General features: G+C 43.2%; 2 protein-coding genes and 1 pseudogene across 2 annotated transcripts; 1 reads left to right on the top strand and 2 right to left on the bottom strand.

Annotated features, from left to right (window-relative positions):
* The first annotated feature begins 12,861 nt into the window (after positions 1–12,861).
* Positions 12,862–13,206, top strand: LOC127207676 (60S ribosomal protein L30-like; annotated as a pseudogene).
* Positions 13,207–42,529: 29,323 nt separating this feature from the next.
* On the bottom strand, positions 42,530–52,246 carry Rbm43 (RNA binding motif protein 43). The gene is given in 7 exon segments (XM_051166272.1): positions 42,530–43,553; positions 44,284–44,363; positions 46,357–46,546; positions 50,462–50,620; positions 50,622–50,642; positions 50,644–50,844; positions 52,055–52,246. Coding segments are annotated over 7 exon segments (1,602 nt in total). The 3' UTR covers positions 42,530–42,794.
* A 6,285-nt stretch (positions 52,247–58,531) lies between these two features.
* Positions 58,532–68,955, bottom strand: LOC127207124 (N-myc-interactor-like). The gene is made up of 7 exons (XM_051166459.1): positions 68,869–68,955; positions 67,964–68,059; positions 65,031–65,193; positions 61,570–61,676; positions 61,293–61,479; positions 60,139–60,245; positions 58,532–58,849 (listed from the first exon to the last, which is right to left on the bottom strand). The coding sequence occupies exons 1-7, from the start codon at positions 68,950–68,952 to the stop codon at positions 58,670–58,672; spliced, it is 924 nt and encodes a 307-aa protein (XP_051022416.1). The 5' UTR covers positions 68,953–68,955; the 3' UTR covers positions 58,532–58,669.
* Positions 68,956–72,089: the final 3,134 nt, after the last annotated feature.

The raw sequence follows: 72,089 nt of genomic DNA, 5'->3' as shown, positions 1-72,089 counted from the left end.
ATAAAACAACTATCCATGAGACAATACTAATTCAAATAAGCTATTGGTTTTGAATAAATAGTGGGAAAAAGACATGCCTGCTATGAAGCAAAATATTTGCATGTAGCTATTCCATGCTACAGAAGTGGAGCACAGCTTTCACCTTTGAGTGTGCAACGGACACAGTGATGCCTTTCAAAGGCTACACTAAGAGGAGAAAACAGAAGTAAGAAAGTTCATGGTGTGGGACCCCAGTAACACTCTGATTCTGATCGCCAAGCCAACAGCAGCTGCTGGGATAAGGAAGGCACTCTGCTTCTGCAGCCGCCAACACCTAGGACACCATTCTTACCAGGGAAACACAGCAGACAAGTCCCTATAAAATGCGCCTCTGCAAAATGCCTGGCCATTCCTGCTCAGAGCCAGCATAAAAACAAAGCAAGTTTGTGTAACTGTCATAACCCAGAGCAAAGTAGCAGGTACCACATGCTCATCTAAATGGATGCTGTACCAGAAAACGACACTAAGTAAGAGTGAAATTCTGTAGGATTCTACTTAAGAGGTTTCTGAAATTATTAAACTCAGAAATAGAGTAGCGGTTGTAGGAGGCAGGGATAGGAGGTGTGTGATGGATACAGAGTTTCAGTTTTGTGAGGTGAGAATTCTGGGGCTTTATCCTATACAGCCATGTAAAGTATCTAAACTCAACATTTAACATGGGAAATTTAAGCCCAGTGCTCTGGAGGCAGAAGTAGGTGGATCTCTGTGAGTTCAAGGCCAGCCTGGTCTACATAGTGAGTTCCAGGACAGCCAGGATTATGTAGAGGCCCTATATCCAAAAAAGAATAGGGGAGCGGGTATTTTGTGTACTTTTATTTGCCACAGGGTTGTTCTTAAATTGTCATGGTGTTAATATCATTAGGTCTTTTGTTTTGAAAAGCCATGACGCAGGTAGAGGAGGAACCCCTGAGTGAGGGAAGCCCTGGGTGGATATATTTTGACAAAGACACAGCTTGTCGGGGACTCCCGGCCAAGCGTGTGCTCATGGTAACTTAACAAGGCAATACCCATTTGAGTGGGGCTCAAGAGGATGGCGAAGCTTTCCTCAGGATTTCCTGTCTGCACGTTTATGGATGACTGATCAGTGTATGTAAAGACTAGCAACTGCAGGTTCATCCTTCTGGATGTTTACAGCCCGAGACAGCTCATCAATCAACACTTTTCCATCTATTTATCAATAATTTTCTCACCCATTTTCTTGTCCCCAAGTGGTAATGCCTTTTTTTTTTTTTTTTGAAAAAAAAAATATTGTTGTAGTAGCTATTAAAAGGTTTATATCTTGACAAGGGGCAGCCCTGAATATATTCACTCCACTGTCTTCACCGAGAGAAGGCAGCATGTGTCTTGTGCTCTCCCACTTCACACACCTCCTGTAGTGGAGGTGATGCAGGGAAAGAATGACAGACCAGAAACCCAAATGACCTCAACCAGACTCTGGGTCTGCCCTCATCTCCTGTTGTTTATAAATCAACTACTTTGATATTCCCATCCCTTTCATCATAAAATTATTGTGTTATCGTGAGCTTATTTTGACTATAATATGAAATATACACATGAAAGTTACAATATAAAATGATATGTGTAAAAATCATCAGAAACATAATACTTTCTTAATACATGTTGATTCTTCTCCCCTGTCCAGGATCACGTTCTGGTACTAATCTCACTCTGAATTCAGTCCCTGTGGTGATGGCACCAATTATACCTCAGCCATCCTCTCCTGGAACGCCTTGCCACCTGAAATCCCACTCACTCCTGACCATGGCATTACAATGACTGGACTCAATGTCATTCATTTGGAATGAGTGAAAACTTAGTTTTTATTAAAATAACTGTGATGATTTCCAGCCCCATAATTAAATCTTCTTTTACCTTACCAACACCATGGATAATTTCATATTTTCTCTTACAATGTGAAATGAACGTCAGCTAGGCATTAAGGGCTGAAACCCTGCGTAAGCGTTCCATGAGGGTCAGATTTCTTCATTTTCTTAGAAGTAGAAAGTCATCAGTTACCATCCTCTGCTGAATCATATTTTTGGCCAACCCATAACATGATTATACACCAAATCTAACTGCAGCAAGAACAAGCCATGGTCTCACAGTGAACCAGGTACTAAGCATCGTGCACATAACTGAGAGATCTGAAGGAGGCTAATGTCTCAAGCATCTTTATTAAAGGTGAAGGGGACATCTCAATGGGAAACATCCTTGCTGCACAAGCACACAGACTTAGTGCAAATCTCCAGAACCCACATAAACCCAGGCTTGTTTGTGTATGTCTATAACCCCAGGGCCGCTACAGCAAGATGAAAAACAGAGACAAGAGATCCCCAGAAGCTTGTGGGTCAGCTAGCCTGACACACACAAGTAAACAACGAAGGCATAGCTTCAAACAAGGCAGAGGGAGGAGATTAACACCCAAGATTATCCTCTGACACGCGTGTGCGCGCATGCACACACACACACAATCTTTATTAAATAAATACACAAATACTTCTGGAGTGCCTACTTTGTTCCAGGAATTGCCCTGTGTGCTTGGTAAACATGACTCTAGGAAATGATTTTAAATTAAGAATGCCTGTAGGGAAAGTGACGACACTCAGGCTGCAAATGGCAGTATGTTCTCGAAGGTGCCACTAAGCCCTGATGGCTCTTTGGTTACAGATAACGGAAACCAGCTTTAAACAGAAGATGAATGTTTCCAACCAGCATTAGGCAGCTAGAGAAGCATGTTAGGGAAACAAGCTATAAGGCTAAGCATCAGGGCAGTGCTCAGCCATTCTGCCATCACTGCAGTAAGTGGCCTCTGCCTTGTACCCTCTCTGAATGACTCTAGCCAAGACACCAAGTTCCAGGAGAGTCCAGCAAGTTAGGGTCTGACTTGTGGTGTAGACAACCTCTGGAAACTGGACATTTCCAAGGAAAGACAATTCATTAAAAGGAAAGTAATGCCTTTGTGCATAAATACAGGACATGGGTAGTGGGCAACCAAGCATGATGCATTCCTCTAGCAGAAACACTGTCTCTGTGTCTCCATAAGCCAGGTTAAGAAGCAGTGAGGTGGCTGAAGAGAGAAATTAGTTCTTTTTATCAATGTTTCATTTCAGATAATAATCATACTGTTTTTATTTAAATCATACATTTATTTGTAGTTGCAAAGGATTACTGAAGATTTTTAGCCAGCCAGCTAGACCTCTCCAAAATCACACTTGGACATTCCTGACCACAATCCAAAGACAGCCTTGCTAGTGCGGCTCAAGCTGGCAAACTTGTTTTAGTGTCCGCGGGAGTGCTAGGCTGGAGAGATGGGGCAGGACTGGCCACACTGCAGTGGCCTTTAGTAAAAAGTCACACGCTAACCCTCTGCTAGACTAAACAAGCAGCCAGCTGGACCAGCCCTTTAGCATTTTCCTTTATCTGGGTACAATATCAGGACTTTTTGAGGAGGCTCCTGAGCCAGCACATGCCTCTGCTGGAGCAGCAGCAGAGATGTGAATGATCCCCAGTTCCCTTGAAAGCAGACAAAACAATCACACAGCAAAACCAAAACCACAGACAATATTTACCTTGACCAGCTTTTCCTGCCATCTTGCTGGTTGTACTATTCTTCTCAGATGATTCTATGTGGGTGAGAGAGAGAAGATACTTAGTGGTGATAGAATCCTTGAAATGTTTTATGCTTTAAGCCCTTAAGGTCCATGACTTCTAATGTTGAAGAAGATATTAAAGTTAATATGTGAGAGCATAAACGTCTGTGCCACACACCTGGAATCCCTTGGGAGGCCGAGGCAAAAGAATGGCTGCAAGTTCAGGGCCAGTTTGTTTTACATGGCAAGTTCAGGGCTAGCCTGTTCTACATGGCAAGTTCAGGGCTAGCCTGTTCTACATGGCAAGTTCAGGGCTAGCCTGTTCTACATGGCAAGTTCAGTGCAAGCCTGTTCTACATGGAAAGTTCAGGGCCAATCTGTTCTATATGGCAAGTTCAGGGCCAGCTTGTTCTACATGGCAAGTTCAGGGCCAGCCTGGTCTGCATGGCAAGTTCCGTGTGCTGTACAGAATGTAATGCTGAAATTATTTTTCCATAGAGTAAGCCACGACTTAAGGAAATGGTTAATTCTGGATTAAGAATAAGAAACGTAGCAGGTGAATCAGGAAGTTTGGACATAGCAGACAGTAAATGAACTATCTATAGCTGCTAGGATTATGTCAAAAAAAATCTTTCAGACAGTGAAGAAGTATGCCCTAGTGTGGCGCCCGCACCACCGCGGTACCGAGTCGAGGGCGAGGGACTGCGGATTTAACTCATACACACACACACACACACACACACACACACACACACACACACACACACACACACACACACTAACCCAGCGGGTCCTTCATGCTAAGAGAGCAGCAGCCGCGGCAGCAGTTTATTATTCTCGTTCCCTTCAGAGTTCCAAAGAGCCTTCTTATAGGCAGCAAAACAGGAATCCTCCTCCCAGGTGAAATCCCTCAAGAGGTGATTGCACACAGGAGGACAAGACTCGAGGAAGGGAGGGGTGCGTTCTCAGAGCAGTAAACATGACTAGCTAACCAAGATAAACACAGACATGGAAGCTGCTAGAAACAGGACATGAAATAGCAAGACAGGCAGGCGGCCCAGTCGGGCCTGGTTCCTATACCCTAGCAAACAGGAGAGTGCTCAGTAGCACCTGAAAATACATCAAGGCTCCATATAACTGTATGCTTCTAGCTTCTCAGTTTTGTTTCAAAGGTCCATCGATTCCTGCACTTACAGCACACACTACAACACATGCATGGCAGTATATGTTGTACTCCTAGCATTCTGGGGGACTGGGACAAGAAAAATCTGCACTTTAAGGCCAGCCTGGACAATGTAGGACAACCCTATCTTTAAATTATATATAAGTGGTTAATTACTACACCTAATAGTACAGTTGAAATAAGTATTTATACTGTGAACAAATCTGCTGGACTTGATCTTGAACCTATTTTTCTTAGTATCATAAATTTAATGAAAAGAGAACCTCTTGCTCCTTCGTACTGAAGCTCATTTTTCATAAATTAACTTAGGGATAGTTGCCACTTTGAGTGACAGAACCTATGAACAGGCATCCTTTATTTGCATCTTCTGTCATGTTTTTCACCTTTTGTATTTTAAAAAGCTATTTATTTATTTATTTATTTATTTATTTATTTATTTATTTATTTATTTATTTGAGATAGGGCCTCATTCTGTAGCCCAGGCTGGCCTAGACAGTCATTATGTAGTCCAGGCTGACCTCAGACACGCTGTGATCCTCTTACGGCAACCTCCCTACCACATGTGGCTTACTTTGCATAATTTTAGAACTGAAGATTCAAATATTTTAAAGAAACCAGTCTCTTTCAAATAAGTTGCTTATTTGTGTTGCCACTGAATCAGACGCTCAGTTCTCGTTATGCTTCCCAGTTCCCTTTTGTCTCTCCGTAAAATGTCATTAACTGTGTTAGAACATGCTACGTACAGCAGATCCCTGTGTCTCCTGTTGCCTCTCATTCTTCTGCAGTGCCCGCACAAACATCTCGTCACGTAGCAACCCACTGCACTTCCTGCTTGTTCTAACTCTTTATATTACCTATGCAGACATCACATCATCGTAAACATAAAACTCTCCGTGTTTCATTTTCAGATCTTGGTACCTGTTGTATTTCTTCCTTGCAGCAATACAACAGCAGGCTTTTCCGCCTAATGTTTATATAGCAGTCATTTCTACCTTACTGCATAATTCAGTGACGGTGCCTCAGTCACGGACTTTCCAATGACTCATGGCTTATTTACGTATGGGTAAGCTCTTATATGAAATGTATATATAACCAGATTTGGCAGGAGTTTAAGTTGGAATGTTCTAAAACATAAGCAGTCTGTCTTTGTCTGAATGTCAAAACTAAACGTGTCCCCTTGGTATCTGGAAATGCTTGAACGAACTCCTTGATACCCAAGAATAAACTATTTATAGATCAGCGATTCACAGACATGAACTGCACTTTTTCACTCAGTATGAAAGTTTTCAAATACAGAGTTCTCTGAGATGCAAAAGAGAACCGTCTCAGTCTTCCTAAGTAAGCCCCAAAATGCAGAGCATGTCTGCTGAGCAGGGCACAGTGCGTTTTCCTTTCATGAGTGTCACCCCTAAGAACGATGCTCACCATAGGTCCCACATGGGCTGTGAGAAGAGTTCCTGGCCTGCAAATTACATTTACGTGCTCTTTCACTAACATCTGTTATTTCTGAAGTAAAATCAGCTTAGACATGTGTATTTGATCATGGCAAGCAGTTACCAATTTTGATATTTTACTTGGTGTTTCTGTTTCATGTTTATTTTCTTGTATAACATTGTACATTTTTGTGTGACATCAAAACTATACAATTGCTATGAAATGAGCTTGGATTCACAAACTTTTTTTCTGTTCATCACAATGCTTTGTGTGCAGGCCACCTGCCTTGGGGGAACTGATAAAATTTACCTACATACCATCCTAGAAAATCCACAAAAGTATATTTTTCACTTTTTTATAAGAGCTTTTGGTTTATTTGTTGCTGCTAACAGGTTTTGGTTTGTTCAATGTTCCATGACTTCTTTAATCCAATTTGAAAATTTTATTCAAAAAAAGGTTCTTTTAATGTAAACTTTCAAAAGTATTTCTAAGGAATTGTTCACAGTATGCTCCACTCCCTCTGTAGATAGATAGATGATAGGTAGATAGGTAGGTAGACAGATAGATGATAGATAGATAGATAGATAGATAGATAGATAGATAGATAGATAGATGAGACATACATACACATACATACATACATACGTACGTATGTACATACGTACATACATGCGTACGTACATACATACATACATACATACATAGGCAAATCCACTAGCACTGGTTAGCCTAGAACTCTTTATGTAGATCAGGCTAAAAGAGATTCACATGCCTCTGCCTACCAACTGCTATGTTCACAATATTTTTGAATAATTGCTAAATCAATTCCCACAGCTCTCCATTTTTCTCTTATATATTATATTCTTCATTCTCTTTCAGTGGCATATTCCACATAGCTATTCTTAGTAAACTTACAGGCATACTCAACTCTCCGACTCTTCTTCTGACAATGTCTTTTATCCCACTCGCTCTGACGAATAAAAGCCCCCTTGATACAGAACTTTACATTCAGACGTTTTTTTAGTGTCTCTGAGTTTCTGTTTTTGCTGATGTGAAACCTGTCGAAATGACATTGAACTAAGAGACTAGCAGAAAAATGTCCACAACTAATACCACTTAAACTGAAAAAGTAAAACAATGCCCCAAACAAAGTAATTTAATTAACCTACTACTCAGAATACATATACATACAAAGGTAAGCACAAACAGAGTAATTAGTAAGGTCATAAAACACAAGCTTGGAACATGAAAATTAAATGTGTTTCCCAATGAGTGATAAACTTTTTAGAAATATCATTTCTAGTACAATGAAGAAAAATACATTAAATGCCGATAGATAGATAGATAGATAGATAGATAGATAGATAGATAGAAAGAAAGAACAAAAGTGAACAAGACCATGACAAAAGAAACAGTACCATGTTTGTGGTTTGATATTTTAAAATGTCAATTCTGCTGGGCCATAGTGGTGCACCCCTTTAATCTCAGCATTTGGGAGGCAGGGATATGTGGATCTCTGTGAGTTCAAGGCAAGCCAGGTGTACAGAGTGAGTTCCAAGACAGCCAGGCCCACATAGAGAAACCCTGTCTCAGAAAAAAAAGAAAAAACGTCAGTTCTCTCTAGCTTGATGTTCAGAGTCAAGATAACCCCAGTGAAGACACCAGCCTTAGGAGGCATTAAGGAGACCAACAAGAAATGGATCAAAAGAGAATCAAGGTGATCTTTGAGAAAAGGAAGCAAGTTGAAAGGATTCGCTGACAAATATCAAGTTGTATTTCAAAGCTACGGAAATTAAAAGAAAGGACAGACAAGGGGAGGGGGAGGGGCCTCCGTGGCTGAAGCCCTCTCACATAAACAGTAAGAAGCAATGGGTGGTTGACACAAGCCTAGACACCAGACCACTGGGCCATACTGAGTCTGGACACTGTGATACAGAGGCACTGTGATAGATAGTTCAGCCCAGCTAGGGCAGTGGATAAGTGTACACTTCTAGTTCATACCAAATGTAAGCATTCATCCCATGCTAACCATAGGCCTAAGTGTGAAGGGCAAAAGCATGCATTTCCCTTAGAAACTTACATAGGAAAATGTGTCCCTGGTAATAAGCCAGGTAAACAAATTCAAATGAGATTCAAAGTACTAAGTATAAAAGAAGAGATCGATAACTGGATTATATTTAGTTTTACAACTCTGTTCATTAAAGGCACCATTAGGAGAAATGAACAAATGTGTGTGTAGGTGGAGTGTATTTATTTATTGTTCTTAATAGATTTTAATGTGTTCAGTGTTCTATGAAAATAGAAGAAGAAAGGCTAAATATTAGACTATGAGGAAGAGCTGAATGCAGGCAATAGCCATGAATTATGAGAGAGGATAGAAAGCTAGTGTCTCTCTAGTTCTCAGCCTGTCACCATTTTTCATATTTGTTAATGCATAAAAACATATTCCACAGTGAACGTATGAAATCCTGTTGGGGGATGATCTAATGTATTTTGATGCTAATTACTGCTTGCTGTCTCTGTGACTCACCTTTTAATTAATAAAAAGCCATCCCACCTGGCCAGGGCAGAGGAGATAGAGGTGTGGCTAAGGGTCCCAAGGAGAGAGAGGAATTCTGGGGAAAGGAAGAGAGACTGTCATGAGGAGGAAGGAAAAAGACCCAAGGAAGAGAGGAAGGCTGCCATGGGTTAGATGAAGGAGAAGCACATGGCTAGCTAGATGGAGAATCTGGCCCAGATGAAAAATATTAACAAGCATTTGGGATTATGGAGGGGAGGTAGCTTGATAGAAATTATTAGAAACAGATGGCTTGGGATTGGGGCAGGTATGTGATATGGGATGGGATGTAGTTTAGAGGATTAATGCCTGCCCTGCCCCAGGTTAACTAAGGCTATTTTAAAATATAATAAGTGTCTAGGTCTTAATGGATTGCTAGCTGGGCATACTGGTAATACTAATAATACAGGTAATTTAAAAACAATAAAATCCAGTGTATAGCTCCACAGCTTCTGTCCTTAATGGCTCCTCTAGCTTTATAGAAGCTCATTGAGTTGCATAGTCTTTGTTGATTGGGGTCTGATTAATTTTGATGTGTATAATATTTTTTGGTTTTGGCACATCTTTCTAAAATGAAGTTTAAATTTTTTAAAAAGTCAGAGGGGGTTGGGGGAAGAAGTCCAGTCACAAAATAGAAGACAAAATGTGCAATATCTACATTGTACAAATGTCTTGTATTTAGAGTAGAAAAGAAAAATGAAAAGAAAAAAAAAAAGGCTGTTTAAAAGTGGGTTAGGCTCAGAGAGGTCAAAGGCACCACAAGAAAACCTAGAGAATCAGCTAACCTGGGCCCATAGTGGCTCAAAGAGACTGAACCACCAACCAAAGAGCATGCGTGGGATGGACCTAGGCTACCTACACATGTGCAACTTGGTCTTCCTGTGGAACCCCTAATAACTGGAGCAGAGGCTGTCCCTGACTCTGTGGCCTGCCTTTAGATCCCTTTCCCCTAATGGGTTGTCTTGCCTAGCCTCAATAGGAGAAAATGCTGCCCTATTGCAATGTGATATGTCAAGTCCTGTTAATATCCATGGAGGACTTCCCCTTCTTTGAAGAGAAAATGGAGTATTGCTCGGTTGTTTAAAAAGAGGACATCATGACGTGAGGCCCAGTGGCACTCAGAGGAAGGACAGAAGGATACCAAAAAGAGACTTGATACCCTATGATCATATAGAGGGGGAGGAGGTCCCCCTCAGTCACAGACATAGGGAAGGGAATAGGGTGAAGGCAGGAGGGAGGGAGGAATGGGAGGATACAAGGGATGGGATAACAATTGTGATGTAATATGAATAAATTAATTAAAAGGAAAAGATGACATCATGAAATTTGCAGGATGGAGCTAGAAAGAATCATCCTGAGCAAGCAGACACAGAAAGACAAAGATGGTATATACTCATTTATAAGTGGATATTAGCTGCAAAGTAAAGGAGAAACATGCTACAACACACAGACCTGGGAGGCTAAGTAACAAGGAGCGCTCAAGGGATGGGGGAAAAGGATGCATGAATCTCCCTAAGAAGGGGAAAAAGAATAGATTTTGTGGGTGGACAGGGAGTGGGTGGGGCTGGTAACAGGGAGGATCGAGTAGGCAAGGAGTGAAGGGAGAGTACTGGGAGAGACAACCGGAATTGGGGGCAAGGTAGAAACCTAGTGCATGGAAACTCCCTGGAATCTACAAGGGTGACCATAGCAAAGACTCCAAGTAATGGGGACTATGGAGCATGAACTGGCCATCTTCTATAACCAGGCAAGGCTTCCAGCGGAAGGACTGGGACACCAACCTAGCCACAAAACAGTCCACCTTTAATTTGCCATGCCTGAAATATGTGCTGAGGTCAAAGTGGCACAGAACCTGTTGGAGTGGCCAACTAATGACTGGTCCTACTTGAGACTAATGCCACAAGAGGGAACCCATGCTTGAAACTGCATGGAGGGCCAGGAACCATAGGCTGCATAGCCCAGAGACCTAGGATAGAACCAAACATGACTGGCAAATGATGATGAGGACGAGGAGGAGGAGATGTGATAATGATGGTGGTGGTGATGATGGTGATGATTTTGGTGGTGGTGGTGGTGATGATGATGATGATGTTAATGAAATTATTCCTAATGGTATTCTGTTGTACTTGTGGACTGAAGCCTAGCATAATTATCATCAGAGAGGCTTCATCCAGGAACTGACAGGAGCAGTTGCAGACACCCACAGCAAACATCAGGCAGACCCAGGGGAGCCCTGCAGAGAGGAGGGAGAGGATTATAGGAGTTAGAGAGGTCAAGAGCATCACAAGAGCATGGCCTACAGATTCATTTAACCGGGGCTCATCGGGGCTCACGGGAGCCTGTGTGAGTTTGACCTAAGTCTTCTGTATATATGTTATGGTTGTGTAGCTTGGTCTTCTTGTGGGACTCCTAACTGTGGGAGCAGGAGCTCTCTCTGACTCTGTTGCCTGCTTTGAGACCCTTTTCCTCCTACTGCGTTGCCTTATCCTGCCTTGATATGAGGGGAGGTGCCTAGTCTTACTGCAACTTGATTTGTGAATTTGATTGATATCCCTGGGTGACCTGTTCTTCTGAAGGGGAATGGAGAAGTGGATCTTGGAAAAAGGGGGAGGTGAGGGGGACTTAAGAGAGAGGAAGAAGGGGAAACTGCAGTCAAGATGTAATATATGAAAGAGGAATAAATTTAAAAGTGAAAACTAGGTTAGGACCTGTGAAATCATTCATTTTGCTGCTCAAGGGTAGCAACCCAAGTTCAATCCTTGGAGACCAAGGTAGAAGGAAAGTTGTCATCTGAACTCCACACACATACTGTGGCACACACACACACACACACACACACACACACACACACACACACACACACACAAACACCAATAGTAATGATGTCAATAAAATTTTTAAAAAATAAAAATTGAGAAAGACTAGAACGGGTACTTCACAAAAGAAAACATGCAAATAGGTTGGTAAGCAGATCAGAGAAATTTAATAAAAATATCACATGTCATATTTTAAATCTGACAAAGTCAAGTACTAGGAAGAGTGTGGTTAAACAGAACTCTCCTATGTCTTTCAGGAGTTAAGACTGGCAGAGCCACTTAGAACAGTTGTTAATTGTCTACTGGAGCCATTTGCATCCTTTTTCTATTACACAGGAGTGAAACCCCTAGGAAGGATCCACAAGAGACAAGCATGCATGTGTACCAACAGACATTTAAAAGGATGCTCACAGAGTTTTATTCACAACAACCAAAATAGAACTCTCTTAGTTTGGCTTTATTGCTATGAAGAGACGCCATGCCGAGGCAACCCTTATAAAGGAAAACACTTAATGTGGGCTGGCTTACACTTTTCAGAGGTTTAGTCTATTATCATCATGGTGGGAAGCATGGCACTGTGCAGGCAGACATGGTGCTGGAGAAGGAGCTGAGAGTTCTACATCTGAATCTGCAGGCAGCAGCAGACTGTGTTCCATACTGTGCGTAGCTAGAACATACACAAAACCTCAAAGCCCGCCTTCTTAGTGACATACTTCCTCCAACAAGGCCACACCCACTCCAATAAGGCCACACCTCCTAAGAGTATCACTCCCTATTACCCAAACACTTGAGTCTGTGGGGGCCACACCTATTCAAACCACCACAAAGGCACACCCCAAATATCTATCAACCATAGAATAAACAAATTATGACCTATTTATACAATGAGATTCTATACTGAACACTGCAAACTTCAGTGAGCATAATTCACTTACAAAACACTAAAAGAAGACTAACAAAAGGATAATACTAAATGTAATTGCATTTTTTTTAGATCAAAATCTTATAAGATGGAGCTATGGAAACTGAAAGCTGGATGACCACCTTCAGGGCAACTATTGAAGGAATGACCACGGGGATGCTGTGGTCATAGTAATGTTTTATATTGTCATCTAATGGATTTTTTAAAAGTGGTCTCCTTTAATTGGCCGCACTTAAGATTTGTGCACTGGCCTTTCTCGCTCCCTGGCCATCTTGGTGGCTGATCTTGGTTGGGGATGATCCCAAACCTAAGGGAAGAAGATGGTGGCCACAAAGAAGAGGAAAATGTCTCTGGAGTTTGTTAACTCTAGCCTCCAGCTTGTTATGAAAAGTGGAAAGTATGTGCTGGGATACAACTAGACCCTGAAGATGATCAGGCAAAGCAAAGCGAAAGTGGTTATCCTCACCGACAGCTGCCCAGCTTTGAGAAAATATGAAATAGAATACTACGCCATGTTGGCTAAAACTGGTGTCCACCACTACAGTGGCAATAAAATTGAATTGGGCACAGTGTGAGGAAAATACTAGAGTGTGCACACTGGCTGTTATTGACCCAGGGGATTCTGATTTTATTAGAAGATGCCAGAACAGACTGGTGAAGAGTAAATCAGGACAGTTTTCCTTTAATAAAATTTTGCCAGAATCCTTAAAAATAAAAATAAATTTGTGTACTGGTATGTTATACTTCATTTTTGAATTAATATGGTAAAATAAATGTGCAGATTCATTTAAAGATACTACTTTTCTATTAAAGTTTTTATAAAAGATGGCTAACCAACCATCTTAGCTCATCATCTATTTTCTTTGCTCAGAAATCTTGGTTTTTCCTCAAAATGATGTTTGTATTATTTTAAGAGTTTTTTTAAATAAAAGCTATATATTATGTTAAACAAAAACTTAAAAAAATAATTATCCATGTCAAACTGACTCTACAAATGAAGAAGGGTTTTTGTTTTTGTTTGTTTGTTTATTTTTGCAGTGACCATAAAGTCTCTCTGCTACATAGATTTAATACCCAGTTCAGTCACCTCATCCCTCTGAGGTTTTCTGAGTATGTGCTGGATTTCTTCTACAGCAAACTGTTAGCCTAGAGAAAAGGTGTTTCCCACAGTGCTGAGAGCTATACACATTCTAGTTCCTGCTCATGATCCTCATAGGCCCCTCCCTCTGCCCCCCTATTCCCCTCCCCTAGTCCTCAGAGAAGGGGGAGCCTTTCTCTCCTACCGACTGACCCCAGCCTATCCCTGACACGGGGAGATGATCTAAGTGCAGGCAACAGAGTCCATGCCAGGGACAGCCCCTGCTCCCCTTTCTAGGGGACCCATATGGATACTGAGCTGCCTATTGGTTCTATCTGAGTGAAGAGCCTAGGTCTTCTCCATACATGGTCCTTGTTTGGTGTATCAGCCTCTGCTGGGGCCTTCATCCTGTTTCCTCTCTTCAACGGCTTCCAGTGTCTGTTCTATTTGCCCTTCTGAATGAGAATTAAGCATCCTTCCTAGGGTCCTCCTTGTTACTTAGCTTCTTTAGGTCTGTGGATTGTGATATGGTTATCCTGTATTATGTAGCTAATATCTACTTATAAGTGAGTATATACTGTGGATGTCCTTCTTGGTCTGGGTTACTTCACTCAGGATGATCTTTTCAGCTCCATCCATTTGCCTGCAAATTTCATGATGTCCTTGTTTTTGATAGCTAAATAGTATTCCATTGTGCAGGTACAACCTTAGCTATGAGAGAAATGCAAATCAAAATGACTCTGAGATTCCATCTTACACCTATCAGAATGGCTAAGATCAAAATCTCAAGTGACAGCACATGCTGGTGAGGATGTGGAGAAAGGGGAACACTCCCCATAGCTGGTAGGAGTGTAAACTTGTACAATCACTTTGGAAATCAATCTGGCACTATCTCAGAAAATTGGCAACAGTGCTACCTCAAGACCCGGCCATACCACTCCTGGGTATATACACAAAAAATGCTCCACCATACAACAAAGACATTTGATCAACTATGTTCATAATGGCGTTATTCATAATAGCCAAAAACTGGAAAACAATCCAGATGTCCCTCTACTGAAGAATGTATAATGAAACTGTGGTACATCTACACAATATCTACTTTATTTAAACTACATTTTTCCCTCAGCTTTTATTTAAATGGAATGCTCCGAGTGCCCAGAATGAGACTGTTAATTTCTGCTAAAGTTTATCACATTACCTTCATCCAACCCTTCAGCAGTCTCCAGGGTTGATATTATGTCTTTGTGTTTTTATGTCAGTCCCCATTTTTCATGTTCTACTTTATACTAAAAAAAAAATTAAATTTTGATCTATTTTCTACTTCTAGGTAAGGCATGAATGACCTGATCAGACTCTGTCAAATGTGGAGCTACATGTGGAACCACCTGGATGTGAAAACTCTCAGCTGCATGATACTGGTTTAGAACATAAGCAATACATTGACGCTATGGCATGGGCAGGCTAGCATCCCAGAACAGTTAAAACTGAAGCCATAAGATACTGTTGATTAACAGTCTGAAAAAAAAAGCATCATATACATTAGGATTCTTTGAACATAAAACATAAATCATAGTTTCAAATAAAAAAGTCCTGGCTAAATGGTCTAAGCAGAGCCGCACTGGTTTGTAGCGGGCTGCATATCGAGTGGGCAACTGCACATATTGTGTTTCAGGCAACAGCAGGGGTGTGTGTGAAGATGATTAAGGATGTTCTTTAGCTTAGATGAGTTTACCAGCCAGTAAGGAAATGTAAAAGGCAAGCATCTCAGAGTGCTGCACTTTTTATGAAGAGTGGTTATCACTCTAGTCTTCCAGAATCTACAGTGATGCAGATGGCTGTATCATAATTTGTGAGCAAAGCATAAATCAGACATCAGTTGTTACCCTGAAGAGCCAAATTCTTTATTTCGCTGTGTTAAGTGTTTCATACATTTTACTGAAAATGATACCCTAATGTAAATGACTCTGGTTAAAATTAATTATCACTTAATATCTATTCTAATTATACAAAAGCAAAAACAGCACCCTGGCATTGTCGTATAGTCAATGTTTAATTCTGGAAGGGCATTAATATTCCTGGGCAAAAGAAAAACATGACATTGTTTTGTGATTTGAAACTTTGGAGTAAAAATATATTGAATTTGTTGACATTAATCAAAATAGCTTTATGTAACATATGTGTGTGTGCATACACAACATACATGTGTGCATGTACTCAGGAATCAATTTCTATGTGACTAATGGTCTTTGTGAACCACTGGCTCTCACACCGTTGTGATTTTGCTGTCAATAATGACCTTTCACCCTGGTCGACAGGAACAACAGAACTCCCTTTCAGGAAAAATTCCACTAGTAACTTGGCCTGGGAGGAAATCAATAGCTTCCTTCCTACTTACCTTCTCTTCCAGAGCAAAGAGAGCAGGAAACAAAATCAACTATGAGATGTCAAAAGACATGCCTTCTCTTCCAACCAAAGAAAGGACACTTCTCTATTTGAAATCCCTTAGTATTTTCTTACTCTGTTCTATATGTCAGATTCTATTATTTGCATGAGAAATTACCAGAATGTGACTCAATTTCTTTGCTGTTGTTGTCTCCCCAGGCTCCTGGGTGCTGGGATTACAGGTTTGTGCTACCACCACCACCACCCCTGCCTCAATTGTTTAGTATAAAGATTGTGTCTGACAATTATGAGTTCATTGCTTGTATTGCAACCCTTACATTCTCACTGACCTGTCACTCAATGTTAGATGCTTTAGTGTATTCCTCTGTAATGTATATATACAATGAGGGGAATATGTCAATACCTTTCTCCTAGGCTCATTATTAAAAACTGAGAAGCCAAAATGGCTATTCAGCAGCTGTCATGTTCTTTGGGCAAATATAGAAAGCTTCCTTGATAGATTCAGAATTGGACAGAAGTGGAGAGATCTCTGCAACTCCATCCATGGCTATAAATATCTACAAGAAGCCATAAGGAGGCGGAGAAACTACCAACAATTAGAGCAAGCAAACACAAAAAGCATGTGGCCCATTCTTCTAAGTTTCTAAGATGATTACAACTGACTACTGAACGGCTCGCTCTGAGGGCAACACAACAGTCTCTGAAGGCTAGATACCTACTACCCACTCAAGAAAAACGGCAGAACCTTCCTTAGCACCAGGCAACAAAAGGAAAGCATGTATATAGAGCAAGGACTGGATGGGATGATGGGACGAACCTCATACACCAGGGCTGGGGGACTTTGGATAGAAACACAGAGCTCTGCAGAAATCAAGATGCAAATGAGGGCTTGTACGCTATTGCCTCCAAATTGAAACACTCCCTCCTGGAGTGCTTGGGAAGCTAATAACATTGACAGGGAGCTCGTGGAACTTTCCAGACTCAGGAAACTCAGAAAATTACAGGATTCACAAGAGCCCCCTTAAGGCTATATACACAACAGGCAATTGCTAGGAGAAGCTGTTTCCTGGGAGGTGCCCGCAGGTTGTTCAGGGGGCCTCCAGAGATGCAGCATGCAGGCCACCCATCACCCATGCTGGAGCAAGCTTCGCAAGAGGGTGCTGCCTTTGAATCATCCAGCTCCTGTAAGTAACTGCTCCTCCATGTTCCTATATATAACCCCAATAAAGTCATTGGTTTGCCAAGCTAGATGCAGGGGAGTAATTTCTTTAGTTTGCCATCAGTTTCTTATCTAAGATAAATATACTGTCTTCATATCTCTCCAAGAAAAGTCACACAACGTGGAGATATTAGACTATAAAGGGGGAAAGGGATTCTCCCTTTGTTTCTTCAGTAGATGACAGACTAGACTGTGTAGTAGATATAAACATGTTTTTGTTTTGATCCCAAGTGTGGCATGGGGAACAGACTTTTGAGAGAGCAGGTGATGTTTATCCACTTGGAGGTTGAACCACCTCGTGTAGGGGCTTGGTTTTTGCCAGCTGAAAAATATCCTAGTACAGACTCTGAGAGGAGATACATATATGAGCCCAAAACAGGAGCGGAGGATTGGGATCTTGGTTTTGTTTGGCTGTTCATCACTCCACTTTGAGATGCTCCTAGAGAGAACTGCTCCAGTGAAGGCTTCAAGGCTTTGGGCTCCAACTGAGGCTCCAGGTTCCAGTTGCTCCAGATTTCAGGAGCAACTTTGGTGGAATTTCTGGTCTGCTGAAATCCTGCCAATGATGCCAGGGGAATCATTCCCAGGAACTGAATCCAACAAGGTCTACTTCCCCTGTTCCCATTAACCTCTTTTCTCTCCTATCTAGAGTAGGTGGGTTGGAAGGGAGGTATAAGCACTTAAAGAACCCCAAATAAAGTAGGTGGAAAGTTGGAGCCTACAAGACTGTTTCTTATATCCTAGGTGGTTCTAAAAGGAGAAGGCTTTACAAAGCATTCAGGTAAGTATGAACCTGGTGCAGGAAGAAGTGGGGACTAGACAGTCCTCTGAAGAAGTCAGTTTAGTTGGGAGGTACAATACAAACAATGTGTTGTGTAAGCAAGCCACCCGCCAAAGAAGTCTGCATTTGCTATACTGTATTTTTAGACCCTACAAAATTCATGCGTTAGCAGCTTAATCACCAATCACAAATGGAAAGGTTTGGGAGGCAAGGGCCTTTTGGAGGCATTTGGGTCAGTGGAGCAATACCTCCATAAAAGGTAGTTGAATAGGTGCCACCCTTCTGCTCCTCCGCTGTGTAAGGACATGGTACTCCTCCTACTAGAGGGTACAGGATTCAAGGCACCACCTTGCAAGCAGATAGACAGACTCTAACCTGATGGCCTGACCTTGGCTCTAGAACCCTGAGAAATCAATGCCTTTTCTTTATAAATTATGTAGCCTATGAGGTTCCTGTTATACAAGGACACAGCAAATACTACAACCTGATTCTGGTGTCTAGAATCTATTAGTATGTTGACCTGCATGGCAAAAATAAACAAACAAACAATCAAAAAAAGACTTTGCATTTGTGATTCTATTAAGGATCTTGAACCAGGGAGAGTATTTTGGCTTATCCAGGTGCACCCAGTATAGCCAATGACTTCCTCGTAGAAACAAAGCAAAGAGGGCCAGAGTCAGAGAGAGAGGAAAAATTAGAAACAAGACAAAGAGAACTGGTGTCAGAGTGATCAGCAGCCATATACAAGTGGACTGGGGAAGCTGAGCAAGACAAGGATGCCCTACAAGCAACCTTGATTGCCCACAATGCACATATTGGACTTCTGTGTCATTAGAAACCACTGATTGGTAGAAATTGGTTACAGCATAACCAGCATCTGATACAGGGCACCGGTGGCAACACCCTAAACTCAGGGAGGCCAGGAACAAGGGGTCCTACCAGGGTACCCATCACTACTATAGACTGGCCCTACAGAATAGATCAGTGGTTACTCGCACTCCTTTCTCTCTTGAGGATCACCTTAATGGCTGGACTAAATAATCTGATTTCAATAAGAAAGTTTCCCTCTTCAAGTTTTACTGCTAAGAGAAAATTCAAAATCCTGACTAGAAGGAGAGGACAGTCTACACATGCCCAGAGTCTGAAAGCATGTGTGCACGGATGCGTATCTGATTACAGAATTCAGAAGAGAGTGGGGCTGGGGAGAAATTATGCCCGTAGTCTGTAATCATGCAGGAGACTTCAAACACATGGCTTAAAAACTTGAGTCCAAAATTACAAAATGAGAGGGTTTGATTTGTCTCCCACAGATATGCCACCAGAGTTTATGAGGAGGCAAAACGCTTAATTTCACAAAAGTGGAACAGATTCTCATAGATAAGCCCAAGACTTCAAAAAAGACACCACACAATATATATAAAACTCAAGCCTGTCTGCAAATAGCTTTTCATTCCTATGTCAGATAGCCTAGCTATCTGATCACTGCATATACCAAGCAAAGGCAAAAATACACTCACACGTGCAAAATCACAGCATCAGAAACCTGGGAGGGTCATATTTCCTTACAGCTTCCAGACTGACAGGCTCACTTAGCACTGTTAATTTGCAATTAGACTTTAATGATATAGGCAGCGTGCCAGATCTGTCCTTCCATTGGGCTCTAGCCCTTCTAAGAAAAAGGCACAAATCACAATCCAGTGTGTGTGTGTGTTACGGGTCTTACATATCATCAAGCTAACCTTAAACTCATGGAAGACAGTCTGCCTCAGCCTCTTTGAAGTTGAAATTTTAAGTATAAGGTACCATTCTCGGCTTCCAATTCTACTTTGTGTGTGTGTGTGTGTGTGTGTGTGTGTGTGTGTGTGTGTGTGTGTGTGTGTATGAGCATACGTTCTTTCATGTGCTCTCATACACATAAGTATGTACACACCCGTGGAGGTCAGACAACCTTGGGTGCCATTGTTCATATTCTGTCCACCTTGTTTTGTGGAGACAGCATATCTCGTTGGCCTGGAGCTCACCAATTAGAGGGTAGTCAGTGGGCCCCACAGATCCAACTTCCTGAACCATTCCAACATACCGAATCCTAACATGCTGGAATTATAGGTGGACACCACCACACTTAAATTTCTTTTTTTCTAATAATTTAATTAATTTATTCAGAGTACAACTCAATTGTTATCCCATCACTTGTATCCTCCTGCTCCTCCCTCCCTCCCACTTTCACCCTATTCCCCTCCCCTAGGTCTATGACTGACGGGGACCTCCTCCCCAACCCTATGGTCATAGGCTATCAAGTCTCATCTTGGTAGCCTGCTTATTCTTTCTCTGAGTGCCACCAGGCCTCCCCACCAAGGGGAAGTGGCCAAATATGGGGCACCAGAGCACACTTGAATTTCTTACATGGATTCTGCACATGAAAACCAAGTCTTTTGCATATGTGACAAGCACGTTACCCACTGAGCCATCTCCCGCCCTCCAGTCCACATTCGTAAAGAATAAGAATGTGCACGCCCTCACAAGAACGCTAGAACAAGCTGGGGTTGCAGTCAGTTGTTCAAATGATGTTCTAGGCCTCAAACAATCGAACTCCACGCTGCAAGGTAACACATCACATCATACGTTACAAGCCAGGCTTCAGGCCGAAATGATTGCTGTTCCCTATGTCACCACCAAGCTGTGATGTCACATCCCAGGAAGAAGCACTGGGATACAGCAGAGCACGGATACTCCCTCCCACGGTCCTCAGACCAAGTCCTTGAACCGTTTCAACATATTGAAATGATTGCATGAGACACATTGTATGCAAAATATTAGGTATCGAATATTCAATATTTGATGCATAATATCAGTGTTTAATTTGATGATGACTATAATGATGAATATTGGAATGAAAGTTGGCAACTTCCCCCTCGCCACCAGGGTTTCATGTATATATGCCAGGCAAATTCTCTATCGCTTAATAAGCACTTGTGAGAGAGGGGTGTCATGGCTAGGCCTTGAATCAATTAGACTCCTTCTAACAACCTAAACCTTGCAAGGAAGCTTCCAAGATAGCTGTGGATACCAAGAATCCAGCTGAGCCCTTTCCTGGACTGATGGAAAGATTGTACAGGCCATGAGATTCTACCACGATAGCTATAGGACTTGAGCTGGTCCAAAAGTTTTCCACTCGACAAGTCACTGAAGCATAAGTACATGCCTCCAGCCCCTGAACGTCCACACCTCCAGCCCCTGAACGTCCACACCTCCAGTCCCTGAACATCCACATGGCCAGAGGCTTCAGGATACCCACAAGAAGACCATCAAGGCTGGTGGATCTGAACCCAGGGGGGACCTGCCCAAACTGTTGCACCAACCAAGGACAATGCATGCAGTAAACCCCCTGTTCAGATCTAGCCAGTGGACAGATATCCTGTGGCCATACGGTGGGGGAGAAGGTCTCCTTCTGTCAGAGGTCTAGGGGAGGGGAATAGGGCAGAAGAGAGAGGGAGGATGGGAACAGGAAAATACAAGTGAGGGGATAACATTCAGAATGTAAGTTGAATGAATTATAATAAATTAAAAGTTTTTAAATAAATATATTTAAACAATTTTTAATTTTTTGGAAGGAAGGAAGGAAGGAAGGAAGGAAGGAAGGAAGGAAGGAAGAGGCTTCCTCGTGACTGCAGCCAGCAGCCCACCTCCAGCCCCAGACCCCTTCGGTGGCTGCCTGGCTGCACAGCACTTCTCCAGTGACTGCGCACAGGATGGGAGCAGAAGCTTCAACATTTGGCTCAATGCAGCACAATTCTGACCACAGCTGGCCTTGCAGGGGCCAAAGTTTAATCAGGCCTGCATCACGCCTCAACAGTTCTCACTGTTCATTTTTGCTTCCTTCCTCAGTACTTAATTCCTGATGTATTGTTAAAGCCCAGACAGATTTTTGTTGCCTGACTCCAGAAAACCCAACCTGAGACTGTTGAGATGTGGTGATAAGAAAAAAAGAAAGGGAGGGAGGGAGGAATGAAAGAAGGAAAGAAGAGAGGAAGGAAGGAAGGAAGGAAGGAAGGAAGGAAGGAAGGAAGGAAGGCAAGCTATAGTATCCTCAGCCCTAGAACCTGTAACCTTATTTGCAAAACAACCATTTCGGGTGTAATTAACAAAAGGATTTTAAATACAGAAAGTCTGTTCTATCACACAGATGGGAACAATATAATCCTAAGGATGGTTTTTCTCTTTATTGGGACGACTGAGATCAGTCCTGAGGCTTGCCAGGCTAGGCAATCCTCATCCACTAGCTCCACCTACAGCCCATAAAGACCCTTATAAAATAGAGAAATACAAAAGTCAAGACTCCAAAGCGGGGCTGTGGCAGAGAGAGCAGAGGTCGAGGCAATGTGACTGTTGAACACAAACCAATGAAGGCCAGCAGCTCCTGCAAGCTGGAAAGGTCCTCCCCTGGGGACTCCAGGAGAAGCACAACCCTGAGAAGCACATTGACTGCAGCCTGGCGACACACTGGTCACACTTCTGATCTACAGGCGATGAATTTGTACTGTTTTAAGTCACTGAGTTTTTAGAAATCTGATGCAATTTAAGAAATGCACATAGATTTGGGAACCCGAGTGAAGGTGCTACGGTGAGACGTACCTGAAAAGCTCGCGTTGGAACTGAGCAATGGGCACAGGCTGGAAAAAAGCTGAGGAGCATGGTAAGACAAGTCTAGATGGTTATAGACTATGAGCACACACAGGCTGTCAATCATTCTGCTGGTGGCAAGGAACCACAGAGAACCTCAAGTGCTGCTGGCTTTGTCTTCTCTGAAAATGTCAGGCTCCAGCCATGGTGTCAGTGAGAAGAAAATAGGAATGTGTTGAGACTTTAGGGGTATGTATATGCCACACAAAATTCTGACAACCCTAACAGGTCACAAGGGGCCTGCTTATGTCCAAATGCCAAGGAATGTAAGGGAATATTGCTAAGAAAAAGGCAAATAAAATGATGAACTTATAATTCAATTCAGAAGTACACACAGGTGTCTTAGGTAAGATCTCCTGTAAGAGCTGCCCAACCCAATGCTGTGAGGTTTTGTTCCAACCCCCACACACACATACACATACACACATACACACACACACACACACACACACACACACACACACACTTCTGTGAAGAAATTTGCTGCCAGTCAGGCGGCCTTGCACTCCCTAGAGAATTGTTCTGTCTTCTGGCTACCAGCCTGTACTTTCTCACACTAGACGATGATATACTATCTCTTGAATGTCTTCGAGGGAATCGAAGACAGTGAAAGATTAATTATAATAGAAAAGATCTTATTTTTTTTTTTTTTTTTTTAAATTTCAAAAATCTTTATTTTTCACAGTTTAATGTTGGTAAAAGTTGACTGGAGTTTAAATTGGTCATCAGCAATAATATCTCTTACAGTATAGAAATAGGTTTTAAAGTTTTATCTATATCATACATCATACCATATTTTATATATAAATGTATACAATATATAAATATGTTCATAATTTGTGATATACTATCTCTTGAATGTCTTCGAGGGAATCGAAGACAGTGAAAGATTAATTATAATAGAAAAGATCTTAAAACACACATTGTATGACACTTGAATACATTCCAAAATGTGCTGCTTTAAATTATATCTGAGTATTATTTTGATCTGATGTGATTGAGATGATGGGAAAAAAAAAAAAAAACACTTTCTGTCTTTCCTCTAGTGGTAAAAAACAAACAAAGAGGACACATATCTAGGGAGATCTCTCCTCCCAGCTATACCAACAAAAACACTGGAGAGCCCACAACTGGATCAACTTGCATCATAATTGTCACTGCCATATGTCCCATTGTTTCAGTATTTTCTGATGCCTTAAGTTTGGATTACTATTTAGCTGAATTGCAGTTGATGATTTTTAAGGATTTATGGTTTTATTAGAGCTTTTGATATTTATTTTATTGCAAGAAGAGGCTAAAAGAAGGCATTAAATCATTGAGAGGCACAGTTCCAGATAGTTGTAAGGCTACTGAATGGGTGTGTGCAAAATTCTTAGTCCCCTGCAAGAACATCAAGTGTTCTTCAGCACTGAGCCATCTCTCCAGCCCCATTTAGTAGACTATTTTTTTTTTAAGACAGGGTTTCTCTGTATAGCTTTGGTTGTCCTGGACTCACTTTGTAGACCAGGCTGGCTTCGAACTCACAAAGACCCGCCTGCCTCTGCCTCCCTGAGTGCTGCGATTACAGCATTTAGTAGACTTTTAAAGTGATTTCAGGCTTCAGAAAAAAAAAAAAACAAGCAGAGAGGGCAGCACTCCCATATTCTCCTATCCTCAGGTTTCCCCTGTTATTAAAGTCATATATTGGTATGTTGCTTTTTTAAAAAAACCAAAATATTTAAATTAATTCTGCTAATGAGGATTCAGAAGGAAGTAGGAAATACAGCAGAAAAATAATACATGTTCTCAAATAATATCTAAATTGTCAGGAGGAGAACATTGGGGGAAAGATGGGCATTACGCACACACCCTGGGGGCTCACACAAAAGTTGGAAACATGTTATTGAGAATTATAGTGAAAATACCCTTTTATATAGCATCAGGAATCTTCACTGACCTGTGTCCTACAGTTGTATAGAGAGAAAACTGAAGAAGTCAACTTGGATATGAACTTGAGATTCCAAAGCGTTGAAGGTGCAACCTGTATCTTACCTCTTCTAGTAAAATATAAGAGGAAATGGTTGAATGGAAGAGAAGCCAGCCATTGATGGTTTGTGCCTCAACCTCTTCTGATCTGTTTGTGTGTGTTTGTTTTGTTTGTTTGTTTATTTTGTTTTGTTTTTCGAGACAGGGTTTCTCTGTGTAGCCTTGGCTATTCTGGACTCACTTTGTAGACCAGGCTGGCCTCAAACTCACAGTGATCCACCTGCCTCTGCCTTCCGAGTGCTGGGATTAAAGGCATGTGCCACCAGGCCTGGCATATTCTGATCTTTTTAAAAGACACAAAAATTAGTAGGCGCATGCCACTGTGTTCTGAGAAGAGAACTAAGGACATGGATAAAGACCCTTTGCTAGTGCTTCAGGAAGATGAGTAGGTCAGAAGGAATGAGCAGGGGTGGCCTTTGAAAAGATTACTTTGTGACTCATGGGATCCCTCAACATCTCCATGGAAGTTGGGAAAGGCTGCAGAGAAGAAGCCTTTTTGTAATAATGGGGTAAGTCTTCCTGGCAAACATGAGAGGCTCACAAGGTTCATAGTGAAGCTTGCAGAAACAGCCAGCTTGGAATCAGGGGACAGCTACCGTTGGATCTAAAATGTCCTCCAGGGCCTATCTATTATAGGCTGATCTCCTGTGGCACTGTTGGAAGGTGAGGGAGCTTGGAGAAATGGAGGGGTGAACTGGTGGGAAGTCTTGGGTCACTAAGCCTTCCCCTTGAAGAGGACTGTGGGGCACTAGTCTCCTCTCTGTGTTTGCTTCCTGGCCTCTGTGAGCAGGAGCACCTTGCTCCAACCATGGACTCTCCACCACTTTTGCTGCCTTCCCACAGACCCAAAAGCATCAGAACCAGCCCGAGAGTTACACCTTCAAACAATAGTAAAGGTCAAAGTAAAATTCAATTTTCTTTTTTCCATTTTATCAGCCTCACCCACAACCAGCACACTTGTTGAGATTGGAAACTTTGAACAAGCACATGCACATGGCATAGAGCTCAAAGACACTGCCCTTCGTGTGTTGATATGGAGGCAAGCCAGAGACGGGGAAAAGTGAGTCTGAGCCTTGTTGGACCTAAGACAGGCTATGAATGATGGAATTCATATGCCAATTATGGGTAAAGATAAGTGCCTACTCGCCAACCTAAGGCAGACTATTTTGTGTTGAGACATTCAGAGATAAATAGGATGAGATGAATGTATCCTTTATGAGGAAGAGAAATAAATTGTTGGTGCTCAGATGTGGGCTGTGGTAGGTTGAATAATGATTCAGGATGAATCCACCCCTTAGTCTTCGGAGCCTATAAATATACTACCTTATGAGGCAAAATGACTTTGCAGACATGAACATGTTGTAGATCTTGGGATAGAGGAGTTATCTAGATTATCTGAGGGCATTCAATGAAGTCACAGGATTTATAGTGAAAGGAAACTTTCACAAGACCCACACACCCACACCAAATGCACTCTTTAAGACACCCTGGCTTGAGAGGTTTCTGCTAAGAAGTGCGATAGCCACTGGTTCCTGAATACGAAATTTCTTTTCACTGAACTTACTTTAAAAGCATTAAAATGCGGACAAGCCCTCTGAGCACCTATGATTAATTAAAAGATTGCATCTGGATATAGAGCATGTGTGTGTGCGAGAGACTTGGGGTTTCTCAGGCCAGGCCAGTTTTTAGTACCCTCTCAGCACCATCCTGCCTGTAGAAGAAAGCTAATTACAAAACTGGACATCTCTTCCTGGGGGGGCATGGAGCCTAATGGCCATGAAACAGAAAGGAGCCGGCAGCAGTTTAGCCTGGGGTCACTCTCAAGGTATCCCAGAGAAAACAGAACAGCCATCCCCATTTTCTCTCTCCGGGTGATACTGCCCAGGCCATCAAGGCGGGAAGACCTGAGGACGGACGCACGGCTTTTACTTACAGTGCAGAAGAAGCATGTGGCACGGTGTGGGTTTTCTTTCTATCCTGAGCAGAGGTCTTGATAATAAGCATCTGGAAGATTGTCCACTGTAAAGTGTTTGGGTTTCTTTTCTTCTGTTTCCTGAGGCCACAGCGACATGATACTGTAGGAATCCCTCCTTTCCTCTGTAGCCTTCCCACTGACAGCTCATAAAGGATGGGCCACACTGGCAATGAAAACTTCACAGTTATTTCTCAAAATACCAGTGGGATTTCAGCTCCACAGACCTCAGCCTGGATGCCAGAGAGAATGTTTTCTTCTAAGTCGTGGCAGCTTCAGCACCTGGGGCTCCACCTGGACTCCCACACGGCCCTTTAAGGGCTGAGCTAATAGCTTAATAAGTCTTAGGAGGAAGCTCCAGTAACCAGGTGGGGAAATTAGATAAGAGGCTTTTCCTGTTTGTTGTGTTTTTAAATGCTTGTCGTGTGCGGGATTTATACAAAGGGCCAATTTTCTTTGTGCGTCTGTTATACATTCTCTTGTTTAAACAAAACTTGGATTAACTCATCTCTATAAATAATATGATGTTTTCTAAAATGTTCATATATATATGTATATATATATATACAAAATATCACAGAATCTGAATCAGAACATGGGTCTGTTAAGGTACAGACCCCACATTCCTAACTTCTTTCTGTGAGTATGGTGCTAGGCATCACATCCAAGCCTGTGTGCTAGGCATGCACTGTACCATGAGCCCATACTCTAGCCTTGTGCCCTGTTCGCTCCTTTTTCTTTAGCTTCCCTGCTTTCTTTCTGTGTGGAGGAGATGTTAAGTCTTTAATTACAAGTATTCAATGTGATCATACATTGTTATCGCATTAACTGAAGACATGTTCTTCATAATCCCTCTGAGCTCATGATCTTCCGGCGCAGCCAGGGCTCTGAAGGCCTGAGGCATGTTTATGCCCTAAGTCTGTAGAGGGCCACATGCTCTATCTACCCACTGGCTGAGAAACCACCCGCTTCCTGGAGAGACAGTAGATTTCTCAATATTCTCTTAAAAGGGTGGCCTGTGTGTGCCCCTCTCTCTTGGGAACTGAATCCAAAAGCCCAGGTAAGTCATAGGGTTTGAAAACCAGAATTGATTATTCTCCTGTTTGACCTGTATCCTAGCATTCTCAAGGTCATCCATGCCACAGCTGTCACAGGAGTGGCCATCAGAAATGGCTGAGCAATAGGGCTAAGAAAGTCAGAAGGGAAACTTCTGGGTGTTATTCCAACTCAAAGGAGGCTTGGAGCCAGGCATAGAGGTGCATGCCTGTAATCCAGCACTTGAGGAGGCAGGGGTAGCCAGGTCTCTGTGAGTTCAAGGCCAGACTCATCTAAAAAGTGAATCCAGACTATCCAAGGCTGCACAGAGTCAACCCTGTCTCGAAACAAAACAAAACAAAACCAAAAACTATTTGGGAGTCCAGGGGAGAGGCAGACCTGGAAGCCTTTGCAGACTTTCATCAAACAATGTGACTGTTGTCTGCAAGGACCCAAGAGAAGATCAAGGTGATCTTAGGAGATTGTTGACCCAAGATGATACACAAGATCAACAAACTCCCAGCATCCCCACATGCCCTGACTTCTGCTCTGCAATACTGCTATGGGAAGAAGTGAGATGTTCCCGACTCTCTTGGGTTAAGTTTCTGATAGTAAAATGCCAGGCAAGCTTGACTTACATGATGTTCGTTTCTGACATCTAGAGCAGAGGCTCAAACTAGAAATCAAAAGTATTGAAGGATGGAGGGAAACCTACTATTATCTGGCACATACAAAAATGCAGATACTTATATATGACAATAAGTTAAAATATACATATATATTGAAAGGGCATAGTACATTGCTCTCTTGTGCACGTGTGTGTGCACGCATGTGTGTGTGTGTGTGTGTGTGTGTGTGTGTGTGTGTGTGTACCACATTGCGTGTATGGAGACCAGAGGACAGCCTGCAGGAGTCTTTTCTTTCCTTCTTCCCTGTGGGTTCCAGGAATCAAACTCACATTGTCAAAATCACTCCTGCCACTGAAATACCTCTCCAGGCCTCATCTTTATTTTTAATAGAATTTTTTAGAAACTCACAAAAGTATAACAAATGCTACGGTGAACTCCTATCCCAACAATTATCAAAATGTTAACCATCTTCTGTCTTCTATTATGAGAGAGAGAGAGAGAGAGAGAGAGATACATGCACTTTATCACTTTGTTGTAGATGCTAAGCAACTCTCTACAACCAAGCTGCACCCTGCCCTTGCTGTAGAATATGTTATAATGAATTTTGGCATCAAGTAATATCATGCAAACATTTAATAGCTAAGGAATTTTTAGCATTACCAAGATACCATTACCACACCTAATAAAACAAATAATAATTCTGTAATATAACTTTTATTAGTGATCAAATTCCCTGGTTGTCTTGAAAACATCATTTTAAGAATGATGTTTGCATTATTATTCAAGTAAGGGCCATAGATTGTCTTAGGTAATAGGTCTCTTAAGTCCGTTTTAGTGTGCAATCGTAACTTTACCCTCTAAAGTCTGTGATTGTTAAATTTCTAATGCGTGTGTGATCGTGCCTACAGACTCAGGCTGATCCCTGAAAGTCACAAGTTGACAGGCTGAGGTGAAGGTGCTGTGTTCTGTAGGACAAAGAAGACTTCCTCACAAAGGAGTCTGGCGCCCTCTAGTGCTTTTTCAGATTGTACCTGCTTTTGAGTCTCAACCCAATTTTGAAACAAAAAGCAACCCTGGTGTAATTAGTTGCTCCTTGATGACATTTTGGCTGTGTCTTCCTTACAGCAAGTACTCAGTGAATCTCTCTGACATTGAGAGGTAGCACTGAAATCCAAGCTGTGTCAGGAGCAAATTGTTTATTCTCTCTTGAGTCCTCAGATTATTCAGGAGGATGTCACAGTCCATCACTCAGAGTGACACCTCCATTGTTTATGCTGGAGTGTCAGTCTCCCGCACCCTTCCATTGTGTGTTAATATCTCATATTTCAAACTGCTGCCTCTTGGTGGCCCTCATTCAGGATGGACTAGGGAAGGAAAACAAGGCCTACTCTAAGGTAATGAGCGACGCTTGGCTTTTGTCATGACACACCAAAAGAACAGAGATGAGGGAGGCAATATGAAAGACAATCATATAAATGCATTATAAGAATTCTTAAAGCCAGGCCACACAACCAGAAGAAAGGAAGAAAGAAGCATAAATTGTCTTAGAAATATTGTATTTTAAATAGTGAGAGGTTGAAATAAACATATTATATAGCAATAATTGATGCTATATGATGTAAAACTAATATGAAAATAAAAGGAGCATCAAACCAAGACACATTTCTTTACCTTGGATGATTCCATATCTCTGAGTATATGGAAACTTTGCATTTTCTGCTACAGCTATGTGAAAGCATACTTTTCTATCTTTATGTTTAAAAGTAATCACCACTGTTTTAGTCTGCTTCTTGTGGCTACAATAAACATGGACCAAAACCAATTCTGGGAGGAAATGTGTACTTGGCTTGCACTTCCAAGTCACAGTCCATCATTAAGGAAGTCACTTCAGGAACTTAAACAGGAACTGGGAGGCAGGAACTGAAGCAGAGGCCAAGGAGGAACGCTGCTTACTAGCTTGCTCCCTATGGCTGTTTAGCTGGATTTTTTTTTTATACAACCCAGGATCACCTGCCCAAGGATGACACCCCCCCACACAGTGAGCTGAGCCCTCCTACATCAGTCATTAATCTGGAAAATGTCCTAGTGACAGCCCATGAGCCAGTCTGATGAAGGGAGTCCCTCAGTTGCGATGTCCTCTTTCCAGGTGACTTTAGTTTGTGTCATGTTAATATTCACCAAACAAAACAGTATAATGCCTGGAACTATTTTTTAAAACACATTTTGAAGGCGAGGATGAGTGTGTAAAATTGAGATAGGCATTGTAGTGAACACCTATAATCCCAACACTTGAGATGCTAAGGTAAGAAAATCTTGAGTTTTGGGCCATCTTGAGCTACACAGCAAAACCCTGTAAGAAGAAGAGGCAACAGGAGGACGGGAAAGTAAAGGAAGGAGGTGAAGAAAGAGGAGGAGGAGGAGAAAGGGATGTGGTAAGAACAGCACAGCATAAACACAGCTGGGCACCAGATGAGCACACCCTTACCCAGGAGCTCAGCAGTAACAACTTTTCAAGACTTACTGAATACACAAGAGAAAGTCAAGTTTAGAACATTGTCACCTTTAAGTTCTTCGTCAAAAGTTAAGATTCAACACATCCGCTGCAGTTTTGGGTCAATGTGAACTCAATCCCCAGCCCAGCATGAATCTGACTCGCCTGCTTCCAGGGCCCATTCACTCATCACTTCTGGGGAGCCCTGGTGACTGTTTTCCAACTTCACGTTACTCTCCATATCAGCTCAGGTCTTCAGAAACATTCTGGGGTGTGGTTGATTTATTTTTTCAACCATGTGTTAAGGAAATCAGAGAGAGAGAGAGAGAGAGAGAGAGAGAGAGAGAGAGAGAGAGAGAGAGGAGAAGTAAATAGTCTCACTAGAGATTGTTCCAAGACCAGAATGAGAAATGTTCTCTGTATCTGGCCCAAAAGAAAAACCAGAGGATTCGGGCTGGCAGAAGTCTGCCAAAATGAGTGAGAGTGGATTAGACTGAGCGGAAGCTTATCCTATCACCTTTTGTCACCACCACTCAGATAATAGCGGAGATGGAGCACAGGGTTCCCCTGACAAGGGTGTGCATAGCCATGGGAGAACAACAGCAAGAGGGGCTGGGAGGCCCCTTTGAGAGATAATGGAGTCCTCACCAAGTCGTTACACAAGGATGGTTGCTGACTCAGGCTCCCTCACATTCCAAACCCATTGTTGGTACGTAGGCCCTGTGAAGTCTCCAAGAACCCGGAATTACAAATACTCAACCATCACCTCTAGAAAAGACAAGGGTTAGATTCCTCTGAGCCTCAGGTCACAGTTTCAGAAACGAATCAATACATAACCTTGTTTTCAGAACATCTTACTGCATATGTTAACCCCCTCTCTTCCAGGTACGATGATCTGGCCCAGTTTCTGGAAGACTGAGCTAAAAGAAAAAAAAAGAAAGAAAAAAGAAAAAGTCACTCAAGACTAAATACTAGTGAGAACAGAAATGCTTCACAAGCCTCCCAGGATACTTAATAAATATCTGGAACCCATGACATCATGGCTACTTACTTCGGCTTTTTTATTTCAGTCAGTCCAGTTGACAATGCCTAGTTTTCCTCTGTCAACAATGTTGTTCCATGCAGCACTGATATAAAGGCTCGGCTATACAGAGACCTGAATAGCAGAATTTGCTCCCCAGAATCCAGTGGAAAGAGAGAACTGACTCCTGGAAGTTGTCCTCTGACTTCCACATGTACACTATGGTGAGATTGTAAGCGTGTGTGTGTGGGGGGGGGGGGCGGCAAGAAAGTAAAGAGAGAGAGGTGGGGGAGAGACAGAATGAGAGAATAATAGATAAAAATTAAAAGAGACTTCTTTCCATACCTTTGTAGGCTTAGATTTTTCAAAACCTACTTTATTTAGGGTTCTTAAACGCTTCTACCTTCCTTCTAACCAACTGACCAGAAGTAGGGCAGAAAGATTAATAACAAAGGGGGTTGCTGGGGGCTGGAGAGATGGCTCAGAGGTTGAGAGCACTGTCTGCTGTTCCAAAGATCCTGAGTTCAATTCCCAGCAACCACATGATGGCTCACAAACATCTCGAATGAGATCTGGTGCCCTCTTCTGTCGTGCAGGGGAGCAGGCAGGTAAAAACACTGCACACAATAAGCAAATAAATCTTTAAAGAAAAGAAAAAAGAAAAAGAGGTTGTAGATCTGTTTAGAAGTAGTTCCTTCAGGCGATTCCACTCTTCATTGTCAGGATACAAGCAGTCCTGTCCAACAGAATACACCAAACAGCAACACGAATCCATAGCAGCAGCACGATCCAGCAGAAACAGCAAGGCTCTGCCGAATCTGCAGAGTCAGTGGAAGCAGCCACTCAGCGGGAGTACCATAAGCAGTTCTCTAGAATGTTTCTCTCTGCAAAGTGAAGCCATGTTAACCTTCAAAAAGCATCATCGCACTGTTTGTGAGGTTCTATTCACATTCTTTCTACACATCACGTGCCCTCTCACATGTCTGCTTTCAGCAGGGAGGATTTTTGCTGTTCTTTGGTTTATTGTTTGTTTTAGTTTTGTTTGTTTGTTTGGGAGAAGAGTTGTTTTTCTTTTTTGTTTTGTTTTGTTTGAGACAGGGTCTCACTATGTATCCCTAGATGGCCTAGAACTCACTATGTAGATGAGGCCGACATCAAAAATCATAAATATCTGCCTGCCTCTACCTCCCAAGTGCTGAGATTAAATGCATACATCACCATGCCCAGCAGGAAAGGCTTTCTTATACTGGTGTCTTAGGTACGGCTCTATTGTGATGAAAAGCAGCTCTTATACAAGGCAGCATTAAATTGGGGACTGGCTTACAGTTTCAGAGCTTTAGTGCATTATGGCCCTGAAGCAATAGCTGAGAGTAGCTATAGCCAGGCATTTGTGCTGCTTTATTTGGGTTCCTATACCTACGACTCTTCGTCACCCCAATCCCCCTCCCAACATTAGATAGGAGAGAAGGAAGGTTAGAGAGGAAAGGGGGCGTAGACCTTTTTAGACTACTTCCTGCTAATTAGGGGCATCTAGTTCCTTGGGGCAAGTCCAATCTTTGTCATCAGAATACCAGCAACCAACAACCCAGCGACGCAGCAATCCAGCAACAGTAACAGCAGCAGGAGGAACAAGCAGCAGCAGCAGGGGCAGCCGCAGGGACAGGGGCGGCAGCAGGGGCAGCAGCAGCCACCACAGGCCCCTCTGGGGCTCTTGCATTTATCTCAAGAGTCCCCAGAATTCCATACATAAACTATTTTCAGCTGGCAATCACACCTCTGCTAGAGCACAAGTCAAACTATAGTTAGATGCTGTGTTCGGTCGGAAGCAGCACAAATCCACCCCTGAGATGAAAACAAAAACATATCCACAGGACATAACTGGGTTTTTTAAGAAACCAAAAGTCTCACTACAAGTACATCCTGATCCATGGGCCAAACAAAAGTAAGACTGAGCCTGGCGTGGGCTTCTGAAACCTCAAGGCCCACCCCACAGTGATGTGCTTCCTTCAACAAGGCCATACCGACTCCAACAAAGCCACAGCTTTGAGTATATATGAGCATATGGGGACCATTTGCTCAAACCACCACAGTAAGGTTAATCAAGATTGGACTCTCTTATTTAAATAATTGGGGGGGAATGTGAGCTTACTTTGTGTTCTGGTGTGCCGAAACAGGATAGGTCAGTTGAAAGCATGCGGTAGTTTGAATAGCTTTGGCCCACATAGATTCCTGTGTTTAGATTGTTGGCCATAGGGAGTGACACTATTAGGAGGTGTGGCCTTACTGGGATGGGTGTGGCCTTGCTGGAGGAAGTGTGTCACTGTGGGGATGGGTTTTGAGTTCTAAGCTCAAGCTATGCCCAATGAATCAGTCTCCTGGCTGCCTTCAGATCAAGATGTAGAGCTCTCAGCTCCTCCAGCACCAGGTCTGCCTGCAGGCTGCCATACTTCCCACCACGATGATAACGGACGAAACCTCTGAAACTGTAAGCCAACCCTCATGAAATGTTTTTCTTTGTCAGAGTTGTCGTGGTCGTGGGGTCTCTTCACAGCAATAAAATCCTAACTAAGACAGAACGTAAGAGGGCTTAAAGCAACTTCCTGTGACTACTACATTCCCACAGCCCCTGCTAAAAACACAAGGAGCACAAAGCACCCATGAACACTAAAGATCTGTTTCCGTTGGCGCAAAGCATCCTGGGGGAAGAGCAGTAAGTACATACAACCCCCAGCAGCAGCTCCGTTAAGGTAACCAGCAGTTTTCTTTTCAGGACAAAGACATAGCTCAGCTCCTTCCAGGGACTCATCTGTTATCTTCAGACTGGTGAGAGGACCCTCACCTGCTCCACCCCACCCCCCGCCCCCGCCGCCTCCTGGAAATCTTTGGGTCAGAATTCTGATTCCCACCATCAAAACTACGTTGTAATACAATGACCCCTGATTCAGTTAGGGCTCGTGACGAGGTGAAACACACACCATGGAAGTACAGTTGCTCAGAACTGGTGAGATGCTCTTTGGAACCTTTAGGAGGTGGAGCCTTGCTGTACGCAGGAAGTACACCACTGTGGGAGGACTCTGAGAGTTCACAGCCCCGCCCACTTCCAGTTCACTCTCTGCTTATTTGAGGTCGAAGATGCTATCCCTCATGTACTTCAAGCGTATTCAACTTTCCTACTTTCCTTCTCCTACTCCTCCCAAATCTCACCCATGTCCCCCTCCGAACTTCACGTCCTTTATTAAAAAAAAAAAAAAAAAAAAAAAAAAAAAAAAAAATCTAGCACACTGAATCCCATTAGTGCCACCCAAGCACGTGGGGCCACACACTGAAGCATGGCCCGCCTGCCAGGGACCACACCCTGGGAGAGACTGATTCTCCTCATGTGTCCCCTGCCCATCAGGCAAGCACAGCTGCCGTGAGTCTTAAGTGTAGCATTCCTGCCTGTCACGTCTGGAACACACTGCTTTGCCTCAGTGTTCCCCACCTCTGACTCCATCACTTCTCCTAAAGCGCCCCCTTAGCTTGGCAGTAAGAGAGAAGGCCAAGTGAGCAAGAAGTGAGAAATCCCAGGTGCTTTTCTTTTTTAAAATCTTGGCTGAGAGCAGAAGATGCTGCCACACTTTGCGAGGTAGCTCTTCCCACACCAGGTAAGGCAATCCTTCAGGTTAGGCTCCCTATTCAGGTGATTTTAATGTGTGGCAAGTTAATCCTAAAACATCTTACGCAAGGGAAGCATGCGCAGAGGTGCACACAGACCGCAGAGTAGCAAGGAAGCTTTATCCAAAAGCAAAGCGCCCTGCACAGAAGATGGGAAAGGGGGTGATAGGGACAGAACCCAAATGTTTGCCGACTTACAGAACCCAGGAAGGAATACGTAGTGGGAATTCCACTCTAAAAGCCGGCTCTGGGGCGGGGGGGGGGGGGGGGGAGAAAGATGTTCTTCCCCATTCTCACACACAGCCCTGAAAGTTCTTATTCGTCATTTGAAACAGGTGTGTAGGAACCCTTTGGAAGACGCTTGTGATACATCACGCGGCTTCCCAGCTGCCCCGAGAGCTATGCGCTAAGTTACTGTCTCCGCACTCGCTCGCTGAGTCTGTGCAATACTGCCTAGACTCCTTTCCTCCTGCCTTCTGTTTCACTTAAAACCTCAAGGGGAAGCGTATCCTGCCCTTTGCCTCTGCCAGACTGACTGGGAATATGTTAACCGTGGGACAATCTTGCCACACTATAGAGGGTTTTCTAGTCATATAAATGTTTTAACCTTTCCGGCATTAACCTGTGGACTCTTCATAGACTTTATAGATTCCTGACCAGCTCTCAGCTCTTACAGGTGGCTACAGCCAGGTGTCAGACGAGGCAGACGAGGCAAATCTTCGCAATTTTTGTCTCCTGTGAAACCGAGTCAAGAGATAAGTCCAGAGGGCATGCCTGCTGCCTGACCGCAGCGCGGGGCACTGACCAGCCTGCTTGAGAAGAATAGAGTGGACAAATATCCTTTTACTCCCATGTGTCTTGCCAGGGAGAATTTTCTGCATTGGAGAAAATAATACAAATAGGAAACAGAGACCTGTTCTAATAAGATAGTAAAAAAAAAATCAATATTAATATTGTATTGATAAGACAGAACATACTACATAACAAAAAAAAGACAGAAAACATCCTGGTCTGTTGGACACAGGTTTAATCACATACTAAGAGCAAAGTCCTTGTCTCCATTACTTTTCTGTTGCCATGACAAAACACCAGGACCAACGCAAGCCTTTTTTTTTTTTTTTTTTTTTTAAAGTTTAATTTAGGGCTCACAGTTGAGGAAGTTAGGGTGTGTGAGCCGCAGGCGACAAGGCAGGGAGAATGGCAGGAGGCAGCCAAGCCTGGCGCTGAAGCAGTAGAAAGTTCACATCCCTATGCACGGCTGCCAGGCTGAGAGTCGTCAGTCTTCAGTCTGCCCTGGAATCCCCACGAAGTAGGTTCGAACACTGGTACAGGAATGCATCAGGAACGAGAGAGATAAAATTGCCAGTGAGGACAAGCAGGCTTAAAAGGCGAATCTTCCTTCCTCCAAGTCCTTTCCTGTGGGCCACCACCAGGTGTGGCCCAGATTTAGCGTGGGTGTGCCCAGATGTTTACGTTTTTGTCTCTAAGTGTAGTCGAGTTGACAATCAAGATCGGTCATCATGGTCCTGTGTCAAATGCTGCTACTTGGACTATAAAACTTGTTCATAAACTTCCTAAGAATTTGCAGAATACTGTGTATCGGGTGCTGTGACATAAACTGTGGTGAACAGAGTAAGAAAAGTTCCTCCCCTCTAGAAAGGGTGATGTGGGAGTAAAAAAAAAGCAAGGGTGAGTCCACACCCAAAACCATCTGCAAAGATGAAAGCTCTCACCAACTTTTTTTTTAAAGCCAGGTCTAGTCATATCCTGGGTTGGCTGTGTCAAACTACCACAAGTGAGGACTTAAAACCAAAAGTCCTTCCCTTGTAGCCTAGAGTCAGTATGTTCACAGGGCCAGAGGCACGCTCCTTGCCCCTTCACAGGTCCTGGGGGCTCCTGGAAACCCTAGCTGTTCCTCGAGACAAATCACTTCTTTCTCTGTCTCTCTCGAGTGGCTCAGGCTACTATACCAAATGCCAGAGACTGGGTCACTTCCTAACAAAAGACATTTGTGGCTCACACTTCTGGAGGCTGGAGATCCAAAGGCAAGTCACTGGCAGAGTCACTGCCTGGTGGGATTTGTAGCTAGCTGCTGGTCCCCATGGACCAGGAAGGTAGAGCACTGAACTGAAAATAGCTTCCAAGCAGCTTCCAGTACCATCACTTACGACCTATACCCTCTTCCTCAGCTCCTGTGTTTCCCTTTCAGACTGGGAATGCCTTTCTTATTCCTTGCCCACTGTCCAATTTTGAAAGCACAAAACATCTTTGGTTTCCCAAATTCGTAGTTAGAAAGGACTTGTGGCACAACCGTGTTACACGGTCTCACTGCTGTCCGGGTTAGATGAGGTTGGACTCCTGTGGATGTTGGAGTTAGGATCTCTGGAGCTATCGAGATGGAATAAATGTGGGTTTGTGGGTGGACAGCTACTTTTCTGTTGCTGTGCTAATTTTAGCACATGACCAAAATCAACTCATGGAATACCATGTTTATTGTTTGCCCCTGCAAAGCTGTGAAACCCCATCTGCCCTCCTACCCCCAAGCCCGCCTTGCCTGCCCTGGGGAGGCAAGGCACTGGGAGGCCAGTTCCGCATTCTTGGCAGTGGTCACAACCTCCACCCGTGATGCTACCAGCCACCCAAAGCCCCGCCTAAGTGCTCAGCTCTGGACCCTACTTGGGCACAGTCCCAGCTCCTGGCTGACACATCATCACCCCTTGCCTAAGGTCTATAAAACCTTCCTGCCTTAGCTTGGGCACACAGATTCTCTGGGCCCCCTGTTCCTTGGAACTGGTGAACTTACCCTGGAGCTGCACCTAATAAGCCTAAATTTCTATCTGCTTTTAATCTGGTCTGATCTGGCCAATATCTGCATCACTGAAAGAGAAAAACTCTATTATTTATTTTGGCTTAATGTTCCAGACAGGGAACCCCTGCTGCGGAGTGGGCATGGCAACAGTGGGGCAAGCGTGGGTCATGAGCTGCAAGTTGAAATTTATCTTTACCCCAAAACAGGAAGCAGAGAGAGCAAACTGGAAGTAGAGGAGGCTATGAGCTCTCAACACCCGCCCCCAGTGAATACTTCCTCCAGCAAGGCTCCACCACCTTTCCTAACAGTTCTACCAACTGAGGACATTTCTAATTTATATCACCATGGTTTTTAAAATATCTATTTATGTGTGTGTGTGTGTAGATACACAAACCCATATGCACGTACCATGTGGGTCCCCAGGATCAGCACATATGAACCATTTTTATCCATGAAGCATCTCTCCAGCCCTAGAATAAACGTTTGGCTCTTGACATGAATTTCTGAGGTCCAGGAATGGAATGTTAAAAGCTGGATATTTTTACTCTTAACAATTCATATGTTAAAACTCTAATCTCAATGTGAGGCTATGATTTGGTTGTACCATATCCCCAGAAATTCATATGTGGAAGGCATAGTCCCCAGCTGAGAGTGCTAGGGGCAGATCATAAGTGTGCTGTTGTCATCACAGACCAATCCTTTGATGAGCTCATAACCAGATGGACTATTGGAAGGTAGGGCCTTGGTGGAGTCAGCGGTGGAGTAACTTTGAAGAGTGATGAGTAATGCTTGTCCCCAGACCTTCCTCCTGACTCCTTTTGCATCCCAGCTGCCATGAGCTGGGCATCTTAGTACTGCCATCCCCTCCTCGCCAGGACAGTGCCTTAGCACAGCCCGTTATGGGTCAAACAGCCATGGACTGAAATTGTGAGCTGAGATATATCTTTCCTTTTTGCCAATTTGCCCAGGTTCTTTTGGTCGCAGCTAGAGAAACCTAACATATTTAGACGTGGGGCCTTGAGGGGTGTGACTGAGATGAAGGAGAGTCATCGTGACGGAATTAGTGCTCTTCCAAGAGACAGGGGACCTTCTCACTTTCTCAAAGGAATAGGGCCCTTGTCATGGTCCAACCCTGATCTGCCTCCCCAGCCTTCAGAACTGTGAGAAGTGCCTATTGTGTAAGTCATCTCTCAAAACTTGTTACGGCAGCCTGAACAAGCAAGAGCCTTCTTTTCACCAGATTGATGGCGTCCTCTGAGGCACAAATGTTGTTCAGACTATAGTCCCATTTGTCAAGGTTTGGATTTGCTGCCTGTGCTTTGGTGTCAGAAGTATACTAAGGAGACAATTTATTTAAACATTTGGGAAGTGAATGGCAAAGAAAACTAAAGATGTAACAGATTGTTCTCATGCTTCTCTGCTGATTTAAATAATTAAAATAATCATGATCATGTTTGTTTACTTTAAGAGGAATAGATATAGTTCTAGTATTTATTATACCTGGATGGTCTCCTAAGCTCCACTAAAATCACCTTGCTCTGAGACTAAATTTGAGGGAGTCATAGACCTGGAAACAAGTAACGATGGCTTTTCTTTGTCTTTACTATCATGCTGTTAAAGTAATAACATTTGAGGAATACGATCATGGATGTTCAGAATGCAGATGATGCTTGGCTCAATAATGTTTCAACTTGCGGGACTCTGCTGGATAATGTTGACGTCTGACTTCTCTGGGGATAGCCATTCTGGGCTCAGTCTGTGAAGATAGACTCCCTTTTCTCAGAGGGTTCTCACTCCACCTGATCTGGTAACCCCTGATTTTGTAAAGAGTGTCACAGAGCCCTAAAGGAAGACTACAAGCCCAACCCTTTGCTGATAAGAAACTTCCAGCAATCACAGGAAATTCCTGGAAGTATGCCACCCTACGCTGAGATCCTAGCCTCCAGCATATGACCTTTATTCGTACTGTTTTCCCCTTCTTATGCTGGGGTCCCCATGTTACTGACTCTAAATGAGGTACTGTACATTTACTGACCGTAAATGAGGTATGTAGATTAAGTAACCTGGCCCTAGTGAATCAGGCACATTCACCCTCAAAACCTCTCCCCTCTGTCTAAGGTTTATAAATAAAGCCTGGCTGGCTTGCTCGGGGGTGCTCTGGCTTGCTTGCAATCTTGCTCACCATTCCTCCACTATGACCATCTAAGGCTCCATTTACTTGGGGCTGGGGGAATGCAGGGGAGGGAGGGGAGAGGAGTAGCAGCGGGCAGGGGATGTACTGGATGCATAGTGGCCAGGCAGCAATGGCAGGACTGTCTCTGCAGCCACTGAAAGCTGACCCACTATTGCTGATAGCTCGGTGTTGACCTTTCTCACCAGACTAGCTGTAGAGACCAAACCAATGCCATTTTGTGTTCAGGGCCTGAGAACTTGACAACACCCCTCCACCCCACCCCCACCCTGGAGTTTCCACAGAGAGCCACAAACATACAGGTAGCAACTGTTCCTAGGAACTTTGACCCAGGGCCAAGGAATCAGAGCTACAGGCCACAGTGACCAGAATAACTGAAATATTCCCCCCTGAGGTCTGGCCCTGATCCCCTCATTTAGCCCTGGTCCCCCAGTCAATCAGCTTAAAGGGCAACTTTCCTATACTCTTCTAATCTAATCTTATAAATGGCTTGAAACCACCACTACCACCACCACCACCCACCCTACCGCTGCCTGCAGTTTTTTCCCTTTAAAAACCCTGTTTCTCTAGCACTAGGGGCTGCCATCTTCCCTCCTTACAAGACTGTCCAGGCTCTGAGCTTGATTAATAAACAAGCCCCTGTGTGATTTGCATCTGACTGATTCCTGGTGGTCTTTGGGGGTTTCATGACTTGGGCATTACACTGCCTGCTAGCGGGCATCAGACATCTGCCTGCTTCCTTTGCCATGCTTAGTTAGCACAGCAGCTCAAACAAGGAGCTGTAACGCTTTTTTTTTGTTTTGTTTTGTTTTTGTTTTTGTATCACCACAGGCTTGTGGAGCTCCAGAGTCTCTACTGTCTTTTGAGACCTGCAGTCTCACTTTAAAAAGAGCTAACCCACGACACCCAATGGAAAACTCATTTTCTACCTCCCTGGGAGAGGCTGGGAATCTGGCTTAGTACCCAGGCCATGACCCTCACCCTAAAGCGCTCTACCTGTCTGGAGACAAGCAGTGCCTGGACCAGCCCACAGGCCATGGGACCGAGGCCACCCACCCACGAGGCACCGAACAACATCAATTCACAATTTAATTTTTCTGTAAGTTTCACTTTATCATGGTGCAAAAAGAATATACAGTGAGTAGAATTTTGCTTCAAACATTGAAAGTTTTCCAGGCTAGGAGTGATCCACAGCACTATGCTCTCTAACGGTGCTGCGCAGCAACAATGAGCCTGGCTGTCAGTGCACACCGCAACCAGAGTAAGCAGTCATTTCTCTGCCATAGACGGTATAGCAAAACTAGGATGGTCTGCAAATTACATTAACTAAAGGCATTTCTGACTCACAGTGTTTTCAACTTACAATGTTAATCTGGATGCCAAACCATTGTAAAACAGGAATCATCTACACACCAGCACTCACACAAATTCCTTTCCAGATTCCTCACAATTGTAACAGAACCACTACTTTTCCAAGTGATCTTGACTGACATTCTAACGCTATGTAGAGTGAATACAAACCCTGAGGGCTTAACACCAGCATAACAGTCACACAGACCTATGCAGGGGGAGACTTCTTTTCTTAAGAATTTGGAGTTGCAAGGACAATACATGCAGTAAACATCGAACCCTTACCCAGATTTAGCCAATGGACAGGACATTCTCCACAGTTGAGTGGAGAGTAGGGACTGACTTTCACACAAACACTAGTGCCCCATATTTGACCATGTCCCCTTGATGGGGAGACCTGGTGGCACTCAGAGGAAGGATAACAGGCTACCAAGAAGAGACTTGATACCCTAGGATCATATACAGGGGGAGGAGGTTCCTCTCAGTCACAGTCATAGGGGAGGGGAATAGGATAAAAGTGGGAGAGAGGAAGGGAGGGAGGAAGGGAGGAATGGGTGGATACAAGGGATGCGATAACAATTGAGATGTAATATGAATGAATTAATAAAAAAATTAAATAAAAATAAAAATAAATAAAAAAGAATTTGGGGTTGCAGAGAAAGAGATTTCTTCAACGTTAAGTGAGCTCTTTTCTCAAAGCTTGCTTTAGGTATTATTTTTTTATTCAATGCCAGTCCCATTCCTTGTCAGCTGAGAGACCTTGGATAAGGGATTTAATTTCCCTAAGTCCTATCTTCTTCTCCTCTGAGAGAAGACAATGATGCACACACTGAAAGGTGGGTGAGATGAGAAGCAAGCACAGTCACTTTTCACTCAGCAGGGAAACCAACCACCATCGCGGCGGCTGAGACCTCAAGTGACCTTGTGCCCTGCACATCTCATGAGCTGTGTCTTAAATAGGTACGTGTCAGAAGAAGGCCCTGTAATGTCAATATGTGTGCTGTGAACATTAATCAAAACTCTAGGATATGTGCAACACAGCTGTTCAGAAACCTGCTTAATATTTCTTTTCTCTCTAGCTCCTCTTCCTTCCAAAACTAAAACCTCTTTCCTGAGTTCAAGGTGGAGGCCCTGGGCCCACTCCTCAATGAGCTCTTTCACGTGTCTGACACTGCTAGGGCATGGCCTGTCACAAACATCTTGTAGACAAATAGTGGTGACCTCACCATCCACCCTCTCCTGGCACATGATGTGGTATTTGTGCAGTGTCTGTTCATAAAACTCACACTTGTATTTCAGGTAAAGGAAAATATCTGTATCGAGCACCAGTGTGCCTCGGCTGCTGGCAGGTTCGGATTCAGAGCTCCCTAGGGTCGCTGCAGGGCTCTCGCTTCTCTGGAGGACCCTCCTAGGCGCCTGTCTATTCCAGCTTCTCCTTTCACCAGCATAATTCCTATCGTTTTCTAAAGGGGAGATGGCTTTTGATATCAAAGCCTGTTTGAGTTTCATGATGTCCAGAAATGAACCTCGTACAGAGATCTTCCCACTGGGTCCCAGTGCGCTGAAGTTTAAAGTTGGCATTTTCTTTTTCAGGTCCATTATTAGGATTTCTAGCACAATCTGATTCCGAAAAACAGACAGATCAAGAATAGCCATCACGTAGTTGAAGACCTAAAATGAGAAAGAGAAAAGTGTAAACAGCACTGCCCAGAGGAGAAAGCAGTAGCACGCATAGTCTCCTGCCACTCTCTCATGTGTGCGGCACTTGCTCTAGGTCAGACCTGGATGGCCGGGCCTAAACTTCCCAGCTTCTTGATCCAGATCTCCCCTTCAGGGAGCCCAGACTACTCAGTGTGGGTGCTCAGCACACACCCCAGAAATAGAGGATAAAAAATATTTGGCACAAAATGCTGTCTTGAAACAGCTTTTCAGAGTCCCTCAAAAAAAAATGTATATATATATGTATGTATATAAACTGTTGGCATATGCTCCACAGACAGACATCCCTCTGGAGTCAGGCCTGCCCCACCTCTCCCAGCTTAAACTGCAATAGTTAGCTACATCAGAAGGCTGGGAACCCTAAAGAATATACATGGAAAATAACACTGCAGATTCTAACTTTTATTCTTATCCCCACTTTCCCTGCTCCTTCACAGTTTCTCTTTAATATTCATCCTAATTGTTTCCCAGTATAAAACCGTTAACCTTCCAATCATCCATGACAGCATAAAAACACACGGTCACTTTAAAGGCACACACACACACACACACACAAAGAGAGAGAGAGAAATATAAAAACAACATTTCTAAGGAAGATTTTGCCTTAAGCAAGAGTACCTTGAGTGCTTCCCTAAAGAAATGGAGTCCAGGCCTCACACCACACCCTAGGGTGCACACTCACCTTTTCACTGAAGTGGGAGACCGTGAGCTGAGGCTTGGAGGCAAGAGGGCACTGCTTTTGTCTGATGACACTCTGTGCAACTGTAAAACATTAGCATCAAAAGTATTTGTGGCATGGCACACCAACAGTGAACTTAATTTACAAAAAAAAAAATGAAGATGTTCAATTCTATTGTTTAGAAAGTAAAGTTTTTTGCTACATTTCTCTTCCAAACCTGACATTCAAATAACTTTTCCTTTGTGCTTACCATACTAAAAGCCAGTATAAACATGTTAATGGGACCCTAGTCCTATTTTTAAACACATGTAAGTACATACATGAGTTAAAAACAATAACCTAAGAGTCAATCCTCCACGCTATCCATTCTAGCAAAGAAAGACTGCCTTTGAGAAATTTCACACCGCTGAGCTTTTTCTCCTCACTCCCTGCTAACCCCTCCATCGTTTACCCTTCTCTCAACATTGGGACACACAGACCTCAGCCTCGTCACTGACTATAATCACCCATGGCTGTTCTCGGTCTCTATGGCTTTAGGTATCCCTACGTATATAACTTTCAAACTTCTGCCCCTACGTCATCATCCTAACAGCTGTCACATGCAGGAGAGCTGGCTTCTTGGTCAGCGTTCCCTTGGACACTGTCTTGCACATCTCCAACAACGAGAAACTGAGGACTTGCCTGCTATTTATTACAGCCTCTCTAGGCAGCAGGGACTCAGATCCTGTGTATGCTCCACGCTGGGCCATTGTTTCAAAACAAAAATTCCAATTCTCAGTCCTTTACTCAGACTGCAGTGGCTCCCGCATCACCAGAATACAACCCAGAACACTTGCCTGGACCACAGGCTGCCAGCAACACATGGGCCCCACCTCTCGTGCTCCCCACACCTATTAACTCTGCCCACACTCACTCCATTCCTGCCACAATGGCTTCCTTGCTATTGTTCCACTTGACATGGTCCCCTTCCCTCATCGCCACATTCCTCACCCCAACCCAGCCACAATTTGTGCGAGTCCTTCATTTTATGTGCTACAATGTTCTTCCCCTTTATCCCTCTCCCCTCCACCCCCCACTTCTGGCTTCATTCTGGTATCTGCTCAGTGGTTATGCAAACAGAGTACTTCAGGTCTAGGACCATAGCTTGTTGGTACAGCACATGGCTTGCGTGGATGAAACCTTGGGTATTACCCCCAACATAAAACCTTAGATGTGATCCCAAACATACCACAAACACACGCACATGCACACGCACACGCACATACATACAATGTTTCCCAACCAGATCTGGTGGTGCAAGCCTGTAATCCCAACTATCAGGGAACGGAAGCAGGAAGACATCAGTTCAAGGCCAGCCTGGGCAGCTTGGGCAGCATGATGAAATTCCATCTCAAAAAGGAAATAAGAATGGGAGGGGCTGGAGAGATGGTGCACCAGGAAAGAGCACGTCCTGCTCTTCTAGGGGACTTGGGTTTCATTCTCAGCACCCACATCCGGTGATTCACAATCTCCTGTGTGTAACTCCATCTCCAAGGGATTCAACTCCCTCTTCTGGCCTCTTTACACACATGAAATTCACACACACACACACACACACACACACACACACACACACCATAAAATAAAATAATAGAAATGAGGTTTTCAAATAAAATATTTCAAAAAAAAAAAACCCAGTAACAAAGTAGATTCCTTACTGGACTCTCCACTTGAGGGATGGGAAGCAGAGAGGACAATTATTGTTGTTGCTGCCTGAAACATCCCAAAGCACTTTTCTTATCTAAGAGATTACATGTAATTTAAGTTTATTCTACACATGTTCTATATCTTTCTCCCAAGATATATATACAGAAGCAAAATACTTTTTAAAGTCTTCAAAATTTTCCAGTCACTCACACATTATCACGAGCTACTTTCATATATTTTTGCAAATATAAGGCTGGCCACTTTTCAGAATAGAGTAATTTTTAATGCTACTTCAAACTTTGCCAATCCTACGACTCATTTTAACAATACGAAATTTTCATTTCACTGGGAAAGCACTTCTCAGATGATAAGATTTTGATTGAGAAATACCTTTCTTTTCCTTGAATATGATATATGCAACTCCTTTGGATCTTGACTGATATATCACCTTTTCCACGTGTCCAGCCTCATCTTGGAAGTAGCGCTTCACTAACTGGTCCTTTGAAAGACCAGGTGGAAGACCAGAGACTACAACCGTTCTCTCAGGAACTGCGGGGTCTTTGGCCTTCAATGCTGATGCCTGCAGAAAAACAGTTGGATGCTTACAGATGCTGCCCCATGTGAAGGACACAGCAAAAAATAAAGTAAAATGAAATTTTAAAAATCTTTCATTTACTCCCTAAGCTTCTTAGTCTACTTCTACTTAAAATCTTCCCTTGTTTCCCACCCCGAGTTAGGAAAGTGATTCCATCAATCTCACCGAAGATCTCTACAGTGAGTCCGAACTAACTGCAGCAAAGTTCAGACATAAACCGCCTTAACTGGCTGAGAAAAGACAACGTCTCCTGAGCTAGACTGATGATTAGCAAACCACAAAGGGCCTTTAGGCTCTCAATGCAAGGACTGTGTTTCACACAGGAGTCCCCTGGGGGAGGAGCCTACGTCCAGCCTCCCAGAAGGACGGCAGATGAATGAATGGTCTATATACACACAGTGCTCTGTTCACCCCACCCCCAAAAGCCTTTAAAATGAAAGGAAAAGAGTACAATTTGTCCATTGGTACAGGAGATTTCAACCTGTTTCAGGAAACAAAAATACACCAAGGTGTATGAAAGAATGAGACAGAAGAAACCAAAGGGAGGCGAGGGGGATTAAAGGTGACGTTCTGCAGGACAGACCCTCAGGCGTGAAAAGGGCATAAACACAGCAGGTCATGGATGGCTGCTGGTAAAATGACTGCTCCATCTTCTTCCTCACACTGTCTTCTTGAAGTGTGTACACATACACACACACACACACACACACAAGCTTGAGCACACAAAACCCATAGTGGCAGATACTGAGGACCATTTTCCTTAAGAGAAATACCTAAATTAACTCTCTCTAGAGAGTACAGTTAGCATGGGCACACATGAACACTGCCCCCTCTTCTCTGGTATTTGAAGAGACCCCAGAGATCATGAGCAAACTAAATCTTAAACAGAAGGAAAAAAAAATATCGACCATCACTAGAAATATATCCCTTTTTGTGGAAAATAAAAATTACACATGACATGAGACCAAAAGCAGGGAAAGCAATTTTAGCATACAATTAGACCCTGCTGGCCTTTATAATGCTCTTTATAATACACTACTATTGAGCTTTAACTTTTAGGCTACATGTGCTAAGTCTTCACAAGACCAAAAGCGTAAAAAATGAAAATATCCAACACTGTCAATGTAGGAATAAAGGCAGTGTTAGCAGAAATTAAGGGGGTGGGGTGTATGACAGGATGACATCATAGAGAACCGTGTAGTATTTACACAGTTTAAGTGTATTATAGACATTACAGAAACAGCCCACAGAAAAATTGTAACAGTACAGCTTTCAAAGTCGAAAAGTAAGGAAATCAATCACCCCTCCTTACTCCCCGTTGCAGAGTTCAGAAAACGGCTCAGGCAGTGGTGATGGCACAGGAATCTCTGCAGTTTCAGCTAGTTGCTGATTCAAAATATGATGGCATGCAAGCCCCCTATCTAATAAAGTTGATTTTTTTAAAGTTTCACAATGTATGTACGAAGTTCTCAGCATATATATATATATATATATATATATATATATATATATATATATATATATATATATATATAAAATCACTTAAGCCAATAATAAAACTGTATGAATTAAACTTACATTCCACATCTGACAATATGTTGGGAACTACAAGTGTCAAGCAGAAAGGAAAAAAAACTGTTGCCCTGAAATTCTGTTCTCTCCAAAACATATGCTGTAGGAGGCTTAGTGGTTAAGAGTACTGGCTGCTTTCCAGAGGACCTAGATTCAATTCCCAGGATCGAACTGGGAACTGCCTGTAACTCCAGTTCAAGGGGATCTGACATCCTCTTCTGGCCTTTGAGGACACCAGGCATGCATGCAGTGTACATACACACATGCAGGCAAAATACACACACACACACACACACACACACACACACACACACACACACACACACAAATGAATTTTAAAATTAAGATATACTGTGCAGTGTTTCTGCCGTGGAGCTCCCAATGGACTCTACAACTCAGATTGTGAGGACGGTACCTCTAGATCATGGATGAGCAGGTAGACACTTAGGTCATGTCAAAGGAGTTTGATTACATGGAGGATGGCTCTTTATTGCTCTACAGAAGGAAATAACACACCTCATTTGAGAACACAGCTCATCCACAATAAAATCCTAAGGCTACAGTAAATGCCATCCAGGATTAAGAAGCAAGATTAATTCTGGCTAAAGTCCAAAAGACGTGTCATAAGTGAGAGACCCTGAAAACTGAGACAGATTGGAATTGACAGGACAAAGTATCAAATGAAAAGAAGTTTTCAAGCTGGGTAGTGGTGGCGCACGCCTTTAACCCCAGCACTGGGACGCAGAGGCAGGTGGATCTCTAGGAGTTTGAGGCCAGCCTGGTCTATGAAGCAAGTTTCAGGACAGCCAGGGTTCTTTTACACAGAGAAACCCTGTCCAGAAAAACCAAACCAAAAAAAGTTTTCAGCACACAAAGTGGGGTGGGGAGTAGAGCATGGCTCGTGTTAATGGAGTACCAGACAAAGGAGACCTCCTGAATAAAAAGCCCTCAAAAATATATTATGTGTAATATGTATATAAAGCAAGAACTCACTGGCTGTATGGCAGGAAAGATGCTTTAATAGAAGTAAATGATTTGTCTACTGGATGGATTGGTGAAAACATGAAAATACACCAGCCTAGTCCCCAGGCACTTACTATAATTTTCCTGAGATAATTCTCCCTTACAAGGGGGGGGGGGGGGAACAAACAAAAAACCAAAATGACCTTTCCAAGAAGGGCGACTTCCTGGCATTCTGTTCCGACAGCCCACACCAGCCTCTGTGGTAAGTGGCTGGTGAACCACCATCCTTCCCACTCTTCATCAATATAAAAGAAAAACACCCACTTAGCTCAGGAAACCTGTACACCCCATCAGCACCACTGCGTTCCTCTGATTCAAGTGTCTGCACAAACTTTATCTTTAGAATCAAAGAAATTCCCTGTTGACCTTGTTTTGCAAGGCCTCAGTGCATTCAATAATCTCATGAGATACTTCAAGGCCCTGCGCGGCGTTCTTTAATTCACTTATGTCTGAGGACATATGGCTGCATGTCTTCTCCTGAGACCAGTTCTGAACAGAGAATTATCAGTCTCCTCTGTGCACAGTCAAGAAGGAAAACAAGTGTCCTGAAGAAAGATAATCCGTTCAAAGCCTTTGGAACAAGGGAATTTCAACAGAGGTCTGACGGCATTTTACCCTTTCCATGCTATCTCAGCTTTAAGAGACCCTGGGCCTTTATGTAGGAAAGAAAGAAAGAGAGAAAGAAAGAAAGAAAGAAAGAAAGGAAGGAAGGAAGGAAGATGATGTAAAGTAAAACATTTTAAATTGTGGCACTATGTAGAAATTTTCGTTTTCTGTTTTAGTTTTTATTTGCTTTGTTAATCACCTGTTTATTTTCATGAAGTATACATTGGTCAGGTAAAATGCACACATACGCGCGCGCGCGCGCGCACAGAGACAGAGGGGGGAGGAGGGGGAGGGAGAGAGAGACAGAGAGAGAGAGAGAGAGAGAGAGAGAGAGAGAGAGAGAGAGAGAGAGAGAGAGAGAGAGAGAGAGAGAGAGACCACGTGAAACATATACAGACACTCACGAATGTACGGTAACTGCTCCAAAACAGTCATCTAGGTCTCTAGACAAAAACCCAGGGCCCTGAGCAAGGGACTTGCCCCGACAGAGAAAGGGAGGCTCCAGTGTCCTTTATCAGCTCCTTCTAGTAATTAGCTATGGCCTCCATTTCTGGGTCACTGACCTCGCCCTCAGTCCTGAACCGTGGGAGGGTCACAGTCCCGCCCTAACCACCTCCTGGAGAAAACCCGGGTGTCCCTGACTGCCTGTTCAGCAAGGGGTGCGAAAGGCGTCCGCGTCCCCTTGCGTGGGAGCCAGGCCTGCCGCACCCGCGACGGCCATTTCAGGGCGCGCGATCGAGGACACGTGCTCGGGGACCCTCAGCGCGCCTCCCTGCATCTTGACCCCGGGGAAAGCGACTTGCCATGGCACGGAAGAGACGTTCGAGCAGCGCAAGGCCTCAGGAGGGCGGCGGGCAAGTTCTGCTTTCGCTTTCCAGTTCCCGCTGCCTTGGAGACTGAGCGAGGAAGGGCGGCGCCCCGCTGGGTAGGGTGTCCCGCTGGGCTAGGGCTCCGGTGCGGCTCCTCCGCAGGGTGCCCCGCGGGAATCTCGGCTTCTCCAGACGAAGCTCTGGAGGATTCCTGCTCCGTGCACTTTGCTCTTTCCAGCACTTTCTCAATCCGGGTCGCCTGCAACAACCTTCCTGCCACCGGCGTCCACCCCAAGCTCGTCACCTGCAGAGCGTAGAGCGCAAAAGGGGGAAGGCAAGAACCTCCCCAAGAACTCGCCAGCTGTCCAGGTGGCGCTGGCACCTGAGGTATGGGAAACCTAGCCCAGGCTACGAAATGAAAGCAAAGAAATATGAAGAAAAGCAAATGGATGAGCTCCTATGTAAAGAAATAGAAACTGAAACTGTGAGATACAAATTTTCAACTAGTAGGAGATAACCCAATGTTGTCAGAAGCCGGTGTAGGAGCAAGCGTTTCTAAGAAGTTGGGTCTCTGTCAGAGACTCAGAACACAGCTTCCCATGTGCAGCACCTAAGACTTGAAGCTAAGTCCCTCTGACCCCTTCCTGAGCAAGCGCTTCTCTCCTGCACCTTTGCTGTCCTTAAGCCAGTCATAGAAATCAGGATTCCTTGTCCCCAAAGTAGGTCTTGTAAAATAGACACCTCTCATCCCAAAAAAGCTATGAAACCTAGAAGTATCATTGTACTTGCCTCGCTCCAAGGGAAAGACCATTTCAGCCGGAAGGAATGTTGCACAAAGCAAAGAGTGCGGACAGGCTGGGGTGGCTAATCTTGACTGTCAACTTGCTACATCTTGGAAAAGGGTCCTCTATTTATACTGTAGTCCTGTCTGTGACCTTCCCTCCCCGCCCCCACCCCACCCCCGTTTTTGTTTTTCCGAAGCAAGGTTTCTCCATGAAGCCTTGGCTGTCATGAAACTTGCTCTGTAGATCAGGCTGGCCTCGAACTCACAGAGATTTCCCTGCCTCTGCTAGAATTACAGGAGTGTGCTACCACTACGGGGCTGTGACATTTTCTTGATTGTCAGTTTATGCAGGATTTATGCGGGAGAGCTGAACCTACTGTGGGCAGCACCATCCTTAGGGGCGTGAGCCTGGGCTGTATAAGGAAGGTAGCCGAAGTGAGCCTGACAGGAAGTGGTCAGCAGCAGTCCTGCTAGGTTTCTGCTTCAAGTTCCTGCCTTGGCTTCCAGCCTTGCTGTACCGTAACCTGTAAACTAAAATAGATCTTTTCTCTCCCAAGTCGTTCTTGGTCGTGGCATTGATGCCAGCAATGGAGAGCAAAGCAGAACGTGGGCCTTGCTGGGCACCCCACCAGTCTGTTGTCACAAGAGCCGAACCTCTGTGCAGTCACATTTCCCAAAGCTGTCTGTTCTTTATCTAACCTGACCATAAAAACTGTTTTCTTTGGGGCGCTGGGTGCTTCTTTCTGATGGCTTCTGTGCCGCATTCAATGCTGATAAGCTGTTAAGAAATTCGTTATGCTGTTCTGTTGCTTTTTTTTTTTCAGTAGGCCTGGTAGCTGTGACCTTTACCGCGGCTAAGGCAATGGTAACGCCTTCTTGCTCTAGCGTCATCATCGAAACGTAATGAGTGGAAATGTAAATGTGAGGGTTATAATCATCCTCGAACTTGGCAGTTCCACTCTTAGACGTCCCTCTCCAACGGCACAAGTGATCCTACGAGGCTGTTATAGAAATGAATTATGCGCTGCTTGTAGTGAGGAATCCACTCAGCTTGTCCATGAAAGGGCCTACTATGTACTTGATGGTCGCTCAAGGCTACGAAGATTTTAGGACAGCCTGAGGTCGATCTACATGCAATTATACAGTTGCTGAATCTATAGATTATTTCCAGATCTTCAGCCTCCAATGCGCTAGGATCTCAAGCTTATGCTGCGGTGCTGGCACATCCCCACTGTGCCAGTTTGAATGTCTGATAAACATCTAAAATGTTGTTGAGATCAAACAGAAAGAACTTGTTTCTTCGCATGCTTTGGGCTGAAGCCAGTGCTATCCACGTGACTCCAGGCCTCGAACTCTCTCACCGAGTTTATACTCTGTATTTATGTTCTCGATGTAGCATGGTTTGTTCATTTCCCCTCCTTTTGCCGTGATCAAATACCTGGACAAAAGCGATCCACTGAAGAAAGGAATCATCACTTGGCTCTCAATTCTAGGTTGCAGTCCATCTGCAGGACGTCAAGGTGGCAGGAACTTGAGACAACTGATGACATCACATCCAGGGTCAAGAGCAGAAAGCAATGAGTGCTTAGCCTAATATACAATCTGTGCTCAGAGATCGGTACTGCCCATAATACGAGCAAAGGGACCCACTTAGCCTAGACAGTCCTCACTGGACCTTCTTTTGTAAGTGACTCTAGCTAGATATTGTCAAAGTGACAAAAAGAAAGTTAATACATGATCATAAGGCCCTTTCTAAAGTTTTAAAATATTATAATAGTTAATAAAATTATATAAACTGCATTTATGTTGGCAAAAAAAGAATCAAAGATTATACTGTAAGAAAGTTTGTCTGTCTTTTCAACATACTTGGGAATAGCCAAAGGAAAAAAAATGTCTTTTTTCTCCCCATGTCTGATCATTTCTTTTTTAACCCTTAAAGAGTTTTTTGGTTGTTTTGTTTTGTTTTTTTATTGGGCCCAGACATTTGAGTAGTAGCTTTCAGCTTCCTTCATTCTCTCAGCCAAACGTTTAGCACATTTTGCAGGCTTCTCTTATTTTTCTTGCTGTGTTGCTTCTTCAGCGCTTCATGAGCTTTTGTGTGGCAGGTCCCGTGGGATAACAAGATGCCGACTCTCTGGGGCTTTGGTCTTGGGCTTCCTACTTTCTTTGTTCTAGGACATCGTGACAACATACTGGTGGATATCATCTTCTTTAGAGAGGTTGAAATGTTTTTCAGATTCTGTGAGCTCTTTGGGGACCCAACTGCCAAGGCACAGTAATGTCTGTCAGCAGAGGAGTACCCTCCTGTCTTTTGTTTACAAAAGCCATGTTGAGAACGTCATCCACCGTGCATCCCTGAACAGACTCGCCTCTTTGCTCTACACAAGAATGCCCCTTTCTCAACAACAAAAGCAGTGTCTGCTGTAATCCCGATACCCTGCTACTACCATGCCCCAGGCCCAAAGCAACAGAGCAAAGGGAACATGGACTGAGACGTCTGAAACGGTGAGCTAAAATCAGTCTGTTCCCCCCTCTAAAGTTCATCATATTTTTTCCTGGACCGAGATCTGACTAATACAGTGAGGTAACAATAATATGCTACCCTGGGCACAGGATGAGCAGTTAACTGGTAAGTCACCCTTTCTGGATATGTGTGTGAAAGTGTTTCCAGGAGATATAAGCCTTCCGTGGATAGAGTGAATAAAAATAAAAAAATAAAAGAAGCTCTCTCCTCACCAATGTGTAGCATCATCTAATCTACTGTGACTCTAACAGAGTGAAACAGAAGCAAGGCAACGCTACCACAGATGCCCCCCTTTTAAAAGTAGAGATCTTACTACACTGCCCACTGTGGCTTTGAGCTCAGAATATTCCTGTTTCTGCCTCAGGTTCCTACAGGCTGGAATTACAGCATATAGCACCACACATGGCCAAATTCAACTTATTTTATTAATTATCTTTTCTTTTCTTAAAAAATGTTACCTATGTCCTGCTATTACAGACCTAAGCCTGGAGCCATAATATCAGCTTCCTTGTGCCTCTGGATTGCAAAGGGCAAATCCTGGGATTTCTCTTTAGGAACCAGTCCCTCACAACAAAACCCCATCTATGTGCATCACAGGCGTCGGTTTCTCTGATCAACTATGTGATCAAATAATTATCAAGAAGAGTGCCAAGACCACTCAATGGGGAAGAGGACAGGCTTTGCAATAAACGGTTTTGAGGGTGTGGCTTAGTATAGGTACTTGCTTAGCCAGCGAGCTCCCCCAGTGAAAGTGGACCCTTCCCTAAAAGCACATGTGAAAATCAACACAGAGTTAATCCAAGCTGATGGAAAGACCTACATGCAAGAGCTAAGATGGAAGCACACAGAAAAGATGTCATGGCATTGGATTTGGCCGTGGTTTGGGAAGATATGACACCTTAAGTGCTAGGGAAAAAATAGATTGAACTTCAACAAAATTTTAACAATTTTATAGAACAAAAGATACTATCAACAGACAGCAAAATCAACCCATACAATAGAAGAAAATATTTTCAAATTGAATATCTGATAAGGGATTAAAATTCATGGTATTAAAAAATTTAAAGTAAAAGAACAAGTTGAATAGCACATCTGCAAAGAAGATATGCAAATGGTAGGTAAATAAGTTCCTAAAAGGATGACATCATTAGTTGTTAGGAAAACACAAATCAAAGTTATAATTACACTATAACCTTTAGGACAGCAGTTGTTTAAAAACAGAAAATAGTGGTAATGGTAAGGATGTGGAAAACCTAAAGCCCTTGCTTATTGCTGGCAGAGATGTAAACAGTACAGCTTCAAAGTATTGCCATTATAGACCCAGCAATTCCATCTTTCAGTGTAAACCTAAAATGAAACACAGGGCCTCGAAGACCTATTTTTGCACCCATGTTTCTTAACATTTTCATCATAGTCAAGTGGTAAGGGCAGCTCAAATGTCTACCAACAGACACGTGGACAATGAGGTAGGTGTGTGTGTGTGTGTGTGTTGCTAAGGACTGAATGTGTGCTGGACAAGTGCTCCAATATTGGTTTGGCTGCATAAGACCTGCCCTAATCCGTCCATTCTAAGGGTAGCACTACCATGACCTAATCACCTTCCACTAGCCAGCTCCTAAAGTCTCTACCACCTAAACACTGCTGTCCTGGAAATCAAGCTTCCAACTCAAGCTCCTGAAAGAGGAGCACCCTTAGCAATCAAGTGGCAGTTAGTAATCTTAGTTATCAGAAATTAGAAGGCTGGGGCCCATATTATGTGGTTGAAAACAACTGGTATACTGTCACATGGGACCACTTGGCAGGGCAGATAATGAATTTAATTAGTTTCTAGATTCAAAAATAGCACTTGGGAAACAGAAAATTAGTATCATATGTCTGTTATTATTGAGCAGTCTTGATAAAGTGGGGTTTTTTTAAGAATCAGCATATCTTAGAAGAAAGAAAGAAAGAAAGAAAGAAAGAAAGAAAGAAAGAAAGAAAGAAAAAAAGAAAGAAAATTATAGAAATATAGACTTCTGGCATTTCTAACTTGACAAATTGGAAGAAGCAACATTTCTTCTTCCCAAACTATAAAAAAGTAGTGCCTGGGTAGAATTGTGATGATAAAGATCCGGTAGCCAACAGTACTGGTGGCTAGGGAACTCACCTTCAACACAGGAGCAGTGGGGACATGGTACACAAAACCACAGCATCGGGTCTCCCAACAGACAAGAGTGACAATCAGACCTAGAAACTTTCCCCATTCTGCATAGAGCTTAGTTATGTTGAGTTTGATGCCACCATTAGGTGAAATTAACAGAACTGAAGACCCTCAAAGAAACAAAAGTCATTGTTTCAAACTCTGTCTTAAATATTAGGCGGGGAAACCCTCATCCCCATATAGTCTGACACACTTTAGAACCAATCTGCCCACCTAGTCTGCAGCTGTGGATGTTACCCACTTATAGAAGGTAGTAGCCAGATGTGGTAGCTGATTATAACCTGTAATCCCAGCAGTTAGAGTCTGGGCCAAGGAGACCCCAGCCTGGGCTACAAAGAGTTCTAGGTCAGCTTAGCTGCAGGGTATTTGCGATAGCTTGAATGTATTGTTTAAACTTTTGAATTAGAACCTTAGTTCTCAAACCTAAATTTTAGTGGTGTTTGGAGGTAGGGCCTTGGGAGATGCTTGACTTCTGAGAACTGGGATTCCACCAACAGTTAATACATTCTTGTGTTCACAGAGCCATGGATTAGCAGGTTAGCATGGAAGTAACTTTGTTATAAAAGGTTGTTTTCTGTGGCTTCCTTGCTCTGTTTCCCAGTATGATGCTTTCTGTCATGTTTTGATACAGAATGGGATCCTCGTTAAACACGAAGAAGATGCTGGCAGCCTACTTCAGGGTAGCCCAGCCTTCTAATTGTGAACTAAAGAGCCCTGTATTTTAAAAAGATTATACTTTCAGTTCGATGTGTAAACGTGTATCTATATGTGTCTGTGGGTGGGTATGTGCATGTGAGCACAGTGTCTCAGGAGTCCAGAAGCGTCAGATCCCTTGGAACTAGAAGTCCAGGTAGTTTCGAGCTGCTTGATGTGGGTGCTGGCAATCAAACTCAGGTCTTCTGAGCCATCACTGTAGCCCCTGCCCCTCTGTTATTTTATACAATACCTAACTTCAAGTACTTTATTACAGTAATAGAAAACTGACTGAAACTTTCTTCATATTTTTTAAAGTTGTAAATAACCTTAATATATAGAAATGAGTTTTTATGGTAAATACAAACACTTACTGTAAATTGTATATCTATTTCCTGACAGAAAACAAGTGAACATTTCTGTCAATAACCTTAAAACCCACAGGTAAAATATCAGAAGCAAAACCCAAAATCTCCCCTTCTGGCAAAAGAACATTTTCTAGAGTGAGTGATTTCTGCCAGTATTGAAATACGAACTTAATCGTGTGATTGTCTTTGTTTTGAGACAAAGTTCTCACTGTATTGCCCTGGCTGGCCCGAAACTATCTATGTAGACCAGGCTGGCCTTGAACTCACAGAAATCCCACCTTCGATCTGTGTGCTGGGATTCAAGGTAGTCGACAGACACCGTGACTGGTCATCTTGTTCCCAGGTCATGAAACACGTCAGAATAAACCCTGTCCAAAGATCCCTTAGCAACAAGAACCTTGCTTTCCCTGAGCAGGGAGCTTTCATTTCATCATTAAGGTTTCTGTACATTCTCCAACTACATAAGCTGGGAGAGGGCGGTGCTCAGTTTCACCGCCAGGCACTCATTCCTGAGGGGATCCATTCCGAAACCATCAATCCCTTACGCCGAGTCTTTCTAGTGAGCATGTCAAAGAAGCCAGGCATGGTGACGGATATCTGTATTCCTCCAAGTCCATGGGTTGAGGCAGGAGACCAGGAGTTCAAGGGCAGCCCGGGCTACACAATGAAACCCTGCTTCAAAAGACAGAAAGAAGATGAACAAACAAGAAAGATATATGGGGAAGAAAATGCTGGCCTTTACCAGGTGTGTTTGGGGGAGGGACGCCTGGAAGGAATCAGTAGGTGCTTGGCTTTCTGCGTAAACACAGCCACTAGGCTCTGAGGACCTGGGGGGTCCTGGCGTGTTTTGTTTTTATTTTTGTATTTTTTAAGATTTATTTATTTATTACATATTCAGTGTTCTGCCTGCATGTATACCTGAACTCCAGAAGAGGGCATCAGATCACATTATAAATGGTTTGTGAGCGACCATGTGGTTGCTGGGAATTGAACTCAGGACCTCTGGAAAAGCAGCCAGTGCTCTTAACCTATGAGGCATCTCTCCAGCCCCAGTCCTGGCGTCTTGAAAGTCTATGGAAAGTGGAACAGCCTCTTGCATCTTAAGTCCTACAGGACTCACAGACTGCTGGATTGAACTGTATTTCTTTTGGATGACATTATGCATCAAATCTACATATTGCTGGGCAAGGGTCCAAAATGGGATTGGCCCATATGATCATGACAGAGCCAGCCAGCGGGGGCAGAGGAGATCTGTGGGGGTGAGTGTTGACTGACAGTCAAAAAGTCCATCCACAGAGATTAGAAAAAAAAAACTCCTCTCAGACAGGCCACGCATGCATTAGTAAACACACAGTAGAGCTGAAAAGGATGAAGACTTTCAAGCTCAAGAATAGATTTTTGCATCGAAGAACAAGAAGACAATGACAAATTAAAGTTCTTTTTTTTTTTTTTAAGGAAAACAGTATTTTGTAAATGTTTACAGTGATTTGGGCTCAAAGCTATTAGCTTCATACGCTTTCTCTGGCCTGTTACTCAAAATACGCTATGCAGGTCTGATCTAGAGAGCACTTGATGGCGTCTACTTCTCCACCCCCGTTATTCTTTCGCTGGAAGTGAATGTTGAGTAAATCCTCCCCCGTCTCTTCGTCTATCTGAACGCCTTCTAATCCAGTCAGGAGCACTGTCTTCTTGGATACGGCTGAAAACACCTACGGAAGAAAAACCAGCTTCTAAATGAGCTGCATTTATGATGGGAGCCAAAAGACAATGCCAGAGGGAGACTTGAGCCTGAGAAAGAGGACTGTGCCACATCATGAAAATAAAGGTGGCAGGGAGGGGGCAGCTCAAAGAACAGGAAGAGCTGTACATGGGTAGTCAGAGGTATGACTGGCAATACCAAGAACCAGACGAATGCTGGAGGATGGGAAAGACACAGAGTAAGGTGTGGGTTGTCAGCAGGTGGGGTGACATGGGCCGACCACCTCAGAACTCTGGAAACTGAGGCGGTAGGATGGTTGAGTTTGAGGTTAAGTTACATGGCAACTCTGACTCAAAAAAAAAAAAAAACAAACAAACATGTAAAGAGGAAGCTCAGTGGTAGAGTAATTACATGAAGTGCTTACATGAAGGCCTGGGTTCAGTGCTCAGGACGCCCCTAAGTGTATGTGTGTGAGTGCGTGCATGTGCGTGTGCATGTGTGTGTGTCTGTCTGTCTGCATGTGTGTGTGTGCGAGTGTGTGTGTGTGTGTGTGGTGCTGGTGTGTGTGTGTTAGTGTTCAGAGTGTGAGCAGACTAAGTAGGTAGTACTGCCATTCAATATCTGAGGAGGAGTAGGATATGGGAGCAGGTTGAGAAGAAAAGCGAGTGTGTGACATAAGCAGAATATTGTCTGAAGCGCAGTGATTGACAGACACATGGGGAAAATATTGCTAGGTAAGTCTCTGTTTTCAAAATAAGGATTAGCTTTATCATCTAAGTGACGTCAGGGGTCTAGGGGACTGGGGGAGTTGTTGTTGTTGTTGTTGTTGTTGTCATTGTTTACAAGCTGGGATAGACGCTAGAGGTTTGTCCATGTTAGTTAAGTCCTCTTCTGCGGAGCTATAACCCAAGCCCCCTCCCCCATGCCATTCTTTTCCTTCTTGTTTTGAGACAGAATCTTAATGTTGCTCAGGTTATCTTTGAATCCCATAGCCCCACGAAGGCGTTGAACTTGAGATGCTCCCAACTCAGCCTCCTGACTAGCTAGGATTGCAGGAATGCATCACCAGGCCTGGCGTAGTTTTGTTTTGTTTTGTTTTTTAAATAGGCCACAGCTTTGCATTAATATGTTGTTTAAAGATACAAACCCATTCCTCACCAACCGAGCACAGCTGAAGTGAAGAAACTGCTTGGATAGCCCACAGTGATAAGACGCATACCACGCACCGTTCATTCCGGGGTCTGTGTGGGGCAGAGCGGAGCACTGCACTACAAGCGGAAGGCAGAGAGAGGACTCTACCTGATATTTTTCCAAGCGTCGCTCAATAAATGGAGAAACAGTAACTCTATAGCAACTTTGATTCATGAAAACAGGGTAGTCTTTCTTTTTCAAAATCCTGTCAGCAACTGAAAGTAAACAAACGTGTTTTTCCTTAACATCATAAACATTTTTGATCATAGTTAAAACTTCCCTCCAATGCAATAGTATCAAAATAAACACTGATGGGAGCAGTTGATCTCTAAGAAACTCTGCAGCCCGTATCGAAGGCACCACAGTAATAATTCTGAAAAGCACAAGACTACACAGTGAGGAGGCTGAACCTTCTGTCTTGAGCCACCTAATGTGAAAGGGATAAATGTTGCATGAATCCACTTCATGAATTAGAACACTTAGAACAGGAACATTTGTAAAGACAAGAGACTGGGGGATACCAAGGACTAGAAGAAGAGCTCAGACTGACCTATCATTTAATGGGTAGAGTTTCTACTTACGATGATAAAACGCTCTGAGGGCGGAAAGTGGTGCTGGTGGCACAATATTGTGAGCACATTTACACTTACACTGTACACATTTCCTCAGTTGACTTTGTGCCTATGTGTGTATATATATGCATGTCAACATGTACGTGAACTTGGAGAACAACAAGTGGGAATTGGTTCTCTTTGTCTACCGTGTAGGTTCCAGACACTGGTCATAGGTTGACAGGCCTGACAGCAGACACTCACCAGCTGAGCCATCTTGCAGACCCTAAAGAGTACAGGAGCATGAGGAAGGAAAGATCCCTTCTCTGAATTCTGTGTGTGTGTGTGTGTGTGTGTGTGTGTGTGTGTGTGTGTGTGTGTGTGTAAGAAAACCCCAACTGGGCCAACAAGATGGCTTAACAGGTAAAGGTCCTTACTGCCCAAACCAACAACCTGCGTGCAATCCCCAGGATCCTGATGGTGACAGAAAAGAACCAATTGGTGCACACTGTCCTCTGACCTCCACACTAGTGTCATGGCATGCACACAGGACCGAGATGTACATGTGCATGTTAAATAAATAAGTAATTCTAAGGAAATAAAAAAATGTTAAAGAGTGTTGAGAAAAACACTCCCCCAGTTATTATGCTAATGCATTTCAAATATACAACCGGGCAGAAACAGTAGGACGGTGGGGAGGTGTTTGCATACCTCCAGCCTCCACAAATGTGATGACAGCGCTTCTTGACCTCTTGTCATAGTCCACACTTTCCACTTCTCCACCTCCATTCTTGGACTTACAAAAGCTCAGCTCCAGCTTGTCTCTGGTCTGCTCCTCAGGCAGGTCATTGGGAATCCCCGTAACATTGATCTTCATTTTAGAAATGTCCACATGAACCTGGGAAAGCATATTTCACAGTCACAAGCACAGGTCGGGAAAAAGTACCTGAGTCCAACAGAGTGGCCAAAGCTTTAATGACTATCTCACCTGGAATCGGACTCCTGTGGTCAGTGGGACCGGATGTGCAGTGACCTCCACAGAGGCATCTTCTATCTTCACAACATGCCTCCTCATCGTTATCACATTCTGTGCAACTGAAAGGTAATTTTGGAAGTAGATAGTCATGATATCCTGAGAAAACTTTATGCTTTTTATTCAAGGACAAGTTATTGTCTTTTCCATTCTCTTCAATTTTGCTTTTATTATACTTATTTATGTGTGTGTGGGTGCGTGCGTGTGTGTGTGTGTGTGTGTGTGTGTGTGTGTGTGTGTGTGTTCTTGTAAGGGGCATCTGTGTAGAGATCAGAGCACTTGTGGGAGTTGGTTCTCTTCGTCCAGCATGTGTGTCCTAGGGAAAGAACTCAGGTCATCAGGTTTAGCAGCAAATGCCTTTAGCTGCTGAGCCATCTTGCTAGCACCATTTTCTTTAGTTTTAAAGGATCAAATGTTTACATTTTTCTCGGGATTTCCAAGTTATAATAGTCTTAGCACACCAAAATAGGAAACTTCAACATCACAGTGTATAAGCAAAAATGGCAGCATAGAAATTTTCAATTTCTAAATTTGTCTTAAAGGATGATTTTATGCTATTCTCTCTTGCAACATAAGCCTAATAGTTTTTCAGACTCTTTTATCCTTTTGGTCCAGCCGCACACACTTCCGTTCCACAGCACGACCAGGGAATTCCTCTAATCCAGCAAGGCTCAGTCAGAATGTCTTACCTGCTCTGTAAGCTAGGACTACTGTGGGCCACGGTCGTTTTTATAATCAACTTTATCTTACTTTATCTTTTGTCATGCTCATACATTACTGGCAACAAAGAAAAATTATCTTTTTAGTCTCTATATACTACTTCGCTTTTTTTCACAAGCACTCTTTAAAAAAAACGGAGCGCCCCATGGTACCCATCACAGAGCGCTCTCATTTCTCCATACAGATGGGAGAGACTCTGTAATATAACTACCCCAAAGCCAGCGGAAGATCTAAGAGTAACATAATACTCATTTAAAATGTACATGGTGGGGCTGGAGAGATGGCTCAGTGGTTAAGAGCACTGGCTGCTCTTCCAAAGCTCCCGAGTTCAATTCCCAGTCAACCACATGGTGGCTCACAACCATCTATAATGAGATCTGGTGCCCTCTTCTGGTGTACATGCAGGCAAAAACACTGTGCATATATGATAAATAAATAAATTTTAAAAAATAAAATAAAATGTACGTGGGTAGGTGTTTATTCTTAATTGTGTGCTGTAGCTTTATACAACAATCCAGCTGTTGACATGTGGAGTCTCTTACTGTAATTTATCATGAAGATAAGAGATGTTTACTTCCTTTCGTATAAAGGCCATGTGTGTTTATGACAACCAAGGAGCACACCACAGGCTGAGGAAGAAACAAGGCTGGAGGAAAGGGCGTTGCTGGGTGGGAATTCAGGCTCACTGTACCACAATATGACTCTAGATTTGAGATGTTTTGTTTTGTTTTGCTAATGGCAACAGATGACAATAACAGCAAACATCACTGAAGTAATCCTCAGATGATCCTATCATTATCCCTAGAGTCCTAACATCTGGTGACCTGACCCGGCAGAGAGGGACCCTTGTATCCCAACTTTAGAGATCATGACTGTCAGAACAACTCTTGTTTACTTCTGTTCCTCATGGAGCTGCCCCTGGCATGGGGACCTCAGAACCACATCCAGGGAGCAAGCAGCATCATGGCTGCTTCCGAAGGGACTCCTATTCCCAGCAAGCCAGAGTGACCGCCATGCTCTCATATCCTCCCTTACATCTGCCCATAACATCCCCGGGACTGCCCATTCCCAGCAAAGGTGCCCTTCAACTGTGGGCATGGATCCAAGGGAAACAAAACCACCCTGTGGATAGAGGCCTCCTCTGCTAGTCTTGACCTTCTGTGTGCTTCCTTTTAACATTTATTTCCAGGCCAGCATGATGGGCCAGATGCCAGAAGACACAAGTTAAAATCACAGATACTAAGACTCCAAGCCTGAAAGGACCCTGAGGACCAGGTAGGCCCATCCTGGAGCTTGGCAGTACCAGAGTATGAGTGGCCTGCCCTCAGGACTGTCGGTGTGGTAGGAAGCGTGCAGGCACTTAGGGTATCCTTTCAGCTCTCGAGGTCTGCAATATAAGCTCTTCTCCAGGCTTCTGTGTCCCTATCTGGAAACCCCCCCACACAGCAACAGTGACAGCCAACATGGGTGTGTTGGTTGTGTGCATTCAATACACTTTCATTTCATACACAAGCAGCTCATGAAGTTGGAATATCACAAAGGCTGTTATCAAAATCCAAGGCTTACCAAGAACTAAGACCATGCCTTCATGAGGAGACAAAGCTGGCACTAAAAGCCAAATCCTTCTTGTGAAGGGAGCCAAGCCTTGAAAGGGCCCATACTTTTTTTTTAATTTGGCAACATCAGGTCCCATCCAAATCTCTCATCCCTGTATTTGGTCTAATCACTGGCTAACTGATTTGCTAAGTCACTTGAACATGCTCAGAATCTATTTTCCTACCAATCAAATGCATACAATAACTACTTTTGCTATTTTAAAGTGATAGACTTGTATAAGCATTAAATGAGAAGTCTTAGAAAACACTCAGAAAAGTACAGTCTGCCACTTTTATGCTTCTAAATTAATTGTTTGTTTGTTTGTTTGTTTGTTTGTGACAGGGTCTCACTATATAGCTCTGGCTAGCCTGAAACTATGTAGGCCAGGATAGCCTCAAGCTCACAGAGATAGGTCTGCTCCTGCCTCCAGGGCGCTATGATAGAAGCTGTGCACCATCATGCTTAGCAAGTTCTAATTCTTTATAATATTATTATAATGCTCTAATATGCTTGTTATCAATTAAGGGGCATATGGATTAGAACGAGGCTGACATTGGATATCTCAACTCCTATATCTTATTTCCAAGTCATTACTTTTTGAATGTGTGATAAACGTGTATTCTTTTAATATCATTGCGTACATGACATTGTCAGTACTCCACATTATATATATATATGTATACATATATATAATACTATGTATTGTATACATTCCATCATTACATATTATAGGTAATAGACTCAACACATCTAATATAGCTAATGCTTAGTTGCCTTCTTTGTAAATTGAAACTATCACATCTGCCTCAGAACACCAACATGAGGACAAGAAGAAACAGCAAACACACAAATTGTAAATTCATAGCCAAACATCTATGGAGAAGATCTTTGAACTTCTACGAGCTTGCAAAAGTGACACAATCAATAAAGTGAGGGAGGAGATCCCCCTTGGTCACAGACCTAGGGGAGGGGAATAGGGTGAAAGCGGGAGGGAGGGAGAAATGGGAGGATACAAGTGATGGGATAACAGTTGAGTTGTAATCTGAATAAACTAATTTTTTAAAAAAGTGACATGGTCGTATTTATAAGATCAGCCATACCTTCTTCCTTCTCAAAGGTAACAAGTGCTTGTCCCTTCTGCAGCACATAAATAATTTGTGAGCTCACTTGAAATGAACAGGAGCTATCTGAGAGCTGGCCGCCGTCCTCAGGACTCTCCACTGAGGTGAATTTAAGCTTTCTTTCTGGTATATTCTCTTTAATCTAGTTAAAACAGATGCATTTGGTTAAAACCAAGGCAAGAAATAACTTCAGTCTTCTCAATGACAGTACAATCTAATCATCCAATAATTTGTTGTCAACTGACTTTCTTACTTAACATCTACAGTAATTGTTTCTTCCCATGTAACATCTCATAAGGTAATCAAACCCTTTAATGTCATTTTACAGATGAAATCTTAAGTATATATACTCCTCTCACTTCTCCTAACCAGCATTTATGGTCAATACTGTGCAGCATCCAATTCCAAAGTCCCCACTGTATGTGTGAGTAAGTACCTTTTAAATAACTGTGCCGGTATTGCACAGTCCCAGAAGGAAAATGCTAAAGATTATGGTTTAGTTTCATGACAAGGAAGCATGATGCGTGAGATGCGTTTCATGCTGTGTGCGCTGTGGGACTTCTTCCATTCGTTCCGTTCCATGCCTGCATGCAGTGGATTTTAGTAATTTTCACCCCATCCCCCTCTCTCATCTCACTTCCCTCCACTGATGAAATCTTTTCTTCAACCCAGTAAGTCTCCTTCCTTTCACTTCTTGTGGTGTCCCCCAAGTTTGACTAGTTTCTTGGGTGAGCATGTGTGGGAAGTCATTTATTGGAACAAGGCAAATTATCAGTGGCTACACCACTCGCAGAGGCACACCCTGCCCAACCAATCATTAACAGGCAATATGCGTTCGGGATGGGTGGAGCCCCGTGGGTCCTTCCCCCCATAGGTGGTGAAATGTTGACTGCCCAATCTCATGAAGATAGCCACATCTCCATCAAGGTCATCACAGCCATGTCATGTCCAGAAGACACCTTTTTATTGCTTATACCCCAACTTCTGGCTCTTACATTTTTTCCACTCTCTCTTCAGCAATGAGTAATATAGATGTTCCATTTAGGACCAAGAACTCTACACTACTGGTAAAACTTTTATGGCCAACTCAGATAATTCCATTTTTTCAAAAGACTCCTGAGCTATATGATAAGAAAATTGACAAAGTTAAATTCCAACTTGCCCCAAATCTGCCAAGAGTTTTTTGGGTTTGGGTTTCATTTTTTGTTTGTTTGTTTGTTTTGTTTTGTTTTGTTTTTTGAGAGGGGTAGGATTTATGTATCCCAGGCTGCCCTGAAGTCAGGACTCTCTTACTTCAGCGTCCCTAGTGCTAAGATTGCTGATATGGGCAAGTCACCATATCTAATCCATCAAGAATATTCATAATTTAAATTTATATAATACTGAAGCAAATATTGTCAATAAGAACTGTTACCTACAGAGCAAAATGAGGTTGTTATAATTACCTGTCTAAAATCAATATCAGCAAATGTGTAATTGTGCATAAATGTACCAGTAAGTTATATGTGCACACATCAGTATCCCATGGTTATTTTATACACTATATGCTATCAGAAAGATACCGCAAGTATTCAGTGAGTCTTTGGATGTTTCCTGACACTTATTGTGCCTTTACAAGGAATCATAGGGTTCTAGCTACAGTATGCTAAGGTCAAAACAACCCTACAAGCCTGTGGAGAGGCCGAGTGTTTTCAGTCATGTGGGCACACACAGCATTCACACCTTCTGACACCAAGCATTTCGCAGAGTTAGACAAAGACAAAGCTGTACACAACTTTGGGTCTTCTGTTAAGTGTGTCCTCCAGGCTGGTAGGCCTTTTGATCTGGCCAGAGCTGGACAAATAACCAAACCTAACAGTCTCGTGCCTGGTCACCCATCACATAACCACAGGACATCCTATCTCCCAGAAACAAAATAGTGATGGTTTCAACACTGCAACAACCTGCTTTGTCAAGAAGAAACCGGGGGTAAAAGCTTATTAGACAATTCAAACAGATTAATAACTGCCTGGCCTGTTTGTTCTGAGACAAGGTCTCATTGTATAGCCCTGGCTGGCCCAGAGCCTGCTATGGAGACCAGGCTAGCTTCCCATAGGAATCTCCCTGACTCAGTCTCCTGGGTGCTAGGATTAAAGGTATGTTTCCCTATGTCCAGATTATACCAAACTCTTTAAACTGGAAAATCATTTAAATTACTCCAGCACTTTAGATAAAGAAATAAGCACAATCAATGAGAAGACTAAATGTTTAACCCAACAATAATCTGCAGTTAGGATGGCTCTGCTACTAATTTTGCTTACTTTTTAAGTTTTAGGTATTGAGAAAAATATGTATCACAAGTATAATACATGAAGAAATCATATGAAGCTAATATTCAGGCACTGAAGTCTTCCTGATCTCCCAAGGGTCTCCCCTGCCTCCAGAGGGAACCCCTACATTACTCAGAACATACTTTATTTAAATGGAAGCATATAGAATGCCCTTTTATGTGCCTTTTATGCATTGACGTCATGTTTGTTACATTCATCTATGTTGTATATAATTGCTCTCATGGTGGTGTAGAATTTAACTATATAGCTATACAGTCAGTTATTAGTTTATTTACTATGGAAGAACACTTGGACTGGGCTCAGTTTGGGGTCGTTACCTAACAGTGGCTCAAGCTTGACATGATGATGGTGCACCCCTTTAATGCCTACTCAGGAAACAGAGGCAGGTAGATATCTGCAAGCTTGAGGCCAGCATGGTCCACGTAATATGAGTTCAAGACCAGCCAGGGCTGGGCTTAAAAACAAAAACAAAATACAAATACTGGTGCTGAGTAGCTATGATGTTTTAAAGTTAATCCTGTATAACTAAATCACTTTTTCAGAAAAAGTACATGTCCATTAAAAGACAGATAAGCACAGTACCTGGAATTCTCTGGTGTTCGCGTGTAACTCGGCTTCAAGCTTTTTTATCTCCTCCTCTAGCTCGTGGTTTTCCCTCATAATTTCATGAAGTAATCCCTAAATATATCAAATAAATTGAAAAAAAATTAAACATCTTTGGGATCCTTTTTCTAGATTAATTAAAGATGCAAATCCCCGCACGCTAAGTCTAGGCAGCCTAAGGACAGCCTCAAAACAAATACGCCCACACTAATAGTGCATTTGCTTACCATCTTATTCCATCACCCAATGGTTCTTCTATTCCTATCAAGATTTTCTGGTTCTAATATATAACAAAGAAACTAATATCTTCCATATTAGACAATAAACTTTTAAAATTAAGGCAAGGAGTGAGACTCAGACCTTCTGGACTTAGCTAAACATTATCTGCAACTATAATAAGACTTAGACACATTATACGGAGGCAGGTTTGGGCTTTGTTTTGAGGGGTTTTTTTTTGTTGTTGTTGTTTTGCTTTTTGCTTTGTTTTGTTATGTCTGTTTATTTAGTTATTGTTTTTGTTTGTCTGTTTGTTTTGTTTGTTTGTCTTATCAGCAGTGATTCAAATAGTAACCAGCTGCTCTGACAAGTCAGACACACGCTCTGCTGAGAGGCCTGAGAGCCTGGGCCTCTGTTCGCACTGGGGTCTCATTAGGTAATTGCTCATATTTCGCTTCCCAGTGTAAACCCAGAAAAGAAGGAGGTGAGAAAACAAATGTGTAAGAAAAGAAACAGGAACGCAACTCTCAGTGTAACGCTTTTACAACACGACAAGTGTACGGATCTTGTGAGAAGCCAAATAGCCTTGCAATGCCGAAAACGTAATGTGCACCTGAGTTAAAAAGGACTTGACAGTCTCAAAAGCATCTACTGGTTTTCCTTTTTACCATGTTTTGTTCACTTGTCGTGACTTCTTTCTCTGGTGAGTACTCTTCACCCGCTTGCTCTGCGTTGTCTTTACCAGCTTCCATGATTATCTAATAAAAAGTGGAGGGCTTTTTAAATGGTATACTACACAAAGTCAAGAAAAAAAAAATAACAGTTTTTCCTCTTTTGTGGAAGAAAGGTGTCTTCTTAGCTCTGTGTTTTGGTTTTCTTGGTTTTTTTTCCCCCCATCGTCAAAGTCTTGATTGCTATGTGACTTACCGTCACCTGTACTGTGAAGACCTTCACATCTGTAATCATATAGGAGGAAGTGCAGTAAAAGTGCTGCTGGCATGACCACTCCATTGTATGATTAAGAGGGTTTTGTGTGTGCGTGTGAATCAGAGAGAGAAAATATCTGGAGCCACTGCAAAGAGTCCAAAGCAGAGAGAGAAAGGAGTAGACGGAAGAGGGTCAGCAGACTGGACGTGGCCAGGGCTGTCTATGAGAACGGCAGGGGACAGAGAAGTTAAAAAGCATTAGAGAGAGTAGCACGAGTGGGCAGGAGTGAGCACGAGCATGAGAAAACTTAGTGAGAAGAGCAAGGGTTCTAAAGAGGGCGAGTAGCTTCAGGGAGGGAGGGGCCAGGAGACTGGGGTGGGAGCTATGAAACATATAACAGGTGTTTGTGAGTAGGGCCTGAGGAAGCCTGGAGGTCTGCATGGAGCTTGGTATGCTGATAGGAGCCACAGGTGTATGCCAACTGGAGAGCCCCGTCTCCCTTTTGCCAGGGGTAAGGTAAATAAATAACTGCTTTGGCCAGACAGAACTAGCTGCGGAATGCTGGCTTTTGTCTAAGGGCCAGAAGTCTAACTATAATCCAGGTTGCACTCATTTCTGGATATCTGGCCTTCCTTTTGGAGTTTGAGGAGCTGGAGTTTCCTTTGAACCTGACACTAATATATGTTATATTAAAAAAAAAAAAAAAAAAAAAAAAAAAAAAAAAACACAACCTTTGCCTTCAACTCAAGGATACACAGAAAACAGTGGGTGTTAACAGTCTTTGAAGTTCACATTTCAATCATAATAATGTTTCATGTTTAAAAGACTACCATCTTGATCTTCCAGACTTTTTGGTTAAATACTTAAATCGCCTTATGAAGCATTTTTTATCTATAGGCAGCTTCACCTGGCTTTCTACCAACTCTCCCTCAGGGTCAGTAAACCTGGATGAGGAAAAAAAAAAAAAAAGTCCATGCCTTTTAATAAATTCCAGCTGAAAGTTAGCCTTCTCCTTCATTAGGAAAAGAGACTAGCTACCACAGAACTTACACCACCTGTGACCAAGTCATCAGTAGGCAGCACAGGTGTTTTAGTAGACTGTGTCATGGCACATATAGGATCTATCAAATTCTCTACTAGATTCCATGCTATATCACAATATAGTGACTCGTGCCAGTGTATCAACAGTTTGAGGCTGGAGAGGTGGCTTAGAGGACGGACACTTGGACCAAGCCCAACAACCTGAAGTCCATCTCTGGAACCCCCAAGGTGGGAAAAAGAACTGTCTGACACATGCATCGTTCTCTGACCTCTGTATACATGCTGTGGTCCCTGCACATGCACCACACACACACACACACACACACACACACACACACACACACACACACACACACACGAACATGTAATAAAAATATAAATTAAAAAGTTGCTTAAGTGTTATGGCATCCACACTTCAGTGTAATTGGTTTCTCTTGCAATTCTAAACATCCGCTTGCTTATTCACTCACAAAGGAGTGCTTAAAGGAATATTTAAAAGAACATTAAAGGGGGCGGGGGCGGGCCTGGAGAGTGGCTCAGAGGTTAAGGGCACTGACTGTGCTTCTAGAAGCCCTGAATTCAACTCCCAGACAAGTGGTGGCTCATAACCATCCATAATGTGATCTGATGCCCTCTTCTGGCCTGCAGGTGTACATGCAGACAGAGCACTGTATGTACATAAAATGCCTCTGGACACCAAAGGAAACAATTGCCAGTGTGAAGAGACAACTTAACAGAGAAGTGTCTTTGGCAACTTCACCTTAGTCAGGAGATTAACAACTAGAATACAAAAAGAGCTGCAAAAATACTGAAACCCCAAGTCATCCAACCAATGAATGGGCTAATGAATAGAACAGGCTGTTTTCGAAGGAAGAACTACAGGTGGCCAAAAGCTAACTTAAAGGTGTTCAATATCCTTAAAGATCAGAAAAATGCAAACTTTAAGTGCTCTGGATTGCTTCGCGCCCCAGTTACCATGGCTACCACCAAGGAAATTAACAACTTTATTGTAGGCATTTCTTTGCAGACAATGAGCCAGGTGTGGCTCATGCCTGTAATCCCAGTACTCAGTGGGGCCGAGGCAGGTGGATCTCTATGAGTTCGAGGCCAGCCTGGTCTACAAAGTGAGTCTAGGACAGCCAAGGCTACACAGAGAAACCCTATCTCAAAAAACATACATACATACCGCCAACAATGTGAGGGAAGAGGAGCTATGGATGAGACTGGAAACTTATGTGGTCCTTTTGGAAATCCTGCTGTGCCCACTAGCAAAAGCTCATCCCAGCTGTGAATCCTGGCTTCTTAGACTCCTCACAGAGGGTGGGGGCCACCAAAAACGTCACCTGAGTGTCCAGTCATTCCCTACCAAGATAACTTTGACTTAACTGCGTGTAGCCTCAGGGAGGAGACAGTTCGTTCTACGAAACATGGGGAAGCCCTCAAGGCTGCTCATTAAAGGCTGTTCTGAAGTGGCCTCTTAGGGAGGCATCCACAACCTCCCTGTGCTCTGTAAGGACCGCCAACGAACTCATTGATTCTACAGGGTGAACATGGGCAGAATGGTGCTAGATTTGTTGCTGGGACCTTAGAAGAGGTAGAAATTGCCTTTGTCTCTCCTGCGCAGGCATTTTAGCAACAAATCAATATGGGTGTTCCTGAAAAAAAAAGTCAAAAACAAAGCTGCCATGGGATCCAGAAATGCCTGTCCAGGATACACATCACAGAGAGATACCTGTGCACCCACATGCTGCTACATGACTACAGAGGCCAAGGTATGGGGCCAAACTAGACATCCATCAAAAATGAGTGGATAAAGAAACTGTGGTATAGACACAGTGGAACTGTATTAAGTGATAAATACAAATAAAATTATGGCATTTACAAGAAAATGGGTAGAACAGTATGTGAAATAAAATAAGCC

Source organism: Acomys russatus, chromosome 24, assembly GCF_903995435.1.
Source record: "Acomys russatus chromosome 24, mAcoRus1.1, whole genome shotgun sequence".
Lineage (NCBI taxonomy): Eukaryota > Metazoa > Chordata > Mammalia > Rodentia > Muridae > Acomys > Acomys russatus.
Note: the sequence above shows the minus strand (reverse complement) of the source record. Positions and strands in the feature narration are given on the sequence as shown.

Excerpts from the sequence above, each read along its gene's own strand:
- LOC127207124 (XM_051166459.1), bottom strand. The coding sequence starts at position 68,952 with ATGGAAGCTGGTAAAGACAACGCAGAGCAAGCGGGTGAAGAGTACTCA. Across the intron at positions 61,677-65,030 it reads TACCTTTGAGAAGGAAGAAG|TTGCACAGAATGTGATAACG; the intron begins GTATGGCTGATC and ends ATTACCTTTCAG. Across the intron at positions 58,850-60,138 it reads GACGCTTGGAAAAATATCAG|GTGTTTTCAGCCGTATCCAA; the intron begins GTAGAGTCCTCT and ends TTTCTTCCGTAG.